Source organism: Nicotiana tomentosiformis, chromosome 8, assembly GCF_000390325.3.
Source record: "Nicotiana tomentosiformis chromosome 8, ASM39032v3, whole genome shotgun sequence".
Taxonomy (NCBI): Eukaryota; Viridiplantae; Streptophyta; class Magnoliopsida; order Solanales; family Solanaceae; genus Nicotiana; species Nicotiana tomentosiformis.
In genome coordinates this window covers 7,836,111-7,908,199 of record NC_090819.1, presented here as the reverse complement: position 1 = coordinate 7,908,199, position 72,089 = coordinate 7,836,111, and the positions used below count along the sequence as shown (strand labels likewise).

Below are 72,089 nucleotides of genomic sequence, written 5' to 3'. Positions count from 1 at the left end.
AAAAGATTATGTGCATATTTTTAAAACTATTATTTGTAATCTTAATGATTCTATATGGTTGTTATAGAGGGGTAATTTTGCAAAGAGTGTTCTGGTATAAATATGGTCGTTGCTGTTATAGGTAAAAAGTTGTTATAGAGATGTAAAATATAACTTAAAAAATCGGATGGCTTTTATAGTGAATGATTGTTATATAGGGATGTCGTTATAAATTGTCAAAATATTATTCCAAACTAGAAGTATTTTCAGAATTTTAAGATAACCCATAATTATGATATTGTTATAAATATATTATATTATGGATGTTCATTTAGTACTCCGTTGAAAATAAGCTTCCTGAAGAAGCTTATCCATATGAGACTTCGCCGTAAATATGTTTATCTATTTAGTACTCTATTGGAAATAAGCCTCCTAAAGAAGCTTATCCTTTCGGTTCTCCGTTATGGATAAATATTACACATGGTAGAAGATTATCTATATCTGGGACAACAGCTTAGAGTAGCAGCTTACACAACAGCTTGCAGTAGCAGCTTACACAGCAGTTTCCTTTCTTCTATAAATAGAGGAGAATTCAGTTCATTATGTACATAAGTTTGAAGTTTGAATAATATATCAGTTTCTCTCTATACTTGTCTTTACTTTACTGTCTTTATTTTATAACACGTTTCAGCACGAGACTCTGTCATCTCGAGAAAATACTTTGAAAGTATTAGAGGTACGAACTTTCTTTTTCTAAATAATGTCAAATCTTTCTAAACTTGAGTTTGTAGCCCTAGATATATCGGGCAAAAGCTACATGTCTTGGGTGCTTGATGCCGAAATTCATCTTGATGCGATGGGTCTCGCAGACACCATCAAAGATAAAAATCAGGAATCAAACCAAGATCGTGCCAAAGCAATGATATTCCTATGCCATCACCTTGATGAGGGCCTGAAAATGAAATATCTTACTGTTAAAGATCCAGTCATACTGTGGAATAATTTGAAATATAGATATGACCACCTGAAGATGGTCGTTCTTCTACATGCACCTTATGATTGGACTCATCTAAGGCTACAAGATTTTAAATCTATCAGTGAGTATAATCTTGCTATGTTCAGAATTATTTTCCAATTGAAACTATGTGGTAACAATATTACTGATCGTGATATGTTGGAGAAAACTTTCACCACTTTTCATGCCTCGAATATGCTCCTGCAGCAGCAATATCGAGAGATGGGATTCAAAAAGTATTCTGAACTTATCTCACATCTTCTTGTAGCCGAGCAACATAATGGGCTATTAATGAAAAACCATGAAAGTCGACCTACTGGTTCTTGTCCATTCCCTGAAGTGAATGAAACGAACTTCCACCAAGTAAGCATGGAAGAGGACGTGGCCCAAGTCGTGGTCATAGCTGTGGTCGGGGAGGAAACTCTAATCGTGGTAATAATAATGCACCAAAGAACCCTCCTCATCACCAGCAGTGGAAAAGGAAGGAACAAAAGCATGAAGCGGTGCCAGCAGCAAAGCCAGAAAATGCATGCTATAGATGTGGAGAAAAAGGGCACTGGTCACATACATGTCGTATGACAAAGCACCTGGTTGAGCTGTATCAAGCCTCCCTGAAGAAGACAGAGAAAAATGCTGAAGCAAATTTTATTTCTGAAGATAATTTAGACTTCATGCATTTGGATGTAGCTGATTATTTTGCACTCCCAGAATGAGAAACAAGTCATGTGTTCGGTAGTGAATCTGTAGAAATGTAAATATTTTAATTTTTATTGTTTGTAGTAGATAGTATGGTTATGTAATTATTGTACATAAATAAAAGTTATGCTTTAAAAATGATGTTTACTATCATATTTATTTTGTTTATATCATTTTGAAGAATATGGATAATCCTCAAATTATGTTTGGATCAAAGACCAATCATGAAGATATTTGTGTAATTGACAGTGGAACAACTCATGCCATATTCAAAGATTAGAAATACTTTTCTTATTTGCATAAGGAAAAAATAAATGTTTCAACAATTTCTGGTAATATAAGTTTGATTGAAGGCTCCGGAAGAGCTACTATATTTCTGTCTAAGGGAACAAAACTTATTATCGACAATGCATTGTTCTCCTCCAAGTCCCGAAGAAACTTGTTAAGTTTTATAGATATCCGCCGAAATGGGTATCATGTTAAGACAATAGATGAAATGAATGTGGAATATCTTTGTATTACAAAGAAAATTTCTGGCCAGAAATGTATTGTAGAAAAGTTACCAACTTTATCTTCTGGCTTATACTATTCAAAGATTAGTATAATTGAAGCACACTCTATCGTAAACCAGAAGTTTACTGATTCAAATACTTTTGTGCTTTGGCATGGCCGTTTGGGCCATCCTAGATCAATAATGATGAGACGAATTACTGAAAATTCGAGTGGGCATCTATTAAAGAACCTGAAGATTCTTACAAATGATGAATTTTCTTGTGATGCTTGTTATCAAGGAAATATGATCACTAGACCATCACCAATGAAGGTTGGCATTGAGTCCCCTGCCTTTTTAGAACGTATACATGGGAATATATGTGGACCTATTTACCCACCAAGTGGGCTGTTTGGATATTTTATGGTCCTAATAGATGCATCTTCAAGATGGTCTCATGTGTGCCTACTATCATCTCGCAACCTGGCGTTTGCAAAGTTATTAGCCCAAAAAATTCGATTAAGGGCACAATTCCCAGATCATCCTATAAAGACTATTCGCCTTGATAATGCTGGAGAATTCTCATCTCAAGCTTTTGATAATTACTGTCTATCAGTTGGAATAAAAGTTGAGCATCCTGTAACTTATGTTCATACTCAAAATGGCCTTGCAGAGTCATTTATTAAATGGTTGCAATTGATAGCAAGACCACTACTTATGAAAATAAAATTGTCCACTACTGTTTGGGACCATGCTATCTTGCACACAACATCACTTATCCGTCTCAGACCAATACATTATAATAAATATTCTCCGTCACAATTAGTTTTTGGTCATGAACCAAATATTGCCCATTTACAAATTTTTGAATGTGTTGTATATGTGCCAGTAGCACCATCACAGCGCAGTAAGATGGGCCCCCAAAGAAGGTTAGGAATATATATTGGGTTTGAATCACCCTCTATTATTCGCTATCTTAAACCATTGACGGGAGATTTATTTACTGCTCGATTTGCAGATTGTCGATTTGATGAAACAAATTTTCCACAATTAGGGGGAGAGAAAAAGGAAATCAAAAGAGAAATTGTGTAGAAAGTTTCATCATTATCTCACTTTGATCTACGTACCCATATATGTAATCACGAGGTCCAGAAGATCATCCATTTACAAAATATAGCAAATCAAATGCCAGACGCATTTACTGATTTGAATAGAATAACTAAGTCACATATCCCTGCAGAGAATGTGCCTATTCGAATTGATGTCCCATCAGGACCATCTACTAGCACGAGAGCTAGTGAACCTAAAGCACGCCTGAAGCATGGTAAGCCTTTGGGTTCTAAGGATCGAAATCCTCGAAAAAGAAAATCGACAAATGATAACGATACTATGAAGGAATCTCCTGGAGAGACCCAAGATCTGATTAGTTCTGAGATTCCTGAAGAAATCAATGAACCCAAGACTCGAGTGAGCAAGGAACTTTTAATAAGTTCTACTGGTGATGGAATTAATTTAAATCGATCTGAAATAGTGGTGGATAATATTTTTGTATATAATGTTGCACTTAATATTATGAAAGATAGTGAGAATTTTGAACTCCGATCTGTCGAAGAATGTCGACAAAGATCTGATTGGCCAAAATAGAAAGGGGCAATTCAATCAGAATTGAATGCACTTGCTAAAAAGAGAGGTCTTTGGACCAGTAGTCCAAACACCTGCTGGTATAAAACCAGTTGGTCATAAATGGGTTTTTGTGAGAAAAATGAATGATAAAAATGAAGTTGAAAGATACAAGGCTCGCCTTGTTGCACAAGGATTCTCACAACGACCTGGAATCGATTATGAAGAAACATATTCACCAGTTATGGATGCCTTAACATTTCGATATCTCATCAGTTTAGCCTTACGTGAAAGGCTTGAAATACATCTAATGGATGTAGTTACAGCTTATCTGTATGGGTCACTTGATAATGAAATTTACATAAAAATCCCTGAAGGATTTAAAATGCCTGAAGCATATTCAAAATCTTGGGAAATGTACTCAATCAAATTACAAAGATCTTTATACGGTTTAAAGCAATCTGGGCGCATGTGGTATAATCGCCTCAATGAATATTTGTTGAAAGAGGGTTACATAAATGATGTTATTTGTCCATGTATTTTTATAAAGAAAATGGCTTCAGAATTTGTTATACTTGCTGTTTATGTTGATGACATAAATCTTGTTGGAACTTCAGAAGAGCTCCAAAAGGTAATTGAATATCTTAAGAAAGAATTTGAGATAAAAGATCTTGGAAAGACAAAACTTTGTCTTGGTCTGCAAATTGAACATTTAGCAGACGGGATCTTTATCCATCAATCTGCCTATACAGAAAGGTCTTAAAACACTTTTACGTGGACAAAGCGCGCTCATTGAGTACACCAATGGTTGTTCGATCACTTGAAGTGAATAAAGATTTGTTCCGACCTCCAGAAGAGGATGAGGAACTCCTTGGTCCCGAAGTACCCTATCTCAGTGCAATCGGTGCACTAATGTATCTTGCTAATGCTACAAGGCCTGACATAACATTTTCTGTTAATTTACTAGCAAGATATAGCTCTTCTCCTACAAAGAGATATTGGAATGAGATTAAGCATATTTTACGATATTTAAAGGGAACTCTTGATATGAGTTTGTTTTATGCTAACAAAGGTAGTGCAGACCTTATTGGTTATGCAGATGCAGGTTATTTATCTGATCCCCATAAAGCACGATCTCAAACCGGGTACGTGTTTACATGTGGAGGTACTGTCATATCATGGCGCTCCACAAAGCAATCTATTGTTGCTACTTCTTCAAATCATGCTGAGATAATAGCTATTCATGAAGCAAGTAGGGAATGCATATGGTTGAGATTAGTGATTCATTTTATTCAAGAAAAATGTGGTTTGGAATGTGATAAAAGATCTACAATTTTATACGAGGACAATGTTGCATGCATAGCCCAATTGAAAGGAGGATTTATAAAAGGAGATAGAACGAAACACATTTCACCAAAATTATTCTACACACACGATCTTCAGAAAAATGGTGACATTGATGTGCAACAAATCTGTTCAAGTGATAATCCGGTAGATTTATTCACTAAATCTTTACCAACTTCAACTTTTGAGAAGATGGTATACAAGATTGGAGTGCGGAGACTTAAATATTTGAAACAAGGTTTTCATCAGGGGAGTAAAATACGCGATGTACTTTTTTTTTCCTTACTAAGGTTTTTTCCCACAGGGTTTTCCTTATAAGGTTTTTAATGAGGCAGCTAGCAATGCGTATTACTAAATATGTGTACTCTTTTTTCTTCACTGAGATTTTTTTCCCACAGAATTTTTTCCTAGTAAGATTTTAATTAGTCACATTATCTTTTAATGAATATCCAAAGGGGAGTGTTATAAATATATTATATTATGGATGTTCATTTAGTACTCCGTTGAAAATAAGCTTCCTGAAGAAGCTTATCCATACGAGACTCCGCCGTAAATATGTTTATCTATTTAGTACTCTATTGGAAATAAGCCTCCTGAAGAAGCTTATCCTTTCGGTACTCCGTTATGGATAAATATTATACATGATAGAAGATTATCTATATCTGGGACAACAGCTTAGAGTAGCAGCTTACAAACAGCTTGCACAACAGCTTACAGTAGCAGCTTACACAGCAACTTTCTTTCTTCTATAAATAGAGGGGAATTCAGTTCATTATGTACATAAATTTGAAATTTGAATAATAAATCAGTTTCTCTCTATACTTGTGTTTGCTTTACTGTATTTATTTTATAACAGATATCTATTATTCTAAAAAATAAAAGTGTGTACAGTTATCAATATTTTCCCGCAGCGAGTGAGACTGCTCTAATTTGAAGTAGAACAGTTCTGCCATTAAAATAAAATTCAACCAAACTAGCATTTTTTTCTTGTAATAATTCTTTCTCTTCAAAAAAAAATCAAGTGTTTCAATTATTTCAATTACAAATTCCAGCTTCTGGGATTGTAATCAGTAACCCTAACCCTAACCCTAAGTCCGTTTTTGAAGATTGCCATGGACGAAAATGAAGTTGCCGAAGGGGACGGGTTTGAGGATCGGGTCGGGGCTCCGATGGAGCAGTTCCACAGGAATGAAGCTATCTCCGCTGTTGCGGATGATGGGTTTCTTGTTGAAGAAGAAGATGATGATTATGAGGATCTTTATAACGATGTTAATGTTGGTGAAAATTTTCTTCAGTCAGTTCGTAAGAATGAGGATTTAGGGTTTAAGAAGGAGACTGAGCTTGTTGCTCCAACACCGGAGAGTAGCCGTGCCGCTCTGCCAGTTGCAGTTGGAGAGGTGAAAGTTGAGAAAGAAGAGAATGTAGTGTCTAGGGTTTCGGATGGACCTGACGGGTTTAGGGATTTAGGGTTTAGGGGGAATGAGTTGGGAGGTAGAGATCCGGTAAAGGTTGAGTCATCTGATCCGGTAAAGGTTGAGACTTGTGGTCTGTTGGGTAAGATGGCTGATTTAGAGCAAAATACAGGCGATAATATTGTGAATCAAGGGGTAATTCAACGGCCTAATGCTGCTGGTTCTGGTGTTATAGGCAATGCTGGTAATGTTGGGAACTCAGGGAATGATAATTTGGTTAGGCACGGAATGGTGAATGGGAATTCTACAGGTAACAATGTTGGCGGAGTAGGGGTCTTGGGCGGAGGTCCTAGTGGAGGAGGTGGCGGTGGTGGAGGGACGTTTCTATTTGTTGGTGATCTGCATTGGTGGACAACAGATGCTGAGCTGGAGGCAGAGTTAAGCAAGTATGGAACTGTGAAAGAGGTTAAATTTTTTGATGAAAAAGCTAGTGGGAAGTCGAAAGGATATTGCCAGGTTGAGTTTCATGAACCTGCAGCTGCCACGGCTTGTAAAGATGGGATGAATGGACATGTTTTCAATGGACGGGCTTGTGTGGTCGCCTTTGCTTCACCATTTACTGTGAAGAGAATGGGTGAGGCTCAGATGAATCGAAATCATCAGACAGCTCAGGCTGCTACTGTGAATTCACAGGCGAGGCGGGGGCCTGGCGATACCACTGTTAAAACTGGTCTTAACAACAACAATGCTACAGGTGGTAATTTTCAAGGTGGTGGGGATAATAACAGGAATTTTGGGAGAGGAAATTGGGGCAGAGGAGGTCCGCAGGGGATGGGGAATAGGGGTCCCGTTGGTCCTATGAGAAATAGGCCTGGTGGCGCCATAGGGAGAGGGTATATCGGAAATGGTGGAAGTGGATTTGGACAAGGTATGGGTGCTGGACCTCCGTTGGTGCATCCTCAAACAATGATGGGTCAAGGCTTTGATCCTGCTTTTGGAGGGCCTATGGGGAGAATGGGTGGTTATGGAGGATTTCCTGGTGCTCCAACTCCACCATTTTCGGGTATGTTACCTTCATTTCCACCAGTTGGAGGAGTTGGTTTGCCTGGTGTGGCTCCTCATGTAAATCCTGCGTTCTTTGGAAGAGGAATGCCAATGAATGGTATGGGAATGATGCCTCGTGCTGGCATGGATGGGCCTAACATGGGTATGTGGTCTGAGCCTAATATGGGTGGTGGATGGGCCGGAGACGAGCATGGCTACAGAGCGGGAGAGTCGAGTTATGGGGAAGAAGCTGTATCTGATCATCAGTATGGAGAAGAAAGCCGTGATAGAGGAGCTTGGCTTAGTAACAAAGAAAAAGATAGAGGCTCAGAACGAGATTGGTCTGGTTCTTCAGACAGAAGACATAGAGACGATAGAGAACCTTCTTATGAAAGAGATAAAGCTAGAGATAAGAATACAGGGCATGATCATGATTGGCAAGAAGAGAGGCGACACCAAGACGATAGAGACGTTGGACGAGAGAGTGTGAGAGAGAGGGATCGTGACCACAGTCGCACACGCTCTAGAGATCGTGATCGTGACCGTGACCTTGAGAAGGATCGGGGTAGTGGACGGGAGCATGACCGTCATAGGGATGATAGAGATAGATATGGTGATCATCATAGGTACAAGGACCGCGAGCAAGAATATGATGATGAATGGGACAGGGGAAGATCATCAAGGAGACACACCAAATCACGGTTACCGCATGAAGATGATTCACGGTCAAGATCACGGGATGTAGATTATGAAAAGAGGCGTCGTCTGACCTCTGATTAATCTGCTGGACTGCTGCATTTTTTCTAGGATAACTTTGGCTGTTTTTCTTTCAGTAGTCCTTTTGCAAGGAGCATTGTCACTAAGCATTAAGATGATGTAAGTTCAAGATTTCGTCCTTCCTTTTCAATTAATGCTTTTGGTAGATAGTTCTATATGTGTTTACTATCTCTTCCCCTTTGAAGGAGGATATTCAGTGTAGAAAATCTTTCTTAGAATGGTAACCATATTGTTCTCTTTTCTGAGTATATTAGGTGTCTGCTACTGCTAAGTAGATGCCATATCTGTGACCTTTAATTTGTTCTACCAAAATGATGATGGTTATGCACTAAAAAGGTATAAGGCTGTTCCCATAGGTGTTGTAGTGGATAGTTATAGAATACTGATAACTACTAGGCAGCCTTATTCATAGAACTTACCTCATAAATAAATATATATAAAATAGAAACCTGTCTCTAAGGATTATATTGCATAATATTGAATATACGCTAATTTCGTAGGAAATTTATGTTATTTTGCATTCTGAAAACAAGGCGGAGTTTATCATTTCCAAAAATAAGTCAGCAGCGCTTTCTCTTTTGTTTGCACAATTCAGTTATTATTTGATAATAGTGGAGCTGATTTATATGTGTAGTTCATCATTATTACAGCATTTGAGTATGAGTATTATGTGGCCTTTTGACAAGCATCCATCGAGATTTTGATGTGTTATTAGTCTACCAATAAAGAATATATTCTTTTTTCCTGTTCGAAATAGACACTTTCTAGCTCCAACAAGAATCATGTGTTACGGTTTAATTGTAGAACAAAAGACCCTTTACTTGATTTCTTTGTATTGAACTCTAGATTAAAAATTACCACATTCAGTAGAAGGTGCAAGTAACATACATTGAGCATAAATGAGAGAAGACCTCTTGAGATGGTTTGTTAATGTCTTGCATTGACCTCTAGATGCACCGGATCATAGGTGTGAAGCTATGATGAGTGAAGGTGTTAAAAGGGATGAGGGAGCCCTAAAATAACGTGAAAGAAAGTTCTCTTAAAAGACGTACAATCTCTTGAAATTCATGCTGACTTAGCGAAAGATATAACACAATGAAAGAAGAGAATTTATATAGGTGAGACCATGTTAGTACGTTTACTTTAAGTGGTATGCTTTCTAGGAGCCTTTTTGCCTTGTCAAAGATATATGTCAGTAGAAAATATAGAGAATTCCTAGTATTTTTTATTTTGGTCAAGAGTAAAAAAAATTATTCAACCAAGTAGCAATATATACGAGCTAGCTTATTTGACTCTAGAGCTCGACCGTTCAAAAATAACCAAGACTAACCAAAAAAACCGCTTGCAGTGCTATCAGAGATTTACACTTGTCACCTTCGGATACAAGTGAAGTCCTCACATCCAGCAGCAAGACAGTTAGCTAAACTATTCATCCTATGTAATAAACTCTTCCATTTACATTGCCTTTGCACTACAATAGGTAACTGTAAAACTTTGTCTTTGATCTTTCCAGAACTCTCTTTACTCTTTTGTTGAAATCTGCAGTTGTTCCTCTCAATCCAGATGTGGTATATAGTAGCATCAAAGAGAAACCCCAACACAACACCCTTAGGCCTACTGTTGTTAACTATTGATATGAGCAATTTAGTTTCTTCTTCCCAGTTTCCAGCATCCCACTTGCCTGCTCATGTCCAGCCAATTTAAAAGAATACTCCTCGAGTAAGAACAGTCAAAGAATAGATGAGTATGTTTCAGAAGCACACAACACACATTCTTTAGCCACATGGATACCTGATCTATCCACAGTAGAAAGCCTTCCTTGAAGAGCCAGCCAAAGGATAACTGATGCCTAGGAACCAATCCTTTAACCATTGTAAGATTCTTCCGTGGCACTTTCTGATATAATGGAAGGAAAGATCCATAGGCTTTTTTAACTCTGAAACAGAATTAGCAGTAAATGTATTCAATGTGTCCAATACTGAATTCCCAGTGCTTAGCTTCTGGCATCCAGAACTTTCTTCACCACCCTGCTTGCCTGTATAGGTATACACTTAGTATCCAAATCCTTCCCCTTTAAGTAGAAGTTATGTACCCACAACACCCAAAGCTTATCCTTCTTTGCCACAGCCCGTAGTAACTTACATAGGGCAGCTTTCTTCCACAAGAAGAAGTTCAAAATATTCAGACCTCCAGTACTTTTTATATTTATTTTGCATAATATTTGGGCAGAGAAGAGTCCACATGGGGAAACATGGCCAGTGAGATTCATATTGCCGACCCCGACTTGTTTGGGACCGAGGCGTAGTTGAACTTTCGAAGGTTTAGACTGTTAGCCTCTCCCTTGTGTGGAGGGAAAACCTTTATGTTCTTCCCAAATTGCTTTCATATTCACTTTCATCCAGTTATCAATTGGATGTTGTGTTAGGCTATTAGTTGGTAGGAAAAATAATTTGTAGCAATTCCAATTATAGCTGGTCTTCTATTTGGGTTTCCATACAGTTTCCGTGCTAAATTTAGGCATCAATTTAAATTGTTTCGAGTAAGCCTGGATGTATTCTTTTATTCTGTTATATTGTATGGTTATAAATTTGGGTACTGACTGCAAATCTTATCTTTCAGTTTCCTGTGATGATACCAGAGGAGATATAAGTTCGGCTACTACTGAAAGAAATATGGTGTGTCTCTTGAAGACGAACCAACCTTGAATCTTCTGCCTGAGAGAGCATTTTGTGGAAAGACTGATCTGCTTGTGTAACTTTTGTCTTAGTTTTTAACCTCTTTTATCTTATGCTTTAGTTTAATTTTCGGCTTTAAAATATCCGACGTCTGATGAGTATGACTGAACATACTGAACTGTGTGATAGACTATTGTTGACACTTGTTATTTTGATGTAATGTTTTAGGATTTAAGCTCGCGTTATGCGCATGGTCCGGGCCGGACCACAAAGTTCTATTGTACGCAGTCTTGCCCTGCATTTTTGCAAGAGGCTGTGAGGCTGTTTTCACGGCTTGAACCCGTGACCTCCTGGTCACATGACAGCCGTTTTACCAGTTACGCCAAGACTCTCTTCGCTGATCTGCTACCTTCTAGTCTCTTTTAATTATCTGTATTATCTTTTCATGTTCTTTGGGCCCAGATTTTGTTGGGCACTCTGATGTTCAGCACTCAGTGTTCTTGTAAAGTGTATAAAGAATTCTAATTATGAAATCAAAAAGCTGTCAAGTGAACTCTATTTTCACTTCCATTCCTTTAAGAGGCATATACTTTGTCCTTCCCAATTGAGCTTACTTATATGTTCTTTTGCTCTTTCAATTGACGTAAAATAATTATATAAGCATGTTGTACGATTTGAGCTACAATAAAAATTACCAAAAACATCACTTGTATCCTTGTGAAATATTTGCTTATTCTATCAAATAAATACTCACAAACAAGGCTATGCACCATAAGATACAATAGTTGCAATTAAACTAATTGTTTACCCGAAAAATGGATATAGTTGAATTTATACGCAGTTCCGAAGATATTTGGTACAACTTAATACAGAATGCTAGGATAAATAAAAGGATAAATATAGGTTAGAGAAAACGTAATCCAGGCGAATCAATTATGAACAGTGAATTTAGGATTTAACAAAATAAAAATAATACAGTTTTTGATAGTCTAAGTCTCCAAAAAGATGCCCTACAAGAAAGATAAAACAAGTCCTTTTATAGTGAAAAGGGTTTGGCTCCAAGTATAATAAAATAAACATTCAGTGGGATACCCATGATAAATCAGTTTTTCCATAATTTCTGCCAAGATTTCCTCTAGTGGGATTACAACGGCTTTTGTCTGCGAGCTCGATCTTGCTTAGAATCCTCGATTTTGGTTCGAGCTTGACTTCGGCTCGAACTCGTGATCTTGGCTCGAGCCCGATCCTGGTTCGAGCCCTTGGATGGATTCTAGGTCGATGTAGGTTGGTTTTTGGATTATCAGCACGATAGATCTACCCGCGCCATGGTTCGATTCTTGTTCGAGTTTGATTATGATATCGATCTCAACACGGACTGGCCTCCCCGGGCTCTAGGTTAGTTCGTTCCCCCCTTCGGGATCTTACTTCGATACACCACCCTTCGAACCGTACCAGACATGCCAAGGCTGAAATCCATTTCGACCGTATATAGATAGTCCCCTCGTTTCTCAGAAAGAAATATGGCGAGAAACGATATGATTTTCAACGGCTCGATCGGATTATATCTTGTTGATTCCATCAAGTTCGACCATGACGCACATGATAGTTGTCCTGTCGGTTTAGTCTTTCAAGGCATTTAATGTATGTCAGGCGGTGGTCGGCCACTGCTGATAATGAACCGCCGTCGCTTTGAACCTATAAATAACTCTCACCTTTATCTTTTACCATTTTTGCATCTTCTATCTTCTAAAATTTCTCAATCTCTTCTTTACACTCTCCAGCCTACCAAAAAAGCTGTGATTTCTTTCCGAAAAGACCCCTCAATTCTACCAAATCTCTATCACTTTCTTCTACTCCTTATTTTTGAATTCAAAAAATGGCGAAAACATCGCAAACCGTTCCTCAGAAAGTGAAAGCTTCATCTTCACATTGTGCCGCCGATGAGACACCGGCAGAGCCACGGCCAGAGGAGTGTGTCCCCGAGGCGTGCGTCCTTACTTCAGATTTTAAAGTTGATAAAGGTTCATCGGTCCTTGGCTGGTGTGAGCCGGTATCGAGGTACATGTGTTCGATTACTGAGAAGCACCTCGATCTGTTAAAGAAGCACTGTAATTGGGGGAAAAAAGAAGTGATAATACCTACCCCTGACGAAGACATCACTTCTCACGTGAAAGGGTTTTTGAACGTATATACTTACCCTTTCACTTTGGGTCCCTTCGATTACGTCGTTATCGACTTCTGTCGACAGTATCAGGTAACCTTAGGCCAGGTCCATTCTTCTTTGTGGCGGATCGTTATTCTGATCCGATATTTCGTGAGCAAAATCGAAGGGATGTCATTCACCCTCGATCATCTTATCCGGCTGTATCGTCCCCGACTTTATCGGGGAGGGTTAATAAAACTCCAGCGTCGGGCTACCAAGGCTTTGTTCTCGAGTATTGACGAGGACAGGGACCGGGGTTGGATGAGCAGGTTCGTTCGAGTAAGGACTTCAGACCTGATCCCGACTGAAAAGATGCCCTTCCCCGAGGAGTGGAATTTGAAACGTAAGTGTGATTTTGCTATTGCTTCTATTTTGTTCTTTCATTTGTTCTCTTATCGATACTCCTCTTTTCGTGATGTAGCGGTTCCCTGGAGGCCCGGAGCGGTTCCCGACCTCAAGAATTGGGTACGGGATCAAGTTTCGACTTCCACAAAAGCCGAGCGCTCATGGCGTGATTTGTCTAAGGGTCGGTGGGAGGCCAAAAATCACGGTAAGCTCATTTTTCGGACTCTGACGAGGCATTTCTCGATTTTTTTTATAAGGTTTCCCATATGCAGGTTTGGGTAAGGATGCGGTCTTTAGACCTCTGTCTAATGAGGAGGATGTCTCGACCTTCATTCCAAAGCCGGTGAAGGAAAATAAAAGGAAGAGAGCTTCGTTGCCCGAATATCCAAAACCGAAGAAGAGGACGGCTCGTAAGCCGAACAAGAATGTTATTCCTTTGACCGTAGAATCCGTTTTGCGCCTAAGGGATGAGGAAGAAGAGGAAGAGGATAATGAGTCCACGCTGGCGGTCCGGACGAAGAGAGCCACCGATGCTTCAACGCCGGCTGGATCGATGATGCCCAATGGGGCTCCGTCTCTAACTGAAAATATACCGAAGAGAGGTTCTAGTAGAGTCCCCAAACTATCGGATGTCGAAGACGCCTCTCATCGGAATCAACCGGCAGAGGTTACAATCGAAGAGCCCTTCGAACCCCTCCAAGCCGAGGGGAATGCTCCGAGCGAGTCACTTGGGGCAGCAGCGGTGATTTTGGACTCGCCTACCTTTCCCGTTTTTTTCGCAGGGGTGATTCGGGAAGCTCAAGATCTGGGGGCCCTTGATCTAGGTAGGCCTCACGATGAAGAAGATCCGTTTCGTGACCTGTTTACTGGTATCGAGGATGTTGCCGGTGATGAATCAAATCTTTTTCACGGTTTGCGGCAGGCTTTGAACCAGGCGAGTCTTTTAAAAATCTTTTTGTTGGTATTGCCTTTATGTTCGTCTTTTGTTAACATCGCTTCTTGTTCCTTCGTAGGCTGCGGTGGTCCATCGAGAGCAATGTTCTCGTTCCCAGAATGAGCTGCATCGATACGCGGCCGACCTGAAACGCGCTACTGACAAGAGGAACTCTCTCAAACTGTCCTTAGGGCAGAGAGAGGAGGAAATAAAAGATCTCCAAGCCGAGATGGCCAAGGCTTATCGAGACCAGAACGATTTGTCTGAGTAGGTAATGATGCTTTTGAAAGCCTATGGGTTCGATACCAGAACGGTAGCTAACATTTCGGTCTCACGGCTGCAGCAAAAAATCGAGATGATAGGGAAGCTGCGTGAGGAGGTCGATGTGATAAGGATGGAATCCTTGCGGTGGAAAGAAGGTATGGACCGCTTTGCTGCAGAAAAAGAGACTGCTCGAGCCCAGTTATCATCGTCTGAAACCCAACTTCAGAAAATGAAGGAAAATGGCCTGGTTCAAGCAAGAAAAATTGAGGAGCTCGAGGCTCGGTTGGCCTCAGTGCTCGTCAAGGCCGAATCCGATGCTGAAATGGCAAAGACTTATGCGGATGCGCTCGTAGCCGTCTATCAGGCTGATGCTGAAGCTGCCCAAGTTTAGGCAAGAGAGGCAGCCGAATCCGCCAATGGTTGGGCGCATTGGGTCGCCGAACTTGCTAAGTACCGATCCAGGAGAGAAACTCTCGAGGAGATTCATGCTCGCGGCTTCGATCTCACAGAGGAGATAAAAAGGGCAAAAGAACTCGAAGCTGATGCTGAAGCTCTGGTTTCCGATGATGATGACGACGACGATGGGAGCAAAAGCGGATTCGAGAACGGGGGGAATCTGATAAAGAAGAGACCGCACCCGTTTAAATTTTTTTTTGTAGCCACCTATATAGATAAATTTTGTGTATAGGCATATCTCTATGTATTAAGCCACTTAATCAAACTTGAACCTCGTGGTCTCTGTAACCGAGCGAGCGTTTATTCAAACTTGGGGCAATGTAGCCCTTTAGGTTTTTGACGGTCGAGTGAGTGTTTGATTGTGCTCGAATTGATGTAGCCCATAGGCTATTTGGTCGAATGAGTGTTTGCTCGAACTCGAATTGATGTAGTCCGTAGGCTATTTGGTCGAATGAGTGTTTGCTCGAACTCGAAATAAAAAATAAAAAATAGACCGTAGGCTTGATCGAGTGAATGATTCGAACTAGAATTGATGCAGCCCGTAGGCTATTTGGTCGAGTGAGTGTTTGCTAGAACTCATAATGAAAAATATCCCGTAGGCCTAGTCAAGTGAATTATTCTAACTCGAATTGATGCAGCCCATAGGTTATTTGGTCGAGTGAGTGTTTGCTCGAGCTCGAAATGAAAAATAGCCCGTAGGCATGGTCGAATGAATGATTCGAACTCGAATTGATGCAGCCCGTAGGCTATTTGGTCGAGTGAGTGTTTGCTCGAACTCGAAATGAAAAATAGCCCGTAGGCCTAGTCGAGTGAATGATTCGAACTCAAATTGATGCAGCCCGTAGGCTATTTGGTCGAGTGAGTGTTTGCTCGAACTCGTAATGAAAAATAGCCCGTAGGCTTAGTCGAGTGAATTATTCGAACTCGAATTGATGCAGCCCGTAGGCTATTTGGTCGAGTGAGTGTTTGCTCGAACTCGAAATGAAAAATAGCCTGTAGGCCTGGTCGAATGAATGATTCGAACTCGAATTGATGCAGCCCGTAAGCTATTTGGTCGAGTGAGTGTTTGCTCGAACTCGAAATGAAAAAATAGCCCATAGGCTTAATGGTCGCATTATATCTTAATTCTTCGCATGTCATTACACGCCCGGGTTTGGGCCAATTTATACGAGCATGGCTTGCTTCGACCATTTGCCTCTTTAAAGTTTTCCTATCTGGACCATGTTGCTGTGAAATAACTCTCTTACGGGGCCTCGGATATCATTATAAATGTTGCACGACCAGTGGTTGCCTCATTAAAAACCTTGCCGAAAAACCCATTTGGGATAAAACCGGTATAAGGAAAAAAGAGTGCAATGCGTGCTTTCTGATGAGAGATCCGTCCCTTGTTCGGACTTCTGCAGGGGTCAGTTTTGAGATATAAACGAATATGGAAAGGTTGTACCTTAACAGTAGTACCGTTTTAGATGTGATACATTCCAGTTGCTTTATAATTGTTTGCCGTTTATAACGCCGATCATGTACGACCCCTTTCCGATGTCCTCGAGTACCTGATATGGTCCTTCCCAATTCGGTCCTAGCTTCCCTTCATTCGGATTCCGGGTATTGATGGTAATTTTTCTCAACACTAAGTCCCCATGCTTGAAATGGCAGAGCTTGGTTCTTCGATTATAATACCTTTCGATTCGCTGCTTTTGGGCGGCTATTCGGACGAGGGCAGTTTCTCGCCTTTCGTCCGATAGTTTGAGGCTTATGTTCATAGTCTCGTTATTTGATTCTTCCATCGAGAATCAAAATCTGGCACTGGGTTCACCAACCTCGACTGGTATCAATGCTTCAGATCCATATACTAAGGAGAACGGGGTCGCCCCTGTACTGGATTTTGATGTTGTCCGATATGCCCAAAGGACTTCGGGTAGGATTTCTCTCCATCTCCCTTTAGCATCGTTCAATCTCTTCTTTAAGTTTTGAATGACAGTTTTATTCGTTGATTCGGCCTGCCCGTTCCCACTGGGGTGGTACGGCATCGACAGTATCCTTCTTATCTTGTGGTCTTCGAGGAATCCTGTTACTTTGCCGCCAATGAATTGCTTTCCATTGTCACATACTATTTCGGCGGGTATCCCGAACCGGCATATGATATGATCCCAAATAAAGTCTATAACTTCTTTCTCTCTTATTTTCTCGAATGCCTGTGCTTCAACCCATTTAGAAAAATAGTCAGTCATAAACAAAATGAATTTGGCTTTACCTGGGGTCGATGGCAGAGGGCCGACGATATCCATTCCCCATTTCATGAAAGGCCACGGGGATAGGACCGAGTGGAGTTGTTCTCCGGGCTGGTGGATCATTGGTGCGAACCTTTGACATTTATCACATTTACGAACGAATTCATTCGTATCTTTGCCCATATCGATCCAATAATACCCTGCTCTAATTATTTTTTGGGCTAATGTGTCGGCTCCAGAGTGATTCCCGCAAGTACCCTCATGCACTTCCCGTAGGACATAATCGACATCCCCCGAACCCAAGCATACCTCCAATGGTCCGTCGAACGTTCTTCGGTACAGTATTCCATCTGAAGCCAGAGTGAATCGAGCAGCCTTGGTCCGTAGGGTTCTAGAATCTTTATGGTCCAAAGGGAGTTTTTCGTTTTTCAAATATTTGATATACTTGTTCCTCCAATCCCAGGTTAAGCTTGTAGAATTTATTTCAGCGTGTCCTTCTTCGATTACCGACCTCGAAAGTTGAACTACATTCCCTGAGCCCGTATCATCTACCTCGACCGATGACCCCAAATTCGCCAGTGCGTCGGCCTCATTATTCTGTTCCCGTGGCACATGTCGTAAAGTCCATTGTTTGAAATGGCGCAAAGTGATAAGCAGTTTATCTAAATACCTCTGCATTCTACCTTCTGGAACTTTGAAAGTTTTGTTTACTTGACTTACCACCAGCAAGGAGTCGTAGTTGGCTTCAATGATTTCTGCTCCCAAATTTCTAGCTAGCTCGAGACCTGCAATCATGGCTTCGTACTCGGCCTCGTTGTTAGTCAACTTGATAGTTTTAATAGATTGTCTAATAATGCCACCCGTGGGTGGTTTCAAAACTATGCCCAGCTCGGACCCCTTTACGTTTGAAGCCCCATCCGTAAAAAGGATCCATACCCCCGATGATGTACCTGATTTCAACAGTTCCTTTTTGGCTTCGGGTACGAGGGCTGGTGTGAAATCGGCCACGAAGTCTGCTAGGACTTGAGACTTGATGGCTGTGCGGGGTCGATATTCTATATTGTACCCACTGAGTTCGATGGCCCATTTGGCCAGTCGGCTTGATAACTCGGGTTTGTGCAAAATATTACGAAGTGGGTAAGTAGACAATACGCATATGGGGTGACATTGGAAGTATGGCCTTAACTTCCTTGAGGCGTTTATCAGTGCAAGCGCCAACCTTTCTAGGAGCGGATATCTAGTTTCCGCCTCTCCTAAGATTTGACTTGTATAATAAACTGGAAATTGCGTACCTTGCTCTTCTTGAACTAGGACACCGCTTACGGCGACTTCCGATACTGCCAAGTACAAACAAAGTTTCTCATCGATTTTTGGAGTGTGAAGCAGTGGTGCGCTTGATAGATATCGTTTTAGTCCTTCTAATGCTTGTTGGCACTCCGAGGTCCAAGAAAAATCATTCTTCTTTTTGAGTAGAGAAAAAAAATTATGGCTTCGATCGGACGACCTCGATATGAATCGGCTTAGGGCGGCGATCCGACCCGTTAGTCTTTGCACGGCCTTCACGCTGTCTACGATGGTGATGCCTTCGACGACCCTGATTTTATCGGGGTTAATCTCTATTCCCCGATGTGATACCATGAAGCCGAGGAACTTGCCCGAACCGACCCCAAAGGCACATTTTTCGGGGTTGAGCTTCATTTTGTATTTTCTCAGAATCTCGAACGTTTCCTGCAAATGAATTAAATGGTCCTCTGCGTGCATGGATTTGACTAACATGTCATCAATATAAACCTCCATTGATTTTCCTATTTGCTCTTTGAATATTTTATTCACTAGGCGTTGCTAAGTGGCCCCTGCGTTTTTTAGCCCGAAGGGCATCACATTATAATAATACGTTCCATATTTGGTGACAAATGAGGTTTTCTCCGGGTTCATCTGTATTTGATTATACCCGGAATAGGCATCGAGAAAAGTGAGGATCTCGTGGCCGGCCGTGGCATCGATCATGCGATCGATGTTGGGTAACGGAAAAGAATCTTTGGGGCATGCTTTGTTCAAATTCTTATAGTCCATGCACATTCTAAGTTTGTCCCCTTTTTTAGGGACTACAACTACGTTGGCTAACCATTCGGGATATTTTACCTCCCGAATGAACCCTATTTTGAGAAGTTTGGTTACCTCGTCCTTTACGAAGGCGTTCTTTCTATCGGACTGGGGTCTTCTTTTTTGCTTCACCGGTCTGAACCTATGGTCCAAACTTAGCTGATGCGTCGTTATGTCCGGCGGGATCCCTGTTATATCTAAATGGGACCAGGCGAAACAATCGATGTTATTGATAAGAAATTGAACGAGTTTCTTCCTGAGTTCGGGGCTCAACCCCGTTCCCAAGTATACCTTTTGCTCGGGCCGGCACTCGATTAATATGACTTGCTCTAGCTCCTCGATCGTCGATTTTGTGGCATCGGAGTCATCTGGAATTACGAAAGATCGAGGGACCCTTTGGTCCCACTCCTCTTCGACTTTCTGGTTGTCTGGCTGGGTTGAAGTCGCTGTCTGTGATTGCTATTTGGTGTCCCGTTCTCCTTCCGGGCCCGATCCTTTTATCGGCGAAAGTGAGGACATTGGTTTGGCTTCGTCGACGATGAACATTTCTTTTGTGGCTGGTTGCTCTCCGTATACCGTTTTGACATCTCCCGACGCCGGAAATTTGAGGACCTGGTGTAGGGTCGAAGGCACGGCTCTCATGTTGTGGATCCATGGCCTTCTAAAAGGGGCGTTATACCTCATATCGCCTTCGATCACGTGAAACTTTGTTTCCTGGATAGTTCCGGCCACGTTTATTGGTAAGGCTATCTCCCCTTTGGTGGTTTCGCATGCCATATTGAACCCGTGTAGGACCAGAGTTGCAGGTACGATTCGATCCTACAGGCCGAGCTGCTCTACTACCTTCAATCGGATGATATTGGCCGAGCTACCTGGATCGATCAACACACGCTTAATTTTAGTTTTATTTACGAGTACGGATATTACCAGTGCGTCGTTGTGAGGTTGGATGACCCCCTCTGCATCTTCATCACCGAAGGACAAAGTCCCCATGGGTGCGTAGTCTTGAGTACGAGATCGCTTTTCCCTCACCATCGATGTTTTAGTGCGCTTAAGCATCGGTCCCCGGGGGTATCGGTGCCGCCGATGATCATGTGGATAACGTGTTGTGGTTCTTCTTGCTCGTTCTGCTTGCTGAAATCCCTACTTCTAAAATGGCTCTTTGCCCTATCACTCAGAAACTCCCGAAGATGCCCTTTGTTAAATAGGCGAGCTATTTCCTCTCTTAGTTGCTTGCAATCTTCTGTTATGTGGCCATGGGTACCATGATATTCGCACGTTCGATTGGGATTTCTCTGGGCAGGATTGGTTTGCATTGGTCGAGGCCATTTAGTGTCTTCGATGCATCCGATGGCCGACACGAGAGCGGATGTGCCAATATTGAAGTTATATTCTGATAATCGAGGTGCTTCTATATGCTCGGCATATTTGTCGAAGCCGCTCTTACTCATAAGCCCCCGAGAATTTTGTCCCCGATCAATTCTTTGACTGTTTCGAACTGCGCTGCTTGTTGAACCATTGTTTACTCGATCGGTGACGTACGGTCGATATCGGTCACAGTTTGACCTTTGCTCTCTGTCGATCTGCTTTTGATTAATAACTGTCTTGTTCTGATGAACAGGTCCATACGGGGTCCCCGACTGATCATCCTCGACCCTAATTTTCGATTGATATCGGTTGTGCACATCTGCCCAAGTTACCGCCGGATACTCGATCAAAGTTTGCTTCAGCCGATGTGATGCTGTCGAACTTAGCTCGTTCAACCCTTGGGTGAAAGCTTGTACGGCCCAGTCGTCGGTGACCGGGGGGTAATTCCATGCGTTCCATTTGAAATCGGGATACGAATTCCCTCAGCATCTCTCCCTACCTTTGCTTTACTTTGAAGAGGTCTGATTTTCTCGTTGCAACCTTTATGGCTCCAGCATGCGCCTTTACGAATGAATCTGCTAACATGGCAAAAGAATCGATGGAATTTGGTGGTAAATTGTGGTACCAAATCATAGCTCCTTTCGAGAGGGTCTCCCCGAACTTTTTCAATAGCACGAATTCGATCTCATCATCTTCCAAATCGTTGCCTTTTATGGCACACATGTAAGAGGTGACATGTTTGTTAGGATCGGTCGTACCATTATATTTGGGAATTTCGGGCATACGGAACTTTTTGGGGATTGGCTTCAGTGCCGCACTTGATGGAAAAGACTTTTGTATGAATTTTTTTTAATCAAGCCCTTTTACCATTGGTGGAGCCCCCGGGATTTGATCGACCCTGGCGTTATACGTTTCCACCCTCTTGTCGTTGGCTTCGACTCGTTTTGTGAGTTCCTCGAGCAATTTAGTAATTCCGGGAGTAGTCCCCGATTCATGCTCATTAGATTTTACTATGGCAGGCTCTGTTCTGGGGGTGACCTCTCGAAGTAACCCCTGCCAGACCTCTCGAAGTGGATTGGAAACCGGCCTGCTTTGTGCTTGAGTTTGGCTCTGTAGCCGAGCTATCGATAATTGCTGGGCTTGCAACATCTTGAAGATCATGCGTAAGCTGGCCCCGATCTCCTCTGGGTTTTGGGTGTCTTGGGCTACGGAGCGAGCACCTCCCTGAATGCTTTTTTCCGGTTCGGAACGCTGGTTTGCTTCCAAAGCAATTTGTGAATTGACATCTAGTGGTATTTTGGCTCGAATCTCGGGTAGTGCCAAGTTGTTGGTTTCATCTTGAAGGCCAGCTTCGTAATCGGTCGGTGGCTATTCGTAGCCGAACCTGAATTGAAGGTGTTTTCGGAAATAAGTGACCACTGTTATCCTCGGCCCCACGGTGGGCGCCAAACTATTTACCCGAAAAATGGATATAGTTGAATTTATACGCAGTTCCGAAGATATGTGGTATAACTTAATACAGAATGCTAGGATAAAATAAAGGATGAATATAGGTTAGAGAAAACGTAATCCAGGCGAATCAATTATGAACAGTGAATTTAGGATTTAACAAAATAAAATCAATCTCAGAAACTAGAAAGATCACTCTTCCTTATAGAGGAAATAATACAGTTTTTGATAGTCTAAGTCTCCAAAAAGATGCCCTACAAGAAAGATAAAACAAGCCCTTTTATAGTGAAAAGGGTTTGGCTCCAAGTATAATAAAATAAACATTCAATGGGATACCCATGATAAATCAGTTTTTCCATAATTTCTGCCAAGATTCCCTCTAGTGAGATTACAACAGCTTTTGTGTGCGAGCTCGATCTTGCTTAGAATCCTCGATTTTGGTTCGAGCTTGACTTTGGCTCGAACTCGTGATCTTGGCTCGAGCCCGATCCTGGTTCGAGCCCTCGGATGGATTCTAGGTCGATGTAGGTTGGTTTTTGGATTATCAGCACGATAGATCTACCCGCGCCATGGTTCGATTCTTGTTCGAGTTTGATTATGATATCGATCTCAACACAGACCGGCCTCCCCGGGCTCTAGGTTAGTTCGTTCCCCCCTTCGGGATCTTACTTCGATACACCACCCTTCGAACCGTACCGGACATGCCAAGGCTGAAATTCATTTCGACCGTATACACTAATGTATATTGAAAGTTCGATGAAATGGTTAAGATTCCTCTACTTTTAAGTAGAAATTTGCGTTAAACATGAAGAGCATTTTTGTAGGAGGTATTTTACTCTTGTAATGGTCCTACCCAATATAAATCTGAATTAGTCGGGTTAGAAATAATTACAATTAAATAAGGTTAAGTGTGCAAGTGTACAGTAGCACGACAGCCCAAGGAAAGCCATTTTGTTACATAGAGCCGGATTCAGAATCTGACCATTGTGGATGCAAGTAAGGTTGTACATAATTTGGTAAATACTAAATTGTCGTATCGAAATATTAAAAAAATGGTATATGGTATTCGGTATTTTGTTATTTGTTACGGTATTTGGTTAAGATTTTTAAATATTTGGTATTAGGTATAATTTGATATTTTTTTAACAATAATGAAATATCGATACGATATCGAAATATATACTAAGTCACACAATACACATATAATTGATTATAGTATACTAGGTTACACAATACTTTTCTTTGCCATTCATGTCAAGGCTGGCAATGAAGCCCGTGTAAATTTATAGGAAAATAGAGGAACAAGGTAAATTGCATATTCTGACTCTTACTCTTTAGGTTGTGAAACAGTCTAACGCAATATTTCTTATAATTTTAGGGTGTTTCTTACGCGTGTATTTCTGTTGCATATGTTGGATTAGTCCTTGTTGTATTCTTTAAGTTCAACAATTGACTTTAAGCAAGTAACAAGACAATTTTAATGATCAAATTTATTCTTTATGTAACCATTTTTTCTCTTTATAGTTGATACTTGCTAGTTTTGGATAAAGATTTTGTTAATAGTCAGGTGAGCGTAGGATGTTTTTATTTTTGTATTTGTGAGTACTTTAATTAAGAATATTACAGTCTATGGCATTATGCACTAGTTAATATTCTAACCGAATAAACTGAAGTTACCGGCTCGAATAAATCAAAACTGAAAAGAGAGAAACCGAACGATACCGAATTTAATTAGATATGGTATTGGTATAGCATTTTAAATAAATATCAAAAAAATCAAATCGAAATATATAAATATCATATTGTACCGACCGACGAACAACCCTAACTGCGAGTTCAAAATCTGTCACAACAACAACAACATACCCTGTAATATCCTATACCGTGTGGTCTTGGGAGGGTAGTGCCACAATATTTAATTTATTGGATTTAAAATTATTATTTATAATATTAACCAAAATTATAGGGGTACCGATAAACCCATAATTTATGTACTATAAATTGCCAAAATATTATTCCAAAACAGAAGTATTTTTTCAGAATTTTAAAGAGTCAGGTGCTATCTATTATTCTAAAGAATAAAAATATATACAGTTACCAATATTTTCCCGCACTGAGCGTGACTCTGCTCTGCTTTGAAGTAGAACAGCTCTTCCATTAAAATTCACCTTTTTTCTTCACTTCATATTGTTAATTTTGTAATATTTTCAATTATATTCAAAAAATCAAGTGTTTCAATTACAAGATTCCAGCTTCTGGGGGTTGTAATCAGTAACCCTAACCCTAACCCTAACCCTAAGTCCGTTTTTGAAGATTGCCATGGACGAAAATGAAGCTGCCGAAGGCGACGGGTTTGGGGATCGGGTCGGGGCTCCGGTGGATCAGTTTCACAGGAATGAAGCTATCTCAGCTGTAGCGGATGATGGTTTTCTTGTTGAAGAAGAAGATGATGATTATGAGGATCTTTATAACGATGTTAATGTTGGTGAAAATTTTCTTCAGTCAGTTCGTAAGAATGAGGATTTAGGGTTTAAGAAGGAGACTGAGCTTGTTGCTCCAACACCGGAGAGTAGCCGTGCCGCTCTGCCAGTTGCAGTTGGAGAGGTGAAAGTTGAGAAAGAAGAGAATGTAGTGTCTAGGGTTTCAGATGGACCTGACGGGTTTAGGGATTTAGGGTTTAGGGGGAATGAGTTGGGAGGTAGAGATCCGGTAAAGGTCGAGTCTTGTGATCCGGTAAAGGTTGAGCCTTGTGATCCGTTGGGTAAGGTAGCTGATTTAGAGCAGAATGCGAGAGATAATGTTGTGAATCGAGGGGTTATTCAAAGGCCTAATGCTGCTGGTGCGGGTAGTTTAGGAAATGCTGGTAATGTTGGGAATTCAGGGAATGATAATTTGGTTAGGCACGGAATGGTGAATGGGAACTCAACGGGTAACAATGTTGGTGGAGGACCTAGTGGAGGAGGAGGCGGTGGTGGAGGGACGGTTCTATTTGTTGGTGATCTGCATTGGTGGACAACAGATGCTGAGCTGGAGGCAGAGTTAAGCAAGTATGGAACTGTGAAGGAGGTTAAATTTTTCGACGAAAAAGCTAGTGGGAAGTCGAAAGGTTATTGCCAGGCTGAGTTTCATGAGCCTGCAGCCGCCACAGCTTGTAAAGAAGGGATGAATGGACACGTTTTCAATGGACGGGCCTGTGTGGTCGCCTTTGCTTCGCCATTTACTGTGAAGAGAATGGGTGAGGCTCAGATGAACCGAAATCAGCAGACGGCTCAGGCTGCTCCTGTGAATTCACAGGCGAGGCGGGGGCCTGGCGATACAGCTGTTAAAACTGGTCTTAACAACAACAATGCTACAGGTGGTAATTTTCAAGGTGGTGGGGATAATAACAGGAATTTTGGGAGAGGAAATTGGGGCAGAGGAGGTCCGCAGGGAATGGGGAATAGGGGTCCTGTTGGTCCTATGAGAAATAGGCCTGGTGGTGGCGTTGTAGGAAGGGGGTTTATGGGAAATGGTGGAAGTGGATTTGGACAAGGTATGGGTACTGGACCTCCGCTGATGCATCCTCAAACAATGATGGGTCAAGGTTTTGATCCTGCTTTTGGAGGGCCTATGGGGAGAATGGGTGGTTATGGAGGATTTCCCGGTGCTCCAAATCCACCATTTTCGGGTATGTTGCCGTCATTTCCACCAGTTGGAGGAGGTGTTGGTATGCCTGGTGTAGCTCCTCATGTAAATCCTGCATTCTTTGGCAGAGGAATGTCAATGAATGGTATGGGAATGATGCCTCGTGCTGGTATGGAGGGGCCTAACATGGGTATGTGGTCTGAGCCTAACATGGGTGGTGGATGGGCGGGAGACGAGCATGGCTACAGAGCGGGAGAGTCAAGTTATGGGGAAGAAGCTGTATCTGATCATCAGTATAGAGAAGAAAGCCGTGATAGAGGGGCTTGGCCTAGTAACAAAGAAAAAGATAGAGGCTCAGAACGAGATTGGTCTGGTTCTTCAGATAGAAGACCTAGAGACGACAGAGAACCTTCTTATGATAGAGATAAGGCTAGAGATAAGAATACAGGGTATGAGCCTGATTGGCAAGAAGAGAGGCGACGCCAAGATGATAGAGACGTTGGACGAGAGAGGGTGAGAGAGAGGGATCGTGACCATAGTCGCAAACGCTCTAGAGATCGTGATCGTGACCTTGAGAAGGATCGAGGTAGTGATCGGGAGCGTGACGGTCATAGGGATGATAGAGATAGATATGCTGATAATCATAGGTACAAGGACCGCGAGCAAGAATATGATGATGAATGGGACAGGGGAAGATCATCAAGGACACACACCAAATCACGGTTATCGCATGAAGATGATTCACGGTCAAGGTCAAGGGATATAGATTATGAAAAGAGGCGTCGTCTGACTTCTGATTGATGCTTTTTTTAGGATAACTTTGGCTGTTTTTCTTTCAGTTTTCCTTTTGCAAGGAGCATCGTCACTAAGCATTAAGATGGCGTAAGTTCAAGATTTCACCCTTCCTTTTCGCTTTTGGTTGTTAGTTCTATGTGTGTTTACTATCTCTTCCCCTTTGGAGGAAGATATTCAGTGTAGAAAATCTGTCTTAGAACCATAACCATCTTGTTCTCTTTTCTGAATAGTATTAGGTGTCTGCAACTGCTAATTAGATGCCATATCTGTGAGCTTTAATTTGTTCTACCAAAATGATGTCGTTCACTAAAAAGTATAAAGCTATTCCCATAAGTGTGCTTGTAGTGGATAGTTACAGAATACAGTTATCTCATTTAGTTCAAAAGTTACCCATGGTAGTCAAGCCTTTCGCCCATTCATACTGATCATTAATAGGCAGCCTTATCCTTAAAACTTACCTCATAAATTAATGCATATGAAACAGAAACCTGTCTATAAGGATGATATTGCATAATATTGAATATACTCTACTTTCATAGGAAATTTATGTTACTTTCATTCTGAAAACAAGGCGGCAACTTATCATTTCCAAAAGTAAGTCAGCAGCTTTCTCCTTTCCTTGCACAATTCAGTTGCTATTGATGTTAGTGGAGCTGATCTATATGTGTAGTTAATCATTATAACAGCATCTTGGAATTATGAGTATTATGTGGCCTTTTGACAAGCATCCATCGAAATTTTGATGTGTTAAAATTGTCTATTTGTCAACCAATATAAAAATCTTTTTTCTTTTCAACATAGACACTTTTTTAGCTCCAACAAGAATCATGTGTTGCGGGTTAATTGTAGAACAAAAGACCCTTTAATGGATTTTTTTATACTGAACTCTAGATTAAAAAGTTACCACATTCACTAGAAGCTTCAAGTTAACATACATTGAGGATAAAATGAGAGAAGATCTCTTGAGATGGTTTAGTACAGTGTTTTTGAGAGCGAGAAGCGCAAAAAAGGGACAGGGGCTCGCCTCGCTTCAAAAGCGAAGCGCACGCTTTATTAAAGTGAAGCGCAATTCTTAAAAAACATAATGTAAACCTTGCAAATATAAATAATCAAAAAGTTCAATATTTAATCAAATAAACTGAAAATACATATAATATATATAGTAATTAATTTTATAAACTGAAATACACATTAAAAAAATCAAATAAACTAAAATATAACATATATATATATATATATATATAATAATTAATTTTCTAAAATGAAATACATATAAAATTAATCAAATAAACTGAAAATATAACATATATATAATAATTAATTTTATATACTGAAATATACATTAAAAAAAATCAAATAAACTGAAAAATATATCATATATATTTAATAATTAATTTTATAAACTAAAATACATATTAAAATTAATAAATAAGAAGAATAAAAGAGGGACGCGAAGAAAACCAGCGCCTGCCCTAGCTGTGCAGACGCTGGACGAGAAAAAGTGAAAAAGAGAAGAGAAGAAGAAGAAGAAGGAAGAAAGAAGGAAAAAGAAAGAATAAAAGAGCAGAAGCTGGACGGGAACAAGAAGAAGAAAGAAAGAAGAAAGAAAAAAATGAGAAGAAGAAAGGAGAAGATAAATTACCTGGACTGGATGGAGGAAGTTGAAACCCTAGGTTTTGGCAGCAATGTTGATCGAAGAAGAGAGAAGAGAGAAATGGTCAATTTTGGTCTTAGGGGTCTGTTTTGTATAATAAGAAAACAGACCCAAACTTTTTTTTTATTTAAAAAAAAGCCCCTCTTAACAGAAGCGAGCGCTTCTGCGCTTCTGTCGCTTCTTCAACTGAAGCGTGCGCTTCACCTGATCGAGTCGCCTCAGGCTGGGAAAAGCGACCAGCCATCGCTTCGCGCTTAAAACCTTAGAGCGACGAAGCGATCGCTTTTTCAAACACTGGTTTGGTAATGTCTTGCATTGACCTCTAGATGCACCGGATCATAGGTTTGAAGCTACAGTGAGTGAAGGTGTTAAAAAGGGAGGAGAGAGACCTAAAATCACGTGAAAGAAAGTTGTTGAAAGACGTACAATCTCTTGGAATTCATGTTGACTTAGCGAAAAATATGACACAATGAAAGTAAAGGATTTATATAGGTGAGATCGCGTAGTTGGGAATATGCTTTAGTCATGTTACTATGTTTACTTTAAGTATTATGCTTTCTAGGAGCCTTTTTGCCTTGTCAAAGATATATGTCAGTAGAAAATATAGAGAATTCCTAGTGCTTTTTATTTTTATTTTTTTGGTCAAAGTAAAAAATTTATATATATATATATTCAACCAAGTAGCAGTATATACAAGCTAGCTCGTTTGACTCTAGAGCTAGACCATACAAGAATAACCAAAATAACCTCTCGCAGTGCTCTCAGGGATTTACAATTAGCACCTTCTAGGAAGGGTACAATTGAAGTCTCCACATCCAACAGCAAGACAGTTAGCTAGCAAGGAAAACTATTCAACCTATCTAATAAACTCTTCCATTTATAGTGTGTTTGCCCGACAATATGTAACTGTAAAACTAAGTTTTAATCCCACATCTCACAATGATTTCTATTTCAGTATCTCCTTCTCGGATTCTCCTCTTGGTCAATATTTTCTCCTTTCCGGATGACTTTGTAAGTTTTCCACATGATGTCTCATAATTTAGACATTTTTATAACACTATTTTAGATATTTGAATATCTGTTAGCCGAATTCTCGCACTGGTATCCATACCTGGATCTTAAAACTTAGATCATGAAGGATCCGACCTCTAGATCCGCACTCATATCAGGCACCCGCACCTGTGTCCGAGCAACTTAGGACTAGCAACAAAGAGAAACCCCAACACAACTCCCTTAGGCCTACTGTTGTTAACTACTGATATGAGCCATTTAGTTTTATCTTCCTATTTTCCAGCATCCCACTTGCCTACTCATGCCCAGCCAATTTAAAAGAGTGCCAGATACTCCTCGGGTAAGAACAGTCTGAAGAATAGATGAGTATGTGACTCCTCAGCATCATAAGCACACAACACACGTTCTTTAGCCATATGGACGCTACCCAATATATCCACAGTAGAAAGCCTTCCTTGAAGAGCCAGCCAAAGGATAAACTGCTGCATCCTTTAACCATTGTGAGATTCTTCCATGGCACTTTCTGATATAATGGAAGGAAAGATCCATAGGATTTTTTAACTCTGAAAACAGAGTTAGCTGTAAATGTATTCAATGTGAACAGAGTTAGATGTAAATGTATTCAATGTGTTCAATACTGAATTCCCAGTGCTTAGCCAATTTCTGGCATCCAGAATTTTCTTCACGACCCTGCTTGCCTGTTTAGGTATACACATAGACCATAGTATCCAAATTTTCCCCTTTATGTAGAAGTTATGGATCCACAACACCCAGAGCTTATCCTTTTTCTTTGCCCCAGCCCGTGGTAACTTACATAGGGCAACTTTGTTTCAAAATATTCAGACCTCCAGTACTTTTTATTTTTATTTTGCATAATATTGGGCTGAGAAGAGTACAAATGGAGAAACATGGCCACCGGGATTCATATAGCTGACCCCGATTTGTTTGGGACCGACGCATAGTTGAACTCTCGAAGGTTTAGACTGTTAGCCACTCCCTTGCGTGGAGGGAAAACCTTTATATTCTTCCCAGATTTCTTTCATACCTAATTTGATGGTTGCAAATACTTCTGTTAAAGGCAATAGCTGACCCCGACTTGTTTGGGACTGAGGCATAGTTGAACTCTCGAAGGTTTAGACTGTTAGCCACTCCCTTGTGTGGAGGGAATACCTTTATATTCTTCCCGGATTTCTTTCATACCTAATTTAATGGTTGCAAATACTTCTGTTAAAGGCAATCTTAACGAGTTATCAATTGGATGTGTATTAGTTGATAGAAAAAATAATTTGTAGCAATTCCAATTATAGCTGTTGTTATATTTGGATTTCCGTACAGTTTGCGTGCTAACATTACGCATCAGTTTAAATTGTTTCACATAAGCATGGATGTAGGCTTTCATTCCGTTATGTTGTATGGTTATAATTTTGGGTACTAACTGTAATCTTATCTTTCAGTTTCTTGTGATGATGGCAGCGGAGATATAAGCTGGGCTACTTCTGAAAGAAATATGGTGCATCTCTTCAAGACGAAACAACCTTGAATCTTTCGCTGAGAGAGCATTTTGTGGAAATATTGATCTGCTTGTGTAACTTTTATCTTAGTTTTTAACCTCTTTTATCTTATGCTTTAGTAAAATGTTAGACTTTATAATACCCCACCTCCGATGAGTATGACTTGAACATACTGAACTGTGTGATAGATTCTTGTTGAAACTTGCTATTTTGATGTAATGTTTTAGGATTTAATGCTCAGGTTTTTGCTCATCTGATACCTTCTAGTCTCTTAGTCGTCTGTATTATCCTTTTGTGTTCTTTAGACCCAGATTTTGTTGGGCACACAATGTTTAGCACTCAGTGTTCTTGTAACGTGTATAAAGAATTCTAATTATGAAATCATAATGCTGTCGTGTTAAGGGTGTGTTTGATATGAAGGAAAATATTTTTCGATTTTCCCACGTTTGGTTAGGCTTAAATGTTTCCTATCAAGACTAGGGAAAATATTTTTCAAAATTCTTTTTCAACCTTCCTCACCCTATTTCCCATCCCCACCAACCCACCTCCCACCCTAAATAAAAATATTATTAATAGTACTTTCTTTTCATGTTATAGATAGATTTTGTTTTTCATTTCAAAAAATGAGTATTTTCTATTCATGATATAAAAAAGTATTTTTTTTCATTTTAACAAAAAAAAGTACTTTATTTTCATGAAGTAGGAAAAGTATTTTCTTTCGTTTCAACAAAATGATATAGTAAAAAGTATTTTTTTTCATTTCAACAAAAAAAATATTATTTTTTTATAATGTAGAAAAAGTATTTTCTTTTATTTCAACAAAATGAGTACTTTATTTTCATGTTGCAGAAATAGTACTTTCTTTTTCAACCAAAAAAAGAGTATTTTCTTTTTAGTTATGGAGCATAAATTTCAACGTTTTTGCGTAAAAAAGTAGAGCACATTAGTTCCTTTGGGTTTGTGTGAATTTTTAGAAGAAAATTAAATTCTTGATGAAAATAGATTTGCTGAAAACGTTGGGTATTTTTTTTGGGGAGGGGGGGGAGGGGGAGGAAACACAGGGACTTGGGGGAAGCGGGGTTAGAAGAGTAGCATAAAAAAATATTTTTTACTCTCTAACCAAACACTAGAAAATATTTTCCGGAAATAATTTTTCACTCACCAACCAAATAAGGGAAAATAAGTGATAAAACCACTCATTTTCCATAAAAATATTTTATAGGAAAACATTTTCGTTCGTACCAAACACACCCTAAGTGAACTGTAATTTCACTTCCATTCTTTAAGAGGCATATACTTTGTCCTAAAGGTGACAAACGGGTGGGCTAGGTCGGGCCGGGTTTAAAAAAAGGGGACCGGCCAGTTACCAATCCGAGTCGGGTTTCGGATTATACAAACCGGGCTTAATGGGTCCAGGCCCATCCGGTCAAAAATTGAACCGGAATGGTTCCGGGCCTAAGGGGTCGGGTCGGGCCGGGTTTTAGTTTTATTTTTTATTTATTTTTTGTATAACTAAAGTAGAAATATAAAACAAAAAAATAATCTTATAAAAAGAGTGTTTGAATAAAGGATGCAAAGACTTTAAAATTCTTATATTTGAATATTTCATTAAGAATTTAAGATAATAGAATACAATGAAGATGGAAAAAAATTGCACTTATAATTTGCAAGTTCAAACTTGCAAATTAAAGTTTATATTTAACAACAACTAAATTAATGAAAAAAGAGCAAATTCAAAGTTTAATTATTAAATATAAATTTAGAACTTCAAAGGTTTTGCATTGCCTTAGTAAGTTCTTCATAATCAATATGACCTTCTTGGCCATCTTCTAGAGTGTTAAATTCAAAGGTTTTTATAGTTTCATTTCAAATTTTCATTGCATAATAATACTTTAAATTAATCTGACAAACTAAAACATTAAGCATAATACGTCTAATAATTTTAAAATAACACAAATTGTCTCAAATCAACTTAAAATCTAAAATAGAAATTTCTGGAGGACGCTCAAGACAACTCTTCATATGCCTCCTTAAACAGCATGTGCCCTCCCACTTTCGACGAAGATTTAAGACTCAACCACAGTTCTTGCACTTTACTTTGTGAACATCTTCATTTTTTTCTACCACCTCGAAGCGTTCCCAAACATATGAGCGCACTCTAGAATCACGGACATGATTTAACTTGAATTGAGAATTTAAGTTTGAGAAATGAGAGATGAGTGAAGAAATGAAGAAGAGGAGGGTGTATTTATACTTTATAGTTTTTCAAATGGCTAAATTAGTAATTATTAAAAGTGTTATTTTTTGAAACAATTGTCCAAAAAAGGATTATTCTTGCAAAATATCCGTTGGACCACGGTCAAATTGGAAGTTAACCGTTACCAACGGTCAAATGATTATTTTTTTTAAAAAAAATCAAAAAATCATTGTTGAACTGGGCCGGTTAACCGGTTCAACAGTGATTTTTCTTAATCGGGTTTTACACAAATCACCCCCCTAACCCAGCCAACCCGGCCCCCTAACTACCGGTCCGGGTTACTACCGGTTCAGGCCGGTCCGAAAGCGGGTCAACCCGACCTGTTAAACAGATTTACTTTGTCCTTCCCAATTAAGCTTAATTCTATGTTCTTCTGCTCTTTCAGTTGACAAAAAATAATTATGCAGGCATGTTAGTGCATATGGTCAATGGTAGAGGGGCGCAATATATTTCTACGTCAAATTTAAGTGTTGTCTATGCCTTGATGGGTAAATTTACTTGGTACATGTGATGGTGAGAGGTAATAGGTATCCGGTGAAATAATCAAAGAACACTGATTTGCTTGTAAGCTACAAGTATAAAATAAAATAAAATTTTGCTTTTGAATTTCTCTGATTTTTGTCATGTTTAACAAAAAAACACAATGTTTTTTTTTAAAAATATTACTTCTTCGCATTTGTGTAAAACCTTTTAATTTAATTCTTTTTAGAGTTGACATAGTTTCAAGTTTCAATAAGTACTAATAAATTTATATGCTATTGCAATAATAGTTAGTTGTTCCATTTGGTTGTTTGTAATTCGTTCTTTTCCATTTATATATGAAATAGAAAATTGTCGCAAAATTTTCTTCTATTTCGCAATTTAGTTGATTAATTTCTCAGATCCTTAGTTGGATCACTTTTTGTTATTGCAATTTGTATTTCCAGTTTCACATGCGAAATTAATCAACTAAATTGCGAAATAGAAGAAAATTTTGCGATAATTTTCTGTTTCATATATAAATGGAAAAGAACGAATTACAAACAACCAAATGGAACAACTAATTACTGCTAATAAGCTCCATAGTCGACTGAGATCTGCAGAAATGAAAGGAGAAAAGAATCAGAGATTAAAGGAAAGAGAAGCAAGGATCGAGTGAGAAGGTGAGAGAAGAGAGAAGAATGACCTTGGATTCATTGCCTTCCAAATTCCGTTGAGGGTTAGTTATAACAACCTCAGCTGACGTGGCAAATTTCTAGCCCTCGCAGCTTATTTATTCAAAACTAATACTAGCCGTGAATTTGAATTTCTGTTATTCCTCTTCACTGATTCAGTTACTCTTGTTACTCCTTCGCCTAAGCTTCCTCCCATCGAGCCCAGTTGACAACACTAATCTTGTGATTACTATTGTTGGAATACATGAAATGATCTCGAGGGTCGAATATACAATACTGTTCGAATAAGAAATTAACACTACAAATAAATGGAAAGACTCCAAGGGACTGCGACGACCAAACAACTCTATCTTGAATCCTTGCGATCACAGTCTAACTTTGTCCGAGTCTGATATCTCCAACACATGGCTCTAAACAAAAAATGTGCAGAAGTGTAGTATCAATACACCACGGTCGGTACCTAGTAAGTATCAAGACTAACCTCATTGGAGTAGTGACGAGGTATAGTCAAGATACTCACTAGTCAAATAACCTGTACAATATAGCATACAAAAATAATAGAAAATAAATAGCAGTGATGGCAACAATAATCAACTTGTGACATAAACAGCAAGGCAAAAGGAGTACCATAAATATTGCTCAAATGAATAATAAACACAAGTACAACTAATTAATTCAAAATATACATCTTTTATCTATAAGTTTTTCAAATAAAAATCTTTCGAATATAATTTTTTCAAGTAAATATCTTTCGAATATAATTCTTTCAACTAAATATCTTTCGAAAATAATTCTTTCAAGTAAAAGTCACCATGTGACACCTTATTTAACTTTTTTAGTGTGAGAAATTTATTCAAGATATCACATCAAATGGCACGGTAACACCTTCGTGCATTTATTTCATTAAATTCATAACTTTCGTGGTGTGAATAATATATTTAACATATCACATCAAATGGCACGGTAATACCTTCGTGCACTTGTCTCATTCTCACCCAATATATATATATATATATATATATATATATATATATATATATATATATATATATATATATATATATATATATATATATATATCAAATCGATTGGCACGGCAACACCCTTCGTGCATTTATCTTTTTCTTACAGAGCATATATATAACAGTACCAACTAGGTGGGAGAATTCCAATAACAATAAAAGAAATAAGGTGGGAGGCACACAGAAAGCCACAACGACTACAAGTCACATAGAAAACATAGGTGCACAATAACATCTCAAGATAAAGGCATGAATGCATACACAAAGAAAAGATATCACAATATAATGTATGTCTCTTATCCTCGCCTGCACGGAAATACCCTTCGTTCCATGAACGTATGATAATATAAAAATAATGGCACGGCATCACCCTTCGTGCTTTTACTCTCATCCTCATGTGTATATAATTGAAATGGCAAGGCATCACCTTTCGTGCTTTGCACTCTCAAATGGAACGGCATCACCCTTCGTGCTTTACACTCTCAAATGGCACGGCATCACCCTTCGTGCTTTACACTTTCAAATGGCACGGCGTCACCCTTCGTGCTTTACACTCTCAAATGGCACGACATCACCCTTCGTGATTTACACTCTTCCTTACCAAGCACATGCATTTAACAAGTAAGGTAGGAAGTATAAATAACATCAAGGAGAGTGTTTAAACGACAACACAATACAACAATTTATACCACAATTTTCCCATCTGCCACAACCAACTCCAAAGATACAACAAAAAATTAATTAATTTCAAAGCAAATAGCCCAAGGCTTCACACAACGTATATAAAACCTCAAAAACAACAATAGAGATGGAAAAGCAACTCAACATAGGACAACACCTTCTTTAATCCAAATTTTTGATAAGTATATTAACGCCTCAGTTTAAACTTTTTAATAATTATTTACAGATAAGGAATCCATAATGAGATTATTTCCAAGAAATGTCAACCCAACTAACCACGATATTTCACATAAAAATTAAAGTGGCAATCACACTAAATTATCATATAAAAATAATCTCGTCAAACAAGGGATGACAAATAAAAGATTTAATAAGTGCCAACAATTTTCAATTTAATATATAAAGGCGTCTACGAATTTTAACTGATATAATTTGCACATATAAACCAAGTACGTACTCGTCACCTCGCGTAAATGGTTTTCAATTACACAATTTCCACAAAAGACTCAATGCCTGAGGGGTAATTTTTTCCACTCAAGGTTAGGTAAGATACTTACCTTTTGTAGTTAGGCCAATATTCCAAAATAGCCTTCTTGCTTGAATTGACCTCTGGACAGCTCAAATATATACAAATTGATTGTATAACTTCATTAAAATTCATTGGAAATAATTTCGGATAATTAATCGTCGACTTAAAATTTCACATTAAAAAGTCAACCAAAGTCGACGCGGGGCCCCGCCTCTCGGAACCCAACAGAATTTTTACGAAATCCGAACACCCATTCCGATACGAGTTCAACCATACCAATTTTATCAAATTATGATAACGCATCGACCTTCAAATCTAAAATTTTCGTTTTTGAAAATTTTTGCAAAAATCTCACTTTCTTCCATCAAAACTCGAATTAAACGATGAATATAACCATAGATTCATGAAATATAATCATAAGGGAGTCAAGAACACTTACCCAATTCAAACTTGTGAAAACCCCCTCTGAAAATCACCCAAACCGAGCTCTCCAACTCTATTTTTGTCAAAAATGGCAAAAAAAATCGTTTATAGAGCCTCAACTATTTCGAGCGCCACATGGAGCATGGGCCGCTGTCTGTGGTGCAGTTTCCAGAACTCCAATAATTCCTAGCGCCCCCACGCTACCCTGGGCAATGGCGGCGACCAGAAATCTTTCCTGACACGAAAATGGGCATCTCTCTCTCATACGATGTCCGAATTCGACGATTCTTTTTGCTATGGCTCCGAAATTTCAATACGCATCTAATGTTTCAATCAAAACTAAATTTGAAGCTCATTTGCTTAATGTGATACCACTTATTCTTGTAGAAATGACGTCGAAACATCCTAGAAAATCCAAATTAAATTCCGTTAACCATCCGGAATCCACCCGAGGTCCTCGGGACCTCAACCAAATATACCAACAAGTCCTAAAACATCATACGAACTTAGTCGATGCCTCAAATCATATCAAACAACACTAAAAACATGAATTACATCCCAACCAAATATACCAACAAGTCCTAAAACATCATACGAACTTAGTCGATGCCTCAAATCACATCAAATAACACTAAAAACATGAATTACATCCCAATTCAAGCTTAAATGAAACTATCGAATTCTAACTTCTACATTCGATACCGAACCATATCAAATCAAGTCCGATTGACTTCAAATTTTTGCACACAAGTCATAAATGACATAATGAACATGTTCCAAATTTTGCGAAATCTAATTTCGACCCTGATATCAATAAAGTCAATTCCCGATCAAACTTTCTAAAAATCTTTCGTTTTTCAACTTTTGCCAAAATGCATCAAATTGCCCTACGGACTTCCAAATCCAAATCCGGACATAAGTCTAAGTCCGAAATCACCATACGAAACTATTGACATCATCAAAATCTCATTCCGAAGTCATTTGCTCAAAAGTCAAACTCCGGTCAACTCTTGTTATTTAAGCTTCAAAAAATGAGAATTGTTCTTTCAATTTAATCTTGTATCATCCGAAAACCAAACTCGACCATACACGCAAGTCATAATACACATTAAAAAATTACTTGGGACCTTAAGTCGTTGAACATGGCGTTAATTCTTAAAACAACAAGTCGGATTGTTACACTTTCACACGTACGAAGCCATACCTTAGGTTCATGACCCTCAAAATTAGGTAGCTCCCATTTAGGGGAAAGGGATTGCATAGCTTGGGGTCTGTTATGTCTCAACTCCTGACCTTGGAGTGGTAAGAGTCCATCTTCTTGAGCTCGTTGAGGAGCTCTTTCTAAATTTGTCAACTCGTCTAGGATTAGCTCTAGGATACCTTGTATACCAGTTTGTGTGTTGCACAGTTCCTCATCGTGTCTCATGAGCTTATCATCCATAACTTTCAGCCTAGTTCCTTCAACCATTACCACCACACAGTCGTAAGATTGAAGCTCTGATACCAAATATAATGATCCAGGTAAGGATCTGAGAAATTAATCAACTAAATTGCGAAATAGAAGAAGATTTAGAGACAATTTTTTGTTTTATATATAAATGGATAAAAACGAATTACAAACAACCAAATTAAACAACTACTACTAATAACCTCCATAGTCGACTGAGATCTGCAAAAATGAAAGAATAAAAGAGTCAGATATTGAAGGAAAGAGAAGAAGTAGATATCGAGTGAAAAGGTGAGAGAAGAGAGAAGAATGACTTTGGATTTACCTTCCAAATTCTGTTGAGGGTTAGTTATAACAACCTCAGCTGACGTGGCAAAATCCTAGCCCTTGCAACTCATTTATTCAAAACTAATCCTAGCTGTTAATTTGAATTTCTGTTATTCCTCTTCACAGATTATGTTACTCTTGTTACTCCTTCGCCTAAGCTTCCTCCCATCGAGCCCAGTTTACAACACTAATCTTGTGATTACTATTGGATCATTACACGGTGAGACAAAATAGAAACTAACATAAAGAAGAGTTATGGTTTTATTATTGGTCGTTCAAATGTGCCAAGACTAATAGAACGAATCTGCTGTGTCTCCTCCTCGCCAGTCGCCAGTCTAGCCATTAGATTAGAAATACTACAACCCAGATATTTAACTGCAACAAGACATTTATTTAACTGCAATACTATTCACCACCTAGTAAGGGCAACTGTTAAGAAATCTTAGAATAGATATCATAGACATCAGGTGGAATTAGAACTTAGAACCTTAGCAGCATAAATGGCATTTTAGCAATTTGTTCTCAGGCAGTGAGATCTAACACGAAAACCATGATTATGCAAGCCAACCAGCCAACAGATGGAAAGTCCGTCTACGGGGGTTAATCATAACACTAGCTACTATAGCACATGAAAAGATCAGTGCTTCCTACAAATGTCTGTTACACAATAAGCTGCAGTCCTGCACTGAAACCTGGCATTTCTAGTTCTATGACTTCCTAGCGAGTGAGTTTAACAACAAAGTGGAACATTAACAATAAATTACAGCTGGTCGAACTCATTATGGAACACAATTCAGACATCAACTGAGGAAGAAAGGGTCGGATCTCGAGATAAGACAATATAGGCTACCTTTCCTTGGAATGTTCTATATTTTCAGGCCTCTACACCTTGGCCAGAAGGCTGTTTTTCGCCCTCTTCAGCATCTCCTTCCTCGTCCTCGTCCTCGTCATCAGCCTCATCGGCTAACCTAGTGAGCTCATCCTGGATCATATCCTTTACAGATGACTTTCTGGGCGTAAGATCTGTATCATACCGCTTGGCTGAAAATGAAAAACAATCGTGAGTTGAATTCTGAAACTATGACCTCTTAGCGGATGTGAGATCAAGTTTCTCAAACTCTTAACTTAGTTGACTACACTTGTCTTTCAAAAATCAGCAAGATCTCCATTTTTTATCAGACTACAAAAGTTGTACAACCAAAGAAGAGAGAAGCCATCTTAACAGGACACTTACCGAGTATCTTCAGAATGTCAGTAAAGGTGGCCTGCAGCATAAAAAAAGAAACAAAGTCAGCCATATGGAAAAGTAAATCCCATTCCGGGACTATGATGATCAATATGTGATGGCCAAAAAGCACCATCTGAAAAGGTCCAAACAGAAAACAATTCCTCTTTTGCTTCTTTATAATGGTGGTGTCTGGCCAGCTTGCACACACCTAGACTATTCGACCAGGTACCTACTACCTCCCACCATGGGTACCGAGTAACTCTACCCACCAAAGCTTAGGCATATGGAAAAACAATCTAAACAGGGAAGTTAACAATTGAGATCTGCTAACAAGGAAAGAAACAAAGATCATAAAATTGCAGATCTATGAACACCAGAACTTAAGAAAAGTTTATTCCTCACCGTGTTAAAGTCAACTTCTTTTAGAATTTCACAAATTGCAGTTCTGAGTTCATCATCACTTGGCCTCAACTTATCTACTTTGTTACCATCCTTTCCCTTCAGAACCTTTTTCCCTACACATTCAGAAAAGCTAATAAAGAAAGGATTTAACTTTAATAAATAAATACAGAAAGGAGAAATTTATGAAAATACTCATATATAGATCTTTGATCATCTTGACAAGAATTTTCTACACACAAATGGAAGTAAATAATGGTTCTCACCAGTATTGTTTTTTGAAGTAGGCTTCTTTGGTGTAGATGACTTTCCCTTAACCACTTCAGTTATTTTCTTCTTTGAATACACTTTGGGATTTGCATCATTGCTACCATTATGCTTTGAGCTTTTTGATGATTTTGAAGGTGTTTTTTCGGGTGAAGGACTTGGTCGTGTAGAGACTGGTGTTTTCTTGGTTTTAACTTTTCCACCAGGTTCCTTATTTGACAATGATTTATTTAAACTTTGGTTATTCTTCTTCTTGTCCTTCTCAGACTCATCTTCAGATTTACCGTCTTTCTCCTCACTTTGATTTGACGTCTCGTCATCTGATCTCTCATGAACACCATTAGCCTTTATCTTTCCCTCCTCCTGGTCATCTTCTTCCTCTGATTCACCTTTTGATTCGTGCACCTTCTTCTTCTTCTCAGACTTTTTAGATACACTCTCAGTCCTGCGACTCTGCAGAATATACCAGGCAGAGAGATCATAATAGGAGAAGTCTCCACAAGCACAAACATATCGTTTCACGAATCTCCCTTTTCTTCCAGATTCTCTAGTTTCTTTTTGAAATTTGGAAGGATGAAACAATCTCAGTTGCAAAAGTTAAAATGCATTATTTAAGGGTTCACAAAACCACGATACGAAAAACACTTACCACAATAACAAAGGGGACGTTTGGTTATCGGGATAAGGATATTAACCCCGGGATAGAATTTGGGATTGTATTTATCCCATGTTTGGTTACAGGTATTTACCTAATACCGGTAAAAAAATTATACCAAAACGATGGTATTAGCTATCCATATAGAAGGTGGGATAGCTAATCCCGATCGGATATCCCGGCCCATGGAATATCCTTGATTATCCCGCAATTGAACCAAACGACCCCAAAGAGAATAAATTCAGACACGTATAGCATGTATCCTGGCAGGAAAAATTTTAGCATTTTGTTTGATTACTTTTTGTCTTCTTTTCAGGAGGCTAAAATGATTTCACACTCGCTCATCCCAAGACCAGAACTCAGTAGCTTCAGAGGGAAAGCCACTTCAATCAGCAAAATTACTTTCAAGAAGACAGAAATAATTGACAATTTTAATACCAGTAAGCCAGATGATGTGATTTACCGTCTCAAACCTCAAGGGTGTTGATGCAGAAACTTAAATGCAGTAAATGGAAGGCAAAGATAAGACTACGAGCAGATGGTGTTACTGATGTAGTAAGGCCAAAACAGGTTACAGCCATTTAGCTAAAAATTATCCACTAGGTGATGGCTTGCAATTAAATCATGCTCAAATGTAAGAGCGATACCTTACTTGAACCTTTGGAACTACCAGTTGCTGATGAAGGACTTTCTTTCCTTACTCGTTCACGCTTCTTTCCTTTACTTGGCTGCTAAGTGCACCAGATGAATAAGCATACTATGCAACAACTGGAAGAAGTCACAAATACTTCATAGCAATCAAAATGGTTTTGCAACCAACCTGGTCCTTTTCAGCAAGCAGCTCAGAAGTCATAGAATGAGGAGCTTCCAGAAAATCCATCAACTGTGATACTACGTCTTCCTGACACACAAAACACAGATTAGCTAAGAATCTTGAAGGAAGATAGCAGACAAACACTTAGCTGTAGTGTCTGTTAAGAGCTGCTTAATATGGTGCGAGGTGACAACGTTAGAACCAACATGTCATGAAAAGTAAAAATACTGACTAAATAATTTTCCAAGTCAAAATTTTTAGAAGATATCTACCCCTTCCATTGGTATACCCTCATAAGATACGACGACACAAAAGTAAGAAGAAATAACTAACGACATAGAAAGCCTAGCGTGCAGTGGTAATACATGAACACACCTTTTTTGATGTAGCCTTAGCAACAGGTATATCAAGTACATCACACAATTCCAACAGCTTTTCTTTCACACATTTCTCAAGCTTTTCTTTTACTTTCATCTTTTGTTTTTCCTGCAATAATGTAGTATAAGACACTGAGCTCAAGCATTTTTTCGAATCATTAGAACGAAGATTACTCAAATCAAATTAAGATCCCAAGAACGAAATAATGAACAAGATATTGGCAGTCCCGTATGCAAGCAATGAGAAACTTTACATTCATATATTGCCTATCCCAGCCTGCCATAACCACCACTGGCACCCCAAAAAAAAAAAGGAAGAAGGGGAAAAAAAGGATAGTTATCTCTCTTAAGAACTTTCTATAACAGGAGACTCATTAATTACCTCATTTTCATGCCAGACAAAGCCAGAAAACCGTAAAATATTACTCTTGAACTGAGCTGCCTGCAAAGGACAAGAACTATAATCACAGTATCAACAGAAAGAGATTGAAGAAGAAATCAGGAGCAATTAGCATATTGTCCTCAAAAGTTCCTGAAGACATTTCTTAGATCCATGAGTCGGGAGCAAGCAACTTACAAAATTCATAAAGCAGACAAGATGCAGCCAAAATGCTTATACTACTGTGCCTCAATCCCAAGCAAGTTGGGATATCCTAACAGTTCATGTTGCTCCATTTAAGCTCTATCATAATCCAATCCAAGATTATATAAAATAAATATTAAAAAAAAATGGAACACACTAGAAGTTTTCTACATTTTCTACCGGCATAGAAATCTCAGACAAGACTAAAAGACTTTTGGAAAACATTGGACCTCAAGTCCTAAAGTAAACATACTAACATGACAGAACTTAATCTCAACTAATTGGTCTCACCTATACAAACCCACATGTTTAATTCTAAAAACTTTTTTCTTAAAAATTAATTAGAATTTTTCATAGAGAATATTGCCGAGATTTTATTTTTACTAAAATTAAAAAATATATATTTTGATTTGCTAGAACAAAGAGCCCTACATTCATGATACTCTGGTCATTCTCATGGCCAGTTATTGCTAATACAAGTACTTTTCTTTTGCATTTGAACCGGCATAAGTGATACATAGATTCCCACATAAGCTATTTAGGTAAGTATTATTTATGCAGAGTTCAATGCCGGAAACAAAACATAGGCAGAGATTTTGTTGAGAAATTATTCCAAGTATCCGCGCCACATTAGTAATGCAAAGCTCTATGCTGAAACCAAACAAGTCCTAGCAGTTCAATTCCAACAAAAATTGGAGAATTGAAAAGGTATGACTGTCTAAAACGAAGCTCAGGTTTACATAATTTGACCATAAATGGACACAGAACACACATAAGGAAAATCATAGCTTCCTTCTTCTCTCAAATACATGTCGATATCCCCATAGAAGAGCTCAACAGCAATACTGAAGACACCTAACCTTTGTCAGGAAGGGGAGAAGTAAGAATGTAAGGCATTTGATTTAGCATGTCAATCAGAGCACAACAGGGTAAGCAGAAACCATACGACAAAGGGAAACCAATGGAAAGAAATAAGCTATAAATAATAATGTCACCTTTCCTCGCCGTCCAAAGAGAGTTGTGTGCAGCGATTTGAGAGTCTCATCAGTCTTCCTTTTGGATAATTTGTATGCCACTGAAGTTACATTAAGAAAAAAGAATTTTACAATAGTTGCATAAATTTATTTGCATCAACACATCGTGGGGGGAAAAAAGAAGAGAGAAACACAGAATAGCGGAAACAACATTGGATGAGAGAGACACCAAACAACTTCAGTAGCAAAGTGCCGGTGATTAGGACCCTCCAATAACCACATTCTCATACACGAAGGGGCAAATGAAAGTGGTGCATACGAAAAGAAAATCGAGTGAGGGGGTGAAAAAGCAGAGATTAAATCAAATACCTATAGCTGTAGAACATAGACTTGCAGAAAAGAAGAAGGTAATAGAACAAAAAGTCATTAGACCCCCATACAACGTAAATGAGAACAAGATAAAAGCAAAATAGGTACTCGTCTATTCTTTTGACACACAACCCTAAGAAAGTAAAGTTTTACCCTAAGAAAGGTAAAGAGAGTCAAACTCACAACCCATAGTACAAGTAAACATTTTTCGTACCAATTGAATTTAGTTCACAATTAAAATAAAAGTAATTTGCACAAATATCGATGGTATTCCTCACTGTTTAGTACAATGCATTTTTTGTGATCCAGATGAAGCTCCATCCAAGAAAACGATTGAAACTGGGTGGCAGCTCATCTGGGTTATATGCTTTTCATTTTCCTTGTAGTTTCCACTGTGCATTCAGTCCACCACGTTTTTCAGTTCCACTGACTTGGAAACGGGTTTGGTTCATGCTGGCTAGACCCGGGTAACCATAACTATCCAAATGTGCACCGTGCCGCATGATAACAACAGGAAGAGTGAATTTCCTGGATACCAATTGTTCTGACCAAGTACGTTCAGGCAAAACAAATTGGCATAGGGAAGTAGCCCAGAGGTTTTGAGCTCTTCATTTTGTCATCAAAAGATTCTTCAATGTGGGACTTTTTGGCATGATTATTTATTTCCACCAATGGTTTTGTATATTATCCTGTTTATGGAATAATGCAAGTATGCCATCCCATAATATAGCTTGCTCTCTCTCCTAGATGCTAAGGGCCAACTTGTGATTGCATCATTATTTCCAAGGTACCAAAAAACAAAAGCGGACCACTAAAACCCGAAATAGCTGGCGAGTATTGTAGACAATTCAGTAAGCATACCTATGACTGGAAGCCATGAGGGAGACAGAAAGAGACTCACCACTAGAGGGAAAAAAATCATAAGAAAAATACGAATAAACCCTAATCAAGTTACCCAGCAAAAGTCTAATCAAGGAAGCATCAATAAATCTGATACAGCCTCATTAATCATGCTGAAGCTAAAAGATGAGGCGAAAGATAGTAAATCATGCCAGTCCCAGTGCCAATCATCTCCATCTTTTTTTTTTTTACTTAACATGATGAAGGAGAATCACTAGTTTGAAAAGTGAGGAACTTGAGATGCTTTGAAGATATATATAATCATATTCGCAGCATAAAGTATATTTTTCTTTTACTTTTGGTGTAGAACCGAACTTGCTACTGAAGCTGAATCTATTTTAGAGCTCCTAGAATCCTTGCAGTTTTTGACAGGGGTGTACTTTTGCTTTCTCACTTTTGCCACAATGTACATATCTCCAGCAGTCTCAGTGTCATATGAATAAAACCGTATCATTTCAACCCCAATAAAAGACACTTGTTTGGTTCCTTGGTTGCTTGTTCCACCTCCGTCAGGGGGAGAATTTTCAGCGGTCAAGACTTGGATTTAAACTCAGTTACTTGATTGCTCTATGACTCGCTTCAACCGAAGATTCTGTCTATAGTAATTATTCTTCTCTCAGTTGTAGTTCTCCTTCCCATTTGCATCATTGTCTATTGGTTGTCCTTCCATGCGAAATAAACTAGCAGCTTGATTCTGTTAGTTAACAGAAACCCAAAGTTCAGATCACTAATGGCCTAGTTATGTAAAAGGTGTTAAAAGCATATTCTATTGGCATAGCAACATCTGCCCCAACTCAGCAAGAATCTTTCCTGCCTAGACAATACCCTCAAGGCCTAGAAGTCTCTTTAGCGGAAGACAGATTGTATGGGGAGTAATAACTAATAACATAACTATTATGTAAAGCTCTACTTTTGGCACAAACCAACCAGGGTGGTTGGCGGTCCTAGATTTCGGTCTTAGATCCACCTTTGCAGTTTAAAATTTCCCATAACAAGATCCCTCAGATAGCTCCACAAAATTCTTGCAGGAAGAACAAATTTGGAAATGCTATTCTATATAATTTCCTTTTGCACCCAGCACAAAATAGATCACACTTCCATCCTTTTGAGCAAAGCATTTGTAAACAGGCACCCGAATGAACTTTAACACTTGCACACTAAATTATGAACAAACAACTAGGTAGTAACATTGTTCTGTGTACATATGAAAAGGCAAAGCAGAAATCACTTCTCTAACTGGCATCTTAAATCTATCTCCTTTGGGATATGTAAGCAGATTTTTGTGCACATGTTATAATCAGTGAACGAGTAAGTAATATACCATTTGGGATATCTTTCAGTGCAGTTCCACGACCCTGCAAATCAGATGGATCATTAATTTAATTCCACTAACAATAAACTACTTGCTGTCCAGGCCCAAAATCTGGAATCATAGAAGGGGGATTAAAACAACAAAGTTAGTACTGCTATCATGGAACCTTTTCAATATGGATATCCTTGGTGGCTTCTCCTTCAATAGATGCAACCAGCCTTTCAACAGATTTGCGTTGGCGTACAGGGCGTTCAATTGTTGAAGCTGGAGGTGTTTTAGGCTCTTGCTCCTTCTTGTCCTCCACTTGCCTTTTCCTCTTCCTGTCTTTCTTCTGAGCACCACTCTCAGACTCATCACTCTCCTTTGATCCTTTCTCAACTTCATGCTCTTCAACGTTTTCTTTTTCCTCTTTCTGTACGTCGGCCACATCTTTATCTGGTTTTTCACCTGTTTCTTCTTCCATTAGCTCAATCTTGGTTTCTGGCTTCTCTTCCGCTCCTTTGCTTTCCTTGTCAGCTTTCTCTTCTTCTTCATATTCCTTGCTTTCTTTCACCTCTTCTTTGTCTATATCCATGTTCTCAATGTCCTTTTTATCACCCTCTTTTTTCTCTTCTTCTACTTCTTTCAATTCATCCTTTTCAGCATTCTTCTTCTCTGTAAAGGCTTCACTCTTGTCTTCCGCTGCCACGTTTTCTTTGGAAGATGCCTCAGCCAATTCAGAGACAGTTTTGCCCTCTCCCATAACTAAATTTCTACTCCTAATAGACCCCAAAAAAAGCCCTTGATCATGTAGCAGAAGATAACCTGCATATGTATCAAATCGTAAGTTTGAAGAACTCAGGGAACTGGCTACTAAAATACGCAAAGTTTTGTGGCAATTGCAAAGAATCAATGAAGCTTAAAGAGAAAAAGAAGCAATATTTTCTCCAAAATTACATGCAAATGATGCATCCAACATGTTATCATATACCTCAAACTCTTCACACACACACCCACACACACACACAAAAATAAGTTAAGGTCAGCCAGATGAATTGTCTATGTAATTTACTATTTTACACTGGCCTCGACCTGGACCGGCTATGTTCGAAGAGTCAACCCCAAAAAGTCAATTGACAAAAAATTCATAATTTTAATTTTACCTGAATTTGTTTTTAGAAAAAAATATTAAACTGCAAAAAAACTGAAAATTTTAAATTCAGCTTAAATTTCAAGATGAATTTGCATGTTATCAGTTACCTCACAAACACACACACACACACACACGCAAGTTAAGGTCAGCTAGATTAATCCTCTACATTATTCACTATTTTGAAGGCGAGCCTTGGCGTAACTGATAAAGTTGCTACCATCTGACCAGGAGGTCACGGGTTCGAGCCGTGAAAATAGCCTCTTACAGAAATGTAGGGTAAAGCTGCGTACCATAGACCAATATGGTCCGGCCATTCCCAGACCCGCGCATAGCGGGGCTTAGTGCACCGGGCTACCCTTTTATTATTCGCTATTTTACACTCCATCAACCTAAACCAGCTATATACAAAGGAGTTAACCCCAAAAAGACAATTGACAAAAGAAATTCATAATTTTAACTTTTACCTGAAAATTCGAAAAAGAAAAACCTAAGCTGCTAAAAATCCAAGCTTTCAACAATAATCCAATTCACGGACATTAAGAATGTAAATATTAAGCTAAATTTGCATGTAATTAGTAAGAAATTAAGTACTTACAAGGAGTTGAGAGCTAAAGTTTCTGAGTTCCTACTCTCGTCAGTGAGAACCTTTGCCGTTTTACTTCATGCAGCGGACTTCAGTTCCGGATTTTAAATAGTGTTAATTGTCATTGTCGGATTAATATGCGCACGATTCTGGAAATAGGACCGAGACCGACGGTTGTGATCGCTTTGCCGCCCAGTTGGCGGTGGAGATTGCTTTTATTTAGTTTCGACATGTAAACCATATAATTTCAAAGATAATCACACTAATTGTACCATTTTATATGTTGAGTATTAATTTTTTTTTAAATTATACTTAAGGCAAGTCGAATCCCAGTTATACTCTAATTAAAATGGTCTCCTAGTTTTACTGATAACTAAAATTATTTTCTTTGACTTATTATTTACTAATTAATTCTGACGCCTTAAATATTTTGAATTTTGGACTTGAAAATTTCTTTTTGATCTGGGTGGTCGAAGAAATTTTTTAAAAAAATCTAGTTGATAAGCATCCGAAGCTTTCTTTTCTATTTTGTGATGCATTTGTTTACTTTTTATGGTTTAGTCGCCATAAAACCTAATAATAATAATGCACAAAATTTTATGTAGAATAAAAAAGATAAAAAAAAAGTTTGAATTAACCAATATTTTCGATGAAAAAAGTAAATGATAATCTATCTGGCTTTAACAACTCACTTTCTTGTTTATTACTATTACAATACTACAGAAAATAAAGTTTTATGTCACAATATCTGTAGCGACCTCTATAGTCGTCAGTCGCCACCAAAAGTAGTATTATATGTTGTTGTTTGTAGTAGCGACCTACTTAACATTTACTGTACGGACCATTTGTATTTCTTTGACGAGCTTAGTCGCCACAAAAGCTAATAATAAATTAACAAGAACAAAACAACAAGGGCGGACGCACATTCACATATCCATGCCTTGGTGAAATTTTTAGACAAAGTTTGTATAAGAAAGATAATATATTTGGATTCAACAACTCACTTTCATATTTGTTACTGTTAAAGCATTACATAAAATAAAATTTTCAGTACTAAATATGCCTGGCGACACCTTAGTCGCCGCCAAAAGTAACGTATAAAAGGTTTTCAATGACGACCCATATAGTAGCACCACAAGTTATGCTATATATGTCGCCTTTTCAAGTGGAGGCCTAGCTAAAATCGTTTTTGTGACGCATTATTTACTTTTTGTGGCGATTTTAGTTTCTGTAGCGATCTTTTGTGGCGACTATGATGACTAATTTAGTCGTCACCAAGAGTTATGCGATATGTCAGCGTTGAGAGAGGCAACCAACTAAAGTCATCTTTGTGGCGCAATATTTATATTTTGTGGTGACTAAAGGTTTTAGTCGACCCTTTTAGTCGCCACCAAAAGTTATATTAATATGTCGCCAGCCAAGCTAAAATTTATTTGTGCACAATGTTTACTTTTGTGGTGAGCTTATTCGCCAGAAAAGCTAATGATAGAACTATAATACCAAAGGAATATATGACATTACTTTTGGCTGCCAGAAAAATCATCACTGAATACTTTAAAACTTATTTCCTGTAGTGAATAATTTTGAATCAACATTCAGATCATCAGCTTTTTTGGATGCTATCACCACCATTATATTATCAATCATTATAGGATTTTGAGGAAGCAACGACAAAGAAAGCAACTGGGCTAGACCACAATGTAGTTCATAAATCATACATTCTTTTCTGCCTATGAAAGAATGTTCATATCTCAAATTGGTAAATCTATTTCACTGTATAATCAAAATCAAATAATGGCTTGTTGTCTTTCAAGTTCCACCAGAAAAAGGCGCTTCACAGTTTCTGTAAACAAACTTTCAGGAGAAAATTCAGATTCAAGACTACAATAACCGAGTCGACTAGCCCACCAGCAAAGCCACAATAACTGTTGTTTTTACCTTAATTTACACTGCATATACAGGGTGCATTCTATGAAGTGGATAAACTGAATATCACTCGGTTACCTGTCGAAAAACACTCACGATATGATGAAATGAGTACCAGACTCAAGACTCTGCCGAAGTTCATGGAAATAGGGTGACACACTAGCTCGATATGGAATTTTAAGTAGTACTGCAGTCGCCTTCCCATTCAAGATGATTGAGCAAGTGTCAAATCTGCAGTAGACAAAGTTCCAGATTGGTCGACATCAAGATTCTCAAACTCGTCCAATAAAAGTGAAACATCGTCTTGGTTGATCTTCCCCATCTCCTTAAGTTTATAAACCACAAATTCAGCAGCCCTTCGCATATGAAAAGTGAAGAAAAATTAGAATAACTTGATCTTGGAGTTGAAACACACTGGTTGAGTAGAATATAAAAGTACTCCCTTTCTCCTTTTTAGACTGTCCCAAAAGGAATGTCACCTTTCTATATTTAGAAACAATTTAACTTTAAAATTTTCCTTTTATCCTTAATGACATGATTTAAACCATACAAATATATAAGGCTTGTTTTAAACCACAAGTTTCAAAAATCTTCATTTATTTCTTAAACTTCGTGTCTAGTCAAATGGTTCCACGTAAATTGGGACGGAGGGAGTAGTTCTCATTTGACAGATTCAACAGGCTAATCATTGGTAATAGGTTTTTAAGATTTATATAACTTACCCTACAAGCCCATCATTATCAAGATCAGCTTCTTCCAAGTCTACATTTGTCATCCTTCTTGTAAGAACCAACTTCACCAGCTCCTTCCGTCTCTTTTCTGTGTTCACCTCAGCAATATAAAGGAAGAACTGACCCAAACAAATGGTGCTAGTCAAAATCCAAAACACAGCAAAAATGCGCCCCGCTCTTGTTGAGAAGCTTTTGTCTCCATATCCTAAGGTTGTGATGGTAGAACAGACACAATAAAAGGCATCAATGGTACTTAACTTTTCTACCTTGGCAAGGAACACCGTTCCAACAACCATTAGCACCACGAGAGAGACCGTTGTGACAAGGCACTTGTACCTTAATTTGTTTGTTTCAATTTCTTTTAGAATTTCACTTGGACTAACTTTACGACGCACATGCATTGCTTTGATTAATAGTGTTTCCTGCTTCTCCACTAGGTAATCTGCTCCTTCACTTAAAACCAGTCCGACAAGGGCCATCCCGGAGAAAACAAAGACGGAAGCAAGCAGTTTAGAAGTTGTACTATCCGGCACAAGGTCCCCATATCCAACAGTGGTCATTGTCACAACACAGAAGTAAACAGAATCAAGAACTCCGTTTACTTTCTTTCCCTCGATCTGGTTCTGAACAAAGTAAAAGCACATGGTACCAATAGCCAAGTATATAACCAAGTAAAACATGACTTTTCTGAAACTCGGATGGAGTTTATCCAAAATTGAATCAGAACGTGGGAGTGATTGGTTGTCCTTTGTGTCATTTATCTCTCCAGGAAAAAATTCAGCCATAGGAGCACTTTTAAATCGGCGTAATCTTCTTCTCATTGGGTCAACATTTTGACAGGTTTGAGGCGGCAGATGTAATAAAGGCTGCTTTATGTTGCTGTCTGCCATTTCAAGCAGAATCAAGTACCTCTACAAACGCCGAAAGAAATCAAGGATAAGGATGCTTTTAGTTCAAAAATCCCAACCATTACGCTAATGAATTGTGATTTTTCAGTAGAGAAGCTCCACTTTTAAGCCCAAAAAGGAAAACTAGCAAGATTGTAAAATAATATTAAGTCAATCTTCTCACACTATTCATACACAATTGCACCTTGCTTTTCAGAAACACAACTTAGCATTTAAAGTGTGAAAGGAGTCGAAGACTGGAGAGCTGCAACTTATAACGAACTCATAAGCATACTACATTCTCAAAAATATTGGTTTTCAGTACATAATACCACAAAACTGTAATGCAACTTGTGTTGGCATTATTAAGGCCTATGACAATGTCACATACTAGGTTACCATCTTTTTTTAAGAATTTCCAGCATAATTATCAGTTGGGTCTTCCTATGCATTACTTTACAAACTCGCCTGGTTGCAGATTGCATATCTGCTTATGTTCTAATTCTAGGATATGGAGGTATAGTCTGATCCACTCAATGCTAATATTGATCGCAATCTGAAGAGGTAACTGCTAGCGATGCGGTCACATGCATGCTTCTTCTTGCTAGAGATAGATGAATTTTCTAATATGTTTGGTGACTATGCTGAAAAGGCCGAGTTCAAAGGGAACTTATCTTTCAAATATTTTGGAAGTCTCAAACTACTAAGTTAACTCCAAATTGTTTCAGATTTAAATGGAAAAAGGAACGGTGTAAACTTAACAGCTGAAAGATATCAGCTGTCTTATACGTTTTTTTTGGATAAACGAGAAATCCCCGAGGGCGATCCGGCGCACAGTTCGAAACTCAGTAGATAATGGGCCCACTCCTCTACCCGTCTCGAGATAAATACCAGGCTTTTGTCTGCGGCGGGGTTCGAACCTATGAGTGCGCCTAATACACACATCACACATTGCACTCTTACCACTAGACCAAAGGCCCGAGAGCAATATGATCTGTCTTATACTATAAGAGCTTTTCTATTTAATATAGTTTCTTTTGCATCCCACAGGATTAAAAGTCAAAACCTCTGGAGAAAGATGTGTGGCAAATTGAAGGTGTTAAGCACTCCTCCAGCTAAAATTCGTTGTGTGTCAGATTCACAAACAAATGAGGACGGTGGCTTGGGTTTATACTAGCTATTAATGAAGCTAAGGTTCACTAACAACCACTAGGTACAAGTTCAACCGAACACAGTATTTTTGACACTAAACATGGATATTTATGTGAAAAGGACTAATTTCAAAATTACATAAGTTCATAACTAAGAATTCTAAAGTCTTAACCCATCAAGTTTAAATCCCGGATCCGACTCCACAAGCAATAAATCTCATTTTATGCCAAGAAAGAAAGATTTTCAATACTAAAATCCTGTCTTTCTTGGCTTTCAGTTGGAAAACTGTTTTTGCAAAATGATTTTTTTTTTAATTTGGGAAAAAAGTCTTACTAAACTTTTTGAACAAAACGCCAGCTATATATAAAACTTGAGAATTGCATTGCAAATTTGCAACATTCCTCGTCCACATATCCCTTGGCATCAAAATTTATAAGCAGAGGTAAACCCAATATGTAGATTCAAAAGTCAATGGATTTAGAGTGGTTGAATTATTATATAGTACTATACATTTTTAAATGTTTTGCAAATCCAAAAGCATTCCTCATAATGTAGATCCACCCTCTTTCACAACTCAAAAACTAATTAGCTTGAATTACCTAAAAATACAAAAACAGAGCAACTTACTTGTTCTACTCCAATGGAATATGCTTCTGCTTGAAATTCTGCTTTGATTAGAAATTAAGCTGCAAAAAAAGTGTTGTTATTAACTGCGGCTGCATTAATTCTTCAATTTGTGATGCGTAATCGCAACTTTACAAAGTCATCTTGCTGTTATTTTCAGCTCCGTTGACAAGAATGAGAATATCTTTTTTGGATTATCGTTATTCCAGTGATTGAAAATAAACTTTATTTAATTTCTCGGCCAGCTTTTCCCTAAAAATAAATCAAACAAGTAATTTTCTTCTTCAAATATTGGAACCAAACCAAATGAGTTAAGTCGATTTTTTATCGATTTAATTTTTGTGGATTTTTATCCATTTTTGGGTACGAGACATACACTAACAAACACATATTTAAGCGACTACATTTTCAATGTAACACTATCAAACCAATTGATCTTTGAGAAATCTATCATTTACCAAAATATACGATGATAATTGAATCAAATAGTGATAAATGATTTAATTACTCAATTAAAAATCGATTATTACTCAATAAATTTTTGTACTTAGCAAAAGAAAAATACTAATCAAACTAGAATGTAAAAGCAAAGAATTAGATTATTATAATAGCAAATAACTAGACTAAAAATATGAATGACTAATATGTACCATAAAATTTTAGAAATTTTATATAAAAATATACATATATATAGGTGTAATAATAAATTTAAATACCTACTTCTAGAGTCGGTTTGGTTCAGTTTTTTCCGGTTATTTTTTTATTAAAACCAAAACCAAACCAAATTTGATCGATTTTTAAAATTCAAAACCAAAACCAAACCAAACCTAAAAAGTATCGGTTATTTTGGTCGGTCTGGTTCGATTTTCGGTTTGGTTCAATTTTTCGAATTTTTATGAACACCTCTAGTTAGGTCTTTTTATGTTTTAAATTGACAAGTAACCATTTCAATAAATAAAATAAAATAGTAAAGAACAACAAGCCTCCTTTTTATAGGGTCGTGGGTTGTTAAATAATAAGTAGTATTGAAAGTTGGGTATTAAAATAGGTGTGTGTATATATATATATATAGGCCAAATATCTCTATAACAATCTTATTTGTTTCGATTTTGGCTTTTATAGTGAATGATTGTTACATACCTGTAACAACATTTGACGTTTAAATACTTTTTGGTTGTTATAGGTAAAACTTATCCGGATATTAATTATTTTTCTTTTTTCTAGTGTTACATATAAAAGATAAGAAAATTATCCAAATTTAAAATCTCAAAATATATGCATACTTCACTAGGTAAATATTGACGAAAGTTAATACATTATTAATAAATTCACAACTAAACATACAAAGATTTAAATTCCAACACACACTTAAAGCTACTGAAAAAATAAAATCTTTCAAGATTGATGGAAGAATTTTATAATTGTAGATGTTTCGTAGATTTCACTTTTTAATATCGATATAACGCTTGAATTTACGAAAATTCATATCTAAATTTTCAGCAAAAAGGTATCCGGTGGAAAATATGTCTTGGAATCTTAAATCTCAAGGGCCAAGCGAGTGAAGCGGGCGCTTTAGGCCCCCAATTCTTTTAAGCCCCTTTAATTATTAAAAGTATGTCTTATGTGTTAATTTTTTTTTTCAAAAATATTTAATAATTTAATGAAAAATATAAAATCTAAAGAATTGTTTGTTATGTACTTGAAAGTGACTATATATACATTTCTGGTAATGTACATATATAATCCAAATTATTTTTATTCTCTTTTTTCATTCTCATAAAAATACCTTGTATTTTAGGTTTTCTATTCTTTTTCCTCCTAAGCTATCTACTCTCATAAAAACAAGTGTTGAAGGGCATTGAATAAATCAAATTGCACATTTTTCTTTCATTCTTTCTCGAGTTGTAAGGCTGTGCAGCAAGCAAACCAATAAGGAAAATTTTGGTTTAATATCAAGTTACAACTTCTAGAATCATTTTTATTATATTGTTCTAACTTGTTATTCTCTCTTCTTTTTTAAAAAATTTATTATTATCTTTTTTTAGTTTACTTCGTAGGTCTATATTGCTTTTTATATGATTAATTAGAAATATATCAACTAGAAAATATGAATCAGGTAATTACTTTAAATTCATAAAAAGGGAAAAAAATTGAAACGTTAATGCAATCTCATAATGGAGCTCTTAATAAATTTTTAATCGACAATAAAAAATAAACTAAAAAATAATGAGAGTACTCTTTAGAATATGAACAAGTCACTAAGTTGATTGCAAGTGCATACAGGAAAGGAAATACTAAAATATATAAAAACTTTGCATCTAAAAATACTACAAAATATAAACTTCATATAATGTACGAAACTTTTGTAATAAAATATTAAGGACTCTAATTAAAGTTTGGCTTTAGGCCACTAAGTAACTTGAGCCGCCACCGATCTTATGCAAGATTGAAATTTTGTTCAATGGAAAAGATTGTATGCATATTTTTAGAATTCTTATTAGTGATCTTAAAGATTCTATATGGATGTTATATATGGGTAATTTTACAAAGATTATAAATATGGATGTTGATGTTAAAATCGGTTATGAGAAAAAACTTGCCTTATATAGTGAATTACTGTTATATAGGAATATTGTTATAGAGAAGTGTTGTTGTATATATGTGTGTCACATAATAAACTTATCTATATAATTATACTTATTCAATCAAACATGACAATATTTTATGTTATGGTAAATAGATAAGTTATTATTATAATTACTAATAGTAGTACCCGTGCGAGGTACGGTCAATATCAAAAGAAGCTAATTATAGCATATTAACATTCATATCCTATTTATAATATAACATCAAAATTAATACTTTAATATTTATTTATTTTTTTGTTGAGGCCATATTTTCTTATAGTATTTCTAATACGAAGACATGAAAAATAATTAAAGATCGTTAAAGTAATTTTAGCATGCTTTCAGGTTAAGAAAATAAAAGAAAGCTTTGGCATTTAATTTTTATAGTCAATTTGTATCACAAATATTATTTTTAATAATTTATCCGTTCTCATCTATATAAATATTCTTTGAAAAAATATTATATTAATATTTTTCTCTTTCAAAATTTCACTCCGTCAATGTGAAGACATACAAAGCATGACAGTAAAAATTATATTGTACTTATGTTCAAGCAAATAAATAGTTTATTGTTATAATTATTATAGAGTGTAATTACCATATTATATCATATTATATAATGATAATTACACATGACTTTCTAAACCATTTATGTTTGAAAACCAAAAATGCCACAGATGCTCAACTTTGTTGACAAAAGCTGGAAATCTAAATTTCTGGTTTTCTATGTTTTTCTGTCTAATCTAAAGTTAACCTCAGCTGCATTTCTTTAATATGACAATTCATGTGTGGGACCGGGAGGGGGCGATTTAGTTCATAATTTAAATTATATATATCGAGAGAATAAATATTTTTTAGTTGATCGAGTAAGAAAATAGGCATTTCTTATATCGTAAATCGCTTTTAGTCACCGCCAAAGGTTGTGATAGGATGAATAGGATCCATTCACCTTTGACTAGAGGTCTCGGGTTCGCATTGTAGAAATAAATAAAAAAAATCTAGTATCAAACGCTTTCCCTTTTAATAGGCCTTAGACGATACAAATCTCAATTAATTGAGGTTCTAATGTGGATACCGAACACATAATAAAAAAACGTCCCATATTAAAGGTTAACTGTAAGTTTAGTGAAAGAGAAAGCTATAGGATAATTTGCCGTTTCCTAATGGCAAAAATTAATAAACAAAAATTGTGTGATATGTATCAAAATGATTAATTTCACATTTCATTATCTTGTTGAGTTCTTATTGTATTGATATTTTTCCTCGTAGTCAGATTTTCTTCCAAATAATTGAAATATGGCTCAATTTGTTTGTGCTTGAATGTTTTACACGTAACATATCAAATTTTGAAACAAATGCTATAAAAAGAATTTGTAAATGCAGTCTCGATTAGTTAGCTTTGTGTAAATTGCTATCATTTGAGCCAATTTATCTTCAAACAAACAATCGAATATATAATAAAAACACATGTAGTAGCAAAAAGCGAGATTAAGTTGTTTAACGGTAAAAATACCCTTTAAAATAAGTATGTCTTCGTATAATTTTTTTTTCATTATTTTCACGATCCGAAATTTCCCACCAACGGGACCGTGATGACGCCTAACATTTCACTTGCTAGACAAGCCAACGCTAGAGAATCATTTAACCAATTCCTTATTTCATTTAGTAATTAACAATAATTAACTAAGATGAAATATAATAAGTGCGAAATATCATAAAAACTGTATTAATTACTACCACCCGGATCTGGAGTCACAATTCATGAGCATTCTAGAATTTGCTACAAGTAATACTCTGAAAGAAATACAATTGTCTGAATGAAAGAAACAGTAGAACATAAAAGATAGACGGGGACTTCAAGGTCTGTGAACACCGACAGATCTACCTTGAGTCTCCGGACATCGGACCAATAGCAAAATCTCGATCAACCCGAGCCGGTATCAAAATCTGCACAGAAAGTGCAGAGTGCAGTATCAGTACAACCGACCCCATGTATTGGTAAGTGTCAAGCCTAACTTCGACGAAGTAGTGACGAGGCTAAGGCAAGGCACCTACAAATCACCCCTGTATAATTTAACAGCGTATATATACATAATAGAAATGAAGAACTAAATAGGAAATGTCGGGAGGGGAACATACTGATGGGGATACAAGATAAAGAATTACAACAGAATGATCACCGGAGCAGTCAATATACCATGAATTAACAGGAATAGTGAATACAGTAAGAAAAAATGCGTGGCATCACCCTTCGTGCTTTTACTCTCAATCTCACCATAAAATTAATAGAAACAACACGGCATCACCCTTCGTGCATTAACTCTCATATCATGACACGTCATCATCCTTCGTGTATTAACACTCAATATGGCACGGCATCACCCTTCATGCATTAACACTCACAATATGGCACGGCATCACCCTTCGTGCATTAACTCTCATATCATGGCACGGCATCACCCTTCGTGCATTAACACTCACAATATGTCACGGCATCACCCTTCGTGCATTAACACTCTCTCTTACCATAATGCAATGCATAAATAACAACATGGAGATAGAATAACAAGTATAAACCTTACTTCAGCATTTGGTTCCATAATATCAATCTCAACTTTGAAATAAAAACTCAATTATAACCAGAAAATCCGTAAACATGATAAGAACGATAAATTGAACAACACTAGTATAACACATAGCAATTAGGCATAGGAATGAGACAATATAAGAAAAATAGAGAAACATGGAAAATAGTTAAATTGGCGGCGCATAAGTATTCGTCACCTCACATATATGCCGCTCACATGAATTTCACTTAGCAAGTAATCTAAGGTTCCTAATTCTCTCAAGTCAGTGTTAGAAACAACACTTACCTCGCTCCGAAGGTCACGTAATTCTCAATCACAACTTTTTCTCTGGAATTCACCTCCAAACCACTCGTATCTATTCAAAAATGACTCAATAATATCAAATACTATTAAAGGAATCAATTATATTGCATAAATTAAATTTCCCAAATTTTCCTCCAAAAAGTCAAAAAATCGACCCCGGGCCCGCTTGGTCAAAACTCGAGGTTCGGACCAAAATTCATTTACCCATTAACCCCCGAGCCCGAATATATAGTTGGTTTTGGAATCCGACCTCAAATTGAGGTCTAAATCCTCAAATTTTTAAAATTCGTAGTTTCTACCCTAACTCCTAATTCTACCATAAAAACTCTAGATTTTAGGTTGATAATTCAAGAAATGTAATAGGTAATTGAAAGAAAATAGTTTAGAACCACTTACCAACTGTCATGACCCCAAATTCCCTCTGTATGAGGTCGTGATGGTACCTAGTCTCTAAGACTAGGTAAGCCTATCAATGCGGAATAATCATAAATATCTGAAATAAATAAAAGAAATTTAAATAATTACAACTCCCCAAACCCGGTAGAAATAAGTCACAAACTTCTAAAAATTTATTCTCAATGTTTCTATGTATCAAGGTCTAAAGAAAAATAAGGAAGCAACGTAAAATGATAGAAGGGGACTCCGGAGTGTGCGGACGCTGGCAGATATACCTCGAAGTCTCCGTGCGCATGTGACTCACTGACGTCTAGACTGGTAAGATATACCTGGATCTGTACAAAAAGATGTACAGAAGCGTAGTATGAGTACATCACAGCTGTACACAGTAAGTGCCAAGTTTAACATCGGTAGAGTAGTAACGAGGTCAGGCCAGGCCCTACTGGAGAATAGATAATGACATGGAAAAATGTTTAAACAATTTAAAAATGATAAAATTACTATGGAAATGAATCAAATAGTATGTCACATTTAATGAAACCAAATAATTTCAAATAATATCTCGTGGAATCAAAACAGAATTCCTTTCAACTTTATGAAAATCACAACAATTAATCGAAGGCAACTATGGCCATAAATCAATATCAACAAGGGCACTACCGAGGTACCGCCTTGTAGTCCCAAATCATAAATAAATTCACAATATCTCATTTCCTTATCTCACCGAGAGAGCCTTCACAATTTATTTTAAAGAAAATATTTTTCCCCGAAATAGCATCCCGTGTTTTATCCATCCTTATCACACCGCATGACTTCTAGTAGTTCCCCCTACTAGCCACGCGTATCAAGCCACCCTTATCTCACCGCATGCATTTCAATACCCAGACCTTATACCACTGCATGCGTATCAATATCACAATATATTACAATTTGCACCTCGAGAGCTCAAATAATTTAACTTACTAAAATAATTCAACAACAATATTTTTCTATAATAAAGACCTCACGGCTCCATCACAATGAGTACAAAAATCTTATAAAAATATTCAGGAATAAATAATTTAGCAAAATAATATTTCAAAATCTTTAATTCGTTGCTTCAATACCAAATTTAAAATGTCAAATACTTCATATTAATAATATTTAATTTAAAGAAAATCAATTTCAAATAATGCATAGAATAAAAGAAACAAAGTTTCAACCAAACAGATAAAACAATTAGCAGGAAAAGGTCAAGCAAATTTAAAATATACAAATCAAATTAATGATGGAGAATATAACAAGATTTAATAATTTAATAATATGCAACAATGATCTTCATAATTTAAAAACATAATCCTTCACATTTAGTCCGTGTACACACTCGTCACCTCGTGTACACGACTTTCATCACATTACAATTAATACCAATCTTAGGGAAAATTTCTCCCACATAGGGTTAGACAAGTCACTTACGTCGACTTGCTCTAATTTAACCAAGTAGTATATTTTTTTCTCGATTTTCTAATTCCGGTCGACTCGTATCTAGCCATAATTAATTCGATACAGTCAACAAAAATTATAAAATTAATTCTATAAGAAAATACTATATTTTTCAATAAAAATCTGAAATTACCTCAAAAATGGCTCGTGGCCCACGTCTCGGAATTCGGCAAAAGTTACGAAATATAATCGCCCATTCAACCACGAGTCTAACCATACCAAAATGACTAAATTCCAATAACGATTCGACCCTCAAATCCTCAAATCTATCCAAGAGGGTTTTCAAATTTTTTTCCAACTTAAATCATCAATTAAATGTTAAAAACAGTGATGGATTCGGGTAATCTAACCAAGATTGAGTTAAGAACACTTACCCCAATGTTTTCCCTTGAAAATATATCAAAACTCGCCTCTGCTCAAGCTCCAAGTTGTTAAAAATAGCGAATGGGACGAAGCCCCCCCTGTTTTTATAACTTACAGATATGTCCAGGGTGACCTCGATCATGGGGTCCGATCCTGGACCTCGATCATAGGAGTCCGATCATGAGAAGTCTGATCATAGACCTCGGTCATGGCCTTCGATCATGGCCCTCGACCCTGGGGCTCGATCACAGCCATCGATCCTGGCTATCGATCATGGCTTCGATCTTTATGGCCTTCGATCACTTCATAGGCCTCGATCTTGGGCCTTCGATCAATGGCCTTCGAGCTTGCCTTCGATCATGGCCCTCGAGCCTGCCGATCATGGCTCTCGAACTTGCCTTCGATCACGGATCTCAAGCCTGCCTTCGATCCTCGGCTCGATTTCTGGGCTCAATTTATGGCCTTCGATTTTTGGGCTCGCTTGCACAACAGAAGAAGATTTGCAACAGCTTTTGCAGGAGCTGCTTAATTCCCATTTTTTGATCCGTTAACCATCCGAAACTCACCCGAGGCCCTCGGGACCTCAACCAAATATACCAACAAGTCCTAAAATATCATACGAACTTATTTTAAATCTCAAATAACATAAAACGTCGTTAAAACCATAAATTATGCTCCAATTCAAGCTTAATGAAACTTAAATTTTCAACTTCTACATTCGATGTCGAAACCTATCAAATCAAGTCCGATTAACCTCAAATTTTGCACACAAGTCATAAATGACATAACGGAGCTTTTAATTTTTCAGAATCGAATTTCGACCCCGATATCAAAAAGTCAACCCCTCGGTCAAACTTCCCAAAAATTTAACTTTCAGCATTTTAAGCCTAATTCCACTACGGACTTCCAAATAAAATTTTGATCATGCTCCTAAGTCCAAAATTATCATACGGAGCTGTTGGAATCATCAAAATTCTATTCCGAGATCGTTTACACATAATTCGATATCCGGTCACTACTTGAACTTAAACTTTTAATTTTTCATCAAAATTCCATATCTCGGGCTAGGGACCTCGGAATTTGATTCCGGGCATACGCCCAAGTCCCAAATCACGATACGGATCTACCAAAACTGTCAAAATACTGATCCGAGTCTGTTTTCTTGAAATATTGACCAAAGTCAACTTAGTTAAGTTTTAAAGCTCTAATTCATATTTTAATGCATTTTTCACATTAAAACTTTTCGAAAATTTTTACGGACTGCGCACGCAAGTCGAGTAATGATAAATAGTACTTTTTGAGGTCTTAGAATATAGAATTAATTATTAAATTTAAAGATGACATTTTGGATCATCACATTCTCCATCTCTAAAATAAACGTTCGTCCTCGAACGGAGTTAGAAGAAATACCCGAGCTGGTGAATAAGTGTGAATAAAAGCTGCGCATATAATGCTCGATTTCCCAAGTCGCCTCTTCGACCGGATGACCCCTCTACTGAACCTTCACGAAAGTAATGTTCTTTGACCTCAGCTTTCGAACCTACCTATCCAAAATAGCCACTGGTTCCTCAATATAAGATTGATCATTGTCCAACTGAACCGAAATGAAGTCTAACACATGAGACAGATCGCCGTGATATTTCAGAAGCATGGAAACATGGAATACCTGATGAACCGCAGAGAGACTAGGTGGTAGTGTAAGTTTATAAGTCACCTCTCCAACTCTCTCAAGAATCTCAAAAGGCCCAATATACCTAGGGCTCAACTTGCCCTTCTTCCCGAACCTCATCACACCCTTCATAGGCGAAACCCGGAGCAATACCCGCTCACCAACTATGAATGTAACATCACGAACCTTCTGATCCGCATAACTCTTCTGTCTAGATTGGGTTGTACGAAGTCGATCCTGAATCAACTTAACTTTTTCCAAGACATCCTGAACCAAGTTTGTACCCAATAGTCTAGCCTCGCCCGGTTCGAACCAACCCACTGGAGACCGGCAGTGCCTACCATACAAGGCCTCATACGGAGCCATCTGAATGCTTGACTGGTAACTGCTGTTGTAAGAAAACTCCGCAAGTGGTAAGAACTGATCCCAAAAATCCCCAAAATCTATCACACACGCACAAAGCATATCCTCCAGTATCTGAATAGTGCGTTCGGACTGCCCGTCTGTTTGAGGGTGAAATACTGTACTCAACTCTACCCGAGTACCCAACTCACGTTGTACTGCCCTCCAAACCATGAGGTAAACTGTGTACCCCGATCAGAGATGATAGATACCGGTATACCGTGCAGTCTGACAATCTCGCGAATATATACCTGAGCTAGCAGCTCTGAAGAGTAAGTAGTAATCACATGAATGAAATGAGCTAATTTGGTCAGCCTATCCACAATCACCCAAACTGCATCAAACTCCCGCTGAGTCTGTGGGATCCCAACAACGAAATCCATAGTGATCCGCTCCCATTTCTATTCTGGAATCTCTAATTTCTGAAGTAATCCACTCGGTCGTTGATGTTCATATTTCACCTGTTGACAATTTAGACACCGAGATACATACCCCACTATGTCTTTCTTCATCCGCCTCCACCAATAGTGTTGTCTCAAGTCCTGATACATCTTTGCAGCACCCCGATGAATGGAGTACCGTGAACTGTGAGCCTCCTGGAGAATCAACTCACGCAAGCCATCTATATTGGGTACATATAGCATGCCCTGCATCTGTAGTATACCATCATCTCCAATAGTGACTTCCTTGACATCACCATGCTGAACTGTATCCTTAAGGACAAGCAGATGGGGGTCATCATACTGACGCTCTCTAATACGATCATAAAGAGAAGACTGAGAAACCACACAAGCCAAAACTCGGCTCGGCTCGGAGACATCCAGTCTAACAAACTGGTTGGCCAAGGCCTGAATATCCAAGGCTAAAGGCCTCTCTGCTACCGGTAAATATGCTAAGCTGCCCAAACTCTCCGCCTTACGACTCAAGGCATCGGCCACTACATTGGCCTTCCCGGGATGATAGAGAATGGTGATATCATAATCCTTAAGCAACTCCAACCATCTCCGCTACCGCAAATTAAGATCCTTCTGTTTAAACAGATGCTGTAGACTCCGGTGATCGGTGTAGACCTCGCAATAGACACCGTATAAGTAATGCCGCCAAATCTTCAAGGCATGAACAATAGCTGCTAACTCAAGGTCATGTAAAGGATAATTCTTCTCATGCACCTTTAACTATCTGGACGCGTAGGCAATCACCCTACCGTCTTGCATCAACACTGCGCCGAGACCAATACGCGACGCATCACAATACACAGTATAAGATCCCGTACCTGTAGGTAATACCAATACTGGGACTGTAGTCAAAGCTGTCTTGAGCTTTTGGAAGTTCTCCTCACATTCCTCGGTCCACCTGAACGGAGCACCCTTATGGGTTAATTTGGTCATAGATGCAGCAATAGAAGAGAAACCCTTTACAAATCGGCGATAATATCTTGCCAAACCAAGAAAACTCCGGATTTCCGTAACCGAGGACGGTCTGGACCAATTCTGCATTGCTTTAATCTTCTTCGGATCTACCTTGATCCCCTCGCATGAAACTATATGACCCAAAATTCCCACTGAATCAAGCCAGAATTCACACTTTGAGAATTTTGCATATAACTTCTTTTCTCTCAAAATCTGAAGCACAGTCCTCAGGTGTTGTTCATGATCTTCCCGACTCCGGGAATACACCAAAATGTCGTCAATAAACACAATGACGAAAGAATCAAGATATGACTGAAATACACTATTCATTAAGTGCATAAATGATGCTGGGGCGTTAGTCAGCCCAAAAGACATCACAAGAAACTCGTAATGACCGTACCGAGTCCTGAAAGTAGTCTTCGGGATATCTGGCTCCCGAATCTTCAACTGATGATAGCCTGAACGCAAGTCAATTTTAGAGAATACCCTGGCACCCTGAATCTGATCAAATAGGTTATCAATACGTGGCTATGGATACTTGTTCTTCACGGTAACCTTGTTCAGCTGGCGATAATCAATACACATCCGCATAGAACCATCCTTCTTCTTCACAAATAAGACAGGAGCACCCCAAGGCGATATACTAGGCCGAATGAAACCCTTATCAAGCAATTCCTGTAACTGTTCTTTTAATTCTTTCAAATCTGCTGGGGCAATACGATATGGTGGAATAGAAATAAGTTGAGTGCCCGATAACAAATCAATGCCAAAATCAATATCATTGTCGGGTGGCATCCCCGGGAGATCCACTGGAAATACATCAGGAAAATCCCTTACTATAGGAACTGACTCCATGGTAAGAGTATCAACACTAACATCTCTCATATAGTCCAGATACGCATCACATCCCTTCTCAACCATTCGTTGAGCTTTAAGAAATGAAACAACCCTGCTAGGAACATGATCCGAGGTACCTCTCCACTCTAGCCGCGGTAGACCTGGCATAGCCAACGTCACCGTCTTGGCGTAACAATCAAGAATAGTGTGATAGGGCGACAACCAGTCCATGCCAAAAATAATATCGAAATCCACCATACTGAGCAATAATAAATCAGCTCTGGTCTCAAAACCACTGATAATAATTAAACACAATCGATACACACAGTCCACAATAATAAATTCACCCACGGGTGTAGATACGTAAACAGAAGAACTCAAGGAATCACGTGATACGCCCAAATACGGGGCAAAATAAGATGACACATAAGAGTAAGTGGAGCCTGGATCAAATAAGACTGATGTATCTCTATGACAAACCGGAATAATACTTGTGATAACAGAATCGGATGCAACAACATCTGTCCTATCAGGAAGGGCATAATATCTGGCATGACCTCCCCCTCTAGGGCGACCTCTACTTGCTCGACCTCCACCTCTAGCTGGCTGTGCAGATGGAGTGGCAACTGGTGCAGTAATCAAGGCCTGAGAAGCCTGAGGACCCTGTGGAATAGGTGGGGCCTAAGAAATCTGTGGAGGTGCACCCCTCATAAATCTGGGGCAATCTCTCATAATATGACGAGTGTCACCACACTCAAAACAAGCCTTCGAAGGACGTGGCTGCTGGGACTGGCTCAGGCCTGATCGACTAGACTGCCTGCTGAAAGCACCTCATACAGGAGGTACAAAAGACACTGGTGGTGCATAATATGGAACCTGAGGTCTGGGAGTAGTCGGAATACCACTGGAAGCTGGAAGTGCTGAATGAATAGGACGACTCACATAACCTCTACCATGACGGGCTGCAACTGGGACACGAGAATTATTATATGTGCCAGAATCTCGGGGTCTCTTAGCTTCCCTCTCTTCCCTTTCCCGAGTCCGCATACCTTCCAATCTTCTAGCAATTGACACCACATGTTGGTATGCGATGTCCATCTCTAGCTCTTGGGACATACTGTATCTGATACTAGGGTGAAGACCCTCAATAAATCTGCGAACCCACTCTCGAACAGTAGCAACTAAGGCTGGTACATGCCTAGCCAAATCACTGAATCAGACCGCATACTCTGACACGGTCATAGAACCCTGGCGCAGCTGCTCAAACTCTGCGTGCCATGCATCTCTAAGACTCTGAGAAACATACTCCCTTAAGAACATATCTGAAAATTGAGTCCAAGTAAGTGAAGCTGCCTCAGCCGGACTATCCAACTCATATGCCCGCCACCACTGGTAGGCTGCTCCTCTAAATTGGAATGTCGTGAAAGAAACCCCACTGGAATCCACAATACCCATAGTACGAAGGATACGGTGACATTCCTCTAGAAAACCCTGAGCATCCTCTGAAGCTAAACCGCTGAAAGTGGGAGGGTGGTACTTCTTATACCTCTCGAGCCTGAGTTGGTCCCCCTCTGAAACTGCTGTCCTAATCTCAGGTCGAACTTGGACAACTGGCTGCACTGGTATAACCTCTGGGGCATAGTCAACTTGGGCACGTGGCTCTGGAGTACTGGCGGCGGGAGTTTGTGGTCCTCCCCCGGCCTGAGATGTGGCAGGAGCAAGTGGAATTAACCCTGCCTGAGCTAGAGTGCCAAACATGCTCAAAAACTGGGCAAGAGTCTCCTGAAGTGCAAGAGTAGTAACATGCGTTTCAGGTGCCTGTTCTCCAACTGGAGCTACTGGCGGCTCTGGTGCAGCAGCTCGTGCAGGTACTCTGGCTACACCGCGTGGTCTTCCTCGGTCTCTGGCTCGGCCTCTGCCCCGACGCCAGCCTCTTGCGGCTCAAACAGGGGGCACGAGTATCTGATCATCGGATCCAGTTGTGCGTGTCCTCACCATCTGTGAGAGAATAGAAAGACAATTGTTTAGAACTTTGAAATTAACAAAGGCACACGATAAGGAATCAAATAAGTGAATATTTCCTAACAGTTCCATAGCCTCTCGAAATTAAGTACAGACGTCTCCGTACCGACCCGCAAGACTCTACTAGACCTGTTTGTGACTCATAACACCTATGAACCTAGTTCTCTAATGCCAACTTGTCACGATCCCAAATTTCCTCCGTATGACGTCGTGATGGCACCTAGTCTCTAAGACTAGGTAAACCTATCAATGCGGAATAATCATAAATATCTGAAATAAATAAACTACAATTCAAATAATTACAACTCTCAAAACCCGATAGAAATAAGTCACAAGTTTCTAAAAATTTATTCTCAATGTTTTTATGTATCAAGGTCTAAATAAAAATAAGGAAGCAACATAAAATGATAGAAGGGGACTCCGGAGTCTGCGGACGCTGGTAGATATACCTCGAAGTCTCCGTGTGCAGGTGACTCACTAACGTCTAGACTGGTAAGATATACCTAGATCTGTACAAAAAGATGTGCAGAAGCGTAGTATGAGTATACCACATCGGTGCCCAGTAAGTGCCAAGCCTAACCTCGGTAGAGTTGTGACGAGGTCAGGTCAGGCCCTACTAGAGAATAGATAATGACATGAAAAAATGTTTAAACAATTTAATAATGATAAAATGACTATGAAAATGAATCAAATAGTGTGTCACATTTAATGACACCAAATAATTTCAAATAATATCTCGTGGAATCAAAACAGAATTTATTTAAACTTTATGAAAATCACAATAATTAATCGAAGGCAACTATGGCCATAAATCAATATCAACAAGGGCACTACCGAGGTACCGCCTCGTAGTCCCAAATCATAAATAAATTCACAATATCTCATTTCCTTATCTCACCGAGGGAGCCTTCACAATTTATTTTAAAGAAAACATTTCCCCCCCCGAAATAACATTCCGTGTTTTAGCCATCATTATCACACCGCATGACTTCTAGTAGTTCCCCCTACTAGCCACGCGTATCAAGCCACCCTTATCTCACCGCATGCGTTTCAATACCCAGACCTTATACCACCGCATGCATATCAATATCACAATATATCACAATTTGCACCTCAAGTGCTCAAATAATTTAACTTGCCAAAATAATTCAACAACAATATTTTTTCACAATAAAGAGCTCACAGCTCCATCACAATGAGTACAAAAATCTTACAAAAATATTCAGGAATAAATAATTTAGCAAAATAATATTTCAAAATCTTTAATTCGTTGCTTCAATACCAAATTTAAAATGTCAAATACTTCATATTAATAATATTTAATTTAAAGAAAATCAATTTCAAATAATGCACAGAATAAAAGAAACAAAGTTTCAACCAAGCAGGTAAAACAATTAGCAGGAAGAGGTCAAGCAAATTTAAAGTATACAAATCAAATCAATGATGGAGAATATAACAAGATTTAATAATTTAATTAATATGCAACAGTGATTTTCATAATTTAAAAACATAATCCTTCACATTTAGTCCGTGTACACACTCATCACCCCGTGTACACGACTTTCATCATATTACAATTAATACCAATCATAGGGGAAAATTCCCCCCACACAAGGTTAGACAAGTCACTTACCTCGACTTGCTCCAATTTAACCAAGTAGTATGCTTTTTCCTCGATTTTCTAATTGCGGTCGACTCGTATCTAGTCATAATTAATTCGATACAGTCAACAAAAATTATAGAATTAGTTCTATAAGAAAATACTACATTTTTCAATAAAAATCCGAAATTAACTCAAAAATGGCATGTGGGACCCACGTCTCGGAATCCGGCGAAAGTTATGAAATATGAACGCCCATTTAACCACGAGTCTAACCATACAAAAATGACTAAATTCCAATAATGATTCGACCCTCAAATCCTCAAATCTATCCAAGAGGGTTTTCAAAAATTTTTCCAACTTAAATCACCAATTAAATGTTAAAAACAGTGATGGATTCAGGTAATCTAACCAAGATTGAGTTAAGAAAACTTACCCCAATGTTTTTCCTTTGAAAATATATCAAAACTCGCCTCTGCTCAAGCTCCAAGTTGTTAAAAATGGCGAATGGGATGAAGCCCCCCTGTTTTTATAACTTACAGATATGTCCAGGGTGACCTCGATCATTGGGTCCGATCCCGAACCTCGGTCATGGCCTTCGATCATAGCTTCGATCATGCCCTCGACCCTGGGACTCGATCACAGCCGTCGATCCTGGCTATCGATCATGGCTTCGATCTTTATGGCCTTCGATCACTAGCCTTGGTCATAGGTCTCGATCTTGGGCCTTCGATCAGTGGCCTTGAATCACTCGCCTTCGAGCTTGTCTTTAATCATGGCCCTCGAGCCTGCCTTCGATCATGGCTCTCGAGCCTGCCTTCGATCCTCGGCTCGATTGCTGGGCTCAATTTCAGGCCTTCGATTTTTGGGCTCGATTGCATAGCAGAAGAAAATTTGCAGCAGCTTTTGCAACAGCTGTTTAAGTCCCATTTTTTGATCCGTTAACCATCCGAAACTCACCGAGACCCTTGGGACCTCAACCAAATATATACCAACAAGTCCTAAAATATCATACGAACTTATTTGAAATCTCAAATCACATAAAACGACGCTAAAATCATGAATTATGCTCCAATTCAAGCTTAATGAAACTTAAATTTTCAACTTTTACATTCGATGTCGAAACCTATCAAATCAAGTCGATTGACCTTAAATTTTGCACACAAGTCATAAATGACATAACGGAGCTGTTAAAATTTTCAGAATCGGATTTCGACCCCGATATCAAAAAGTCAACCCCTCGGTCAAACTTCCCAAAAATTCAACTTTCGGCATTTCAAGCCTAATTCCACTACGGACTTTCAAATAAAATTTCGATCATGCTCCTAAGTCCAAAATCACCATACGGAGCTGTTGGAATCATCAAAATTATATTCCGGAATCGTTTGCACATAATTCGACATCCGGTCACTATTTGAACTTAAACTTTTAATTTTTCATCAAAATTTCATATCTCGGGCTAGTGACCTCTAAATTTGATTCCGGGCATACGCCCAAGTCCTAAATCACGATACAGATCTACCGGAACTGTCAAAATACTAATCCGAGTCCGTTTGCTCGAAATGTTGACCAAAGTCAACTCAATTGAGTTTTAAAGCTCTAATTCATATTTTAATCCATTTTTCACATAAAACTTTCTGGAAAATTTTACGGATTGCGCACGCAAGTCGAGTAATGGTAAATAATGCTTTTCAAGGTCTTAGAATACAGAATTAATTATTAAATTTAAAGATGATATTTTGGGTCATCACACCAACATTTTGGGGGAAAAAATGACTTCTGAAAATCGCCTCTACCCGTTTGGTTCTTGAAAAATATTGAAGAAATGGCTTAAACCCGTGTTTGATTCTGTTTTATGCACTGGGCGACAGTGTGCATCGCGTTCGCGAGGCCACTGTCGTGTTTGCGAAGGGTACTGGCTGCCAAGCCTTCGCGTTCACAATGGCTATTCCCCCTGGCCTTTGCGTTCGCGAGGCATTGCTCACGTTCGCGATGAAGGAACGACCAACCCTCCCCCAGGTGTGCCTAACACTACACGTTCGCGAGGAGCTGGTCGCGTTCGCGAAGGGTAACGCCCCAATCGCTTCGCGTTCGCAACAAAGCCTTCGCGTTCGCGAAGAAGAAAACTTCAGGTGCCCAGTTTAATCTTCGCGTTCGCGAGAGTACCTTCGCGAACGCGAAGAAGAACATGCCAAAACACGTGCTACAACAAAATACGAGATTTTCATAGTTCAAAACATCCCGTGGTCTATCCGAAACTCACCTGAGCCCTCGGGGCTCCAAACCAAACATGCACACAAGTCTAAAAGCATCATACGAACTTGTTCGCGCGATCAAATCGCCAAAATAACACCTAGAACTCTAAATTTAGCACCAAATCAAATGAAATTCTCAAGAACACTTTAAAGTTCATATCTTCTCAACTAGACGTCCGAATCACGTCAAATCAACTCCGTTTCTCACCAACTTTCACAGACAAGTCTTAAATATCATAATGAATCTGTACCGGGCTCCGAAATCAGAATACGAACCCGGCACTAATAATGCCAAACATCAATCAATTCTTAAAATAATTAATTTTCAGACTTTTAATTTTCATTAAAAATTAACTTGAGTTAGGAACCTCCGAATTCGATTCCGG

The 72,089-nt window shown here is 38.3% G+C and overlaps 4 protein-coding genes across 7 annotated transcripts; 2 read left to right on the top strand and 2 right to left on the bottom strand.

Moving 5' to 3' along the window:
• The first annotated feature begins 6,057 nt into the window (after positions 1–6,057).
• LOC104090347 (uncharacterized) lies at positions 6,058–11,290 on the top strand. The gene is made up of 2 exons (XM_009595410.4): positions 6,058–8,476; positions 10,997–11,290. The coding sequence occupies exon 1, from the start codon at positions 6,257–6,259 to the stop codon at positions 8,378–8,380; it is 2,124 nt and encodes a 707-aa protein (XP_009593705.1). The 5' UTR covers positions 6,058–6,256; the 3' UTR covers positions 8,381–8,476; positions 10,997–11,290.
• Positions 11,291–24,518: 13,228 nt separating this feature from the next.
• LOC104093757 (uncharacterized) lies at positions 24,519–31,254 on the top strand. The gene is made up of 2 exons (XM_009599565.4): positions 24,519–26,908; positions 30,941–31,254. The coding sequence occupies exon 1, from the start codon at positions 24,722–24,724 to the stop codon at positions 26,825–26,827; it is 2,106 nt and encodes a 701-aa protein (XP_009597860.2). The 5' UTR covers positions 24,519–24,721; the 3' UTR covers positions 26,828–26,908; positions 30,941–31,254.
• Positions 31,255–38,550: 7,296 nt separating this feature from the next.
• LOC104093756 (DEK domain-containing chromatin-associated protein 4-like) lies at positions 38,551–48,678 on the bottom strand. Of its 4 annotated transcripts, none has more exons than XM_009599563.4 (13): positions 48,443–48,678; positions 46,882–47,519; positions 46,725–46,758; positions 44,156–44,235; positions 42,960–43,019; positions 42,576–42,686; positions 42,207–42,287; positions 42,034–42,117; positions 40,731–41,184; positions 40,468–40,580; positions 40,072–40,102; positions 39,688–39,878; positions 38,551–38,732 (listed from the first exon to the last, which is right to left on the bottom strand). In XM_009599563.4, the coding sequence occupies exons 2-12, from the start codon at positions 47,455–47,457 to the stop codon at positions 39,712–39,714; spliced, it is 1,791 nt and encodes a 596-aa protein (XP_009597858.1). In that variant the 5' UTR covers positions 47,458–47,519; positions 48,443–48,678; the 3' UTR covers positions 38,551–38,732; positions 39,688–39,711. The 4 variants fall into 4 exon arrangements, with proteins under 4 accessions (XP_009597858.1, XP_070038120.1, XP_009597857.1 ...); XM_070182019.1 differs by having other exon boundaries at positions 42,034–42,114; XM_009599562.4 differs by lacking the exon at positions 38,551–38,732 and having other exon boundaries at positions 39,258–39,878.
• A 1,501-nt stretch (positions 48,679–50,179) lies between these two features.
• Positions 50,180–53,949, bottom strand: LOC104093755 (two-pore potassium channel 1-like). Its single transcript, XM_009599561.4, has 3 exons — positions 53,754–53,949; positions 51,079–51,998; positions 50,180–50,712 (listed from the first exon to the last, which is right to left on the bottom strand). The coding sequence occupies exons 2-3, from the start codon at positions 51,975–51,977 to the stop codon at positions 50,562–50,564; spliced, it is 1,050 nt and encodes a 349-aa protein (XP_009597856.1). The 5' UTR covers positions 51,978–51,998; positions 53,754–53,949; the 3' UTR covers positions 50,180–50,561.
• Between the last annotated feature and the right edge of the window lie 18,140 nt (positions 53,950–72,089).

What these genes read in the sequence shown, in the direction of transcription:
- LOC104093755 (XM_009599561.4), bottom strand. Translation starts at nt 51,977, where the DNA reads ATGGCAGACAGCAACATAAAGCAGCCTTTATTACATCTGCCGCCTCAA. An exon ending in GATAATGATGGGCTTGTAGG is followed by an intron (nt 50,713 to 51,078) that starts GTAAGTTATATA and finishes TCATATGCGAAG; the next exon opens with GGCTGCTGAATTTGTGGTTT.
- LOC104090347 (XM_009595410.4), top strand. Translation starts at nt 6,257, where the DNA reads ATGGACGAAAATGAAGTTGCCGAAGGGGACGGGTTTGAGGATCGGGTC.
- LOC104093757 (XM_009599565.4), top strand. Translation starts at nt 24,722, where the DNA reads ATGGACGAAAATGAAGCTGCCGAAGGCGACGGGTTTGGGGATCGGGTC.
- LOC104093756 (XM_009599563.4), bottom strand. Translation starts at nt 47,457, where the DNA reads ATGGGAGAGGGCAAAACTGTCTCTGAATTGGCTGAGGCATCTTCCAAA. An exon ending in TTGTCTGGCATGAAAATGAG is followed by an intron (nt 42,687 to 42,959) that starts GTAATTAATGAG and finishes ACATTATTGCAG; the next exon opens with GAAAAACAAAAGATGAAAGT. An exon ending in CTAAGGCTACATCAAAAAAG is followed by an intron (nt 42,288 to 42,575) that starts GTGTGTTCATGT and finishes TTTGTGTGTCAG; the next exon opens with GAAGACGTAGTATCACAGTT.